The sequence below is a fragment of the Arachis hypogaea genome, chromosome 11 (genome assembly GCF_003086295.3).
Source record: "Arachis hypogaea cultivar Tifrunner chromosome 11, arahy.Tifrunner.gnm2.J5K5, whole genome shotgun sequence".
Taxonomy (NCBI): Eukaryota; Viridiplantae; Streptophyta; class Magnoliopsida; order Fabales; family Fabaceae; genus Arachis; species Arachis hypogaea.
Genome location: NC_092046.1, coordinates 70,113,368 through 70,185,456, shown reverse-complemented (window position 1 = coordinate 70,185,456; position 72,089 = coordinate 70,113,368). Strand labels below are relative to the sequence as shown.

General features: G+C 38.4%; 1 protein-coding gene and 1 non-coding gene across 7 annotated transcripts; both read right to left on the bottom strand.

Moving 5' to 3' along the window:
* Positions 1 to 1,463: 1,463 nt before the first annotated feature.
* Positions 1,464 to 4,893, bottom strand: LOC112722210 (uncharacterized). Of its 6 annotated transcripts, none has more exons than XM_072206978.1 (11): positions 4,628 to 4,893; positions 4,351 to 4,549; positions 4,160 to 4,251; positions 3,507 to 3,620; positions 3,329 to 3,420; positions 2,609 to 2,726; positions 2,389 to 2,508; positions 2,251 to 2,320; positions 2,013 to 2,121; positions 1,845 to 1,907; positions 1,464 to 1,754 (listed from the first exon to the last, which is right to left on the bottom strand). In XM_072206978.1, the coding sequence occupies exons 1-6, from the start codon at positions 4,667 to 4,669 to the stop codon at positions 2,702 to 2,704; spliced, it is 564 nt and encodes a 187-aa protein (XP_072063079.1). In that variant the 5' UTR covers positions 4,670 to 4,893; the 3' UTR covers positions 1,464 to 1,754; positions 1,845 to 1,907; positions 2,013 to 2,121; positions 2,251 to 2,320; positions 2,389 to 2,508; positions 2,609 to 2,701. The 6 variants fall into 6 exon arrangements, with proteins under 6 accessions (XP_072063079.1, XP_072063078.1, XP_025628976.1 ...); XM_072206977.1 differs by having other exon boundaries at positions 2,609 to 2,691; XM_025773191.3 differs by having other exon boundaries at positions 2,389 to 2,726.
* A 25,480-nt stretch (positions 4,894 to 30,373) lies between these two features.
* LOC112724776 (small nucleolar RNA R71) lies at positions 30,374 to 30,481 on the bottom strand. Its single transcript, XR_003163922.1, has one exon. It is a non-coding gene; the product is annotated as a small nucleolar RNA R71 (small nucleolar RNA).
* Positions 30,482 to 72,089: the final 41,608 nt, after the last annotated feature.

Below are 72,089 nucleotides of genomic sequence, written 5' to 3'. Positions count from 1 at the left end.
ACGATTCTTATAATTTTGTGTGGCCATCTATATATAATAGACTAGACAATTATGATTATCTAACAAAATTAATTTGTATTTATTGTACTCAACTTGAATAAGTAAGAAATTATCTTATTTTAATTTAGTCCTTAATTCACATGATTTGAATTTAGCTCAATATATATAATATGATTTGATTTAATTTAATTATTAGTTGAAAATATTTCAATTGCCTATTTTATTCATAGATTTATTATTTTAATGAATAATAAATTAATTAAATTAATTAATTAGTACACACAATAAATTTGGTTTAATAAATTAAAAGAAATAAATTAAAAAATATTAATAGAATATTAAAATAAATAAATTAGGAAATACTACCAAATCAAATTGATATAAATTATAATAAATTAAATGATATTTAAATATCTAATCAAATTAATTAATTGATATAGTTAGTTTATCGTAATAACTTGTATTTAATGAGTTAAAAGAAATAAATCAGGAAACACTCTCAGAAGCATGCCACGTCAGCTCCATCATTAAGTGAAGAAACTCGATTTTTATATAATAGAATAGATGCTAAAAGAATAAGTCAGTATTACTTTTGATTTGGATTTAGATGAGAATAAAACCAAATATTCTATTTACTTAGGCTTTTAGAGTTTAATGAAAACCAATAGCCAAATATAAATAGTTCTCCAAGATTTTGAATTCCTATGTACCAAAATCATCTTGCAATCTTTGCTCCATCAGAGTTGCTATTTAGCCTAAAATAAAGATTCGATAGATTTTGGTTGAAGAAGATTAAAGAACTACAAGAGTCAAACTCTCAATTATGATCACGAATTCAGATACACTTCCGTTCTTATATATCTTTGTTAATGATTATCATAGATGGTCTTTTCAAAGCTTTTCATGATTGAATCATTAAAAAAGATTATTTTTTATTATTTTAATCATTATTTTGGTATTAAAATAAGATCTTTTTTTGTTTTTATTCACATTTGAATTAAAAAAAAAAAAGAATTTTCATGAGATTTCACTACAAGATTTTTGTTGATTTGTGGCAGTTTTTTTTCTATTTGTGGAGGTTTATAATCCCACTAAATGGTTTGTGGGGGTTTCTAAAACCCCCAAAATTTAAGGTGCCATGAGATCTTTTGTGGGGATTTTTAAAAACCTCCACAATCTATTCAGTGGGGGTTTTGTGTATGTTTAGAGGGGGTTTTATATTAGATTTTTGTGACAGTTTTAAATCACTGTTGTGGCAGTTTAAAACCCCCACAAATTAATTTTTTAATTTAACAAAAATTAACTATTTTGTGAGATTTTCAAACCTCCATAAATCATGTAATTATTTATTTATTTTCAATTTCAAATCATTCATTAATCTCATCTCATTTACATATTCTCAAATTAAAAATTTATTTTTTAATAAAAAAATTTAAAAACTAAATCTTTTATAACACAATTCCTCAATATAAGACTTAATTCTATATATAAAAAAATTCTTAATGTCAATAGTTCCAAACATAATTACATATGGTATTGTTCTACATAACTATTATTATTTTTCAAAAGAAACCAAAAGTGTCAAATAAATGATGTATCACAACATCAACAAACTACTAAATTAGCCATAAAACTCTTACAATGCCCTTCATTTCAGCACACTTCTTGATGGTATTACACAGAAAACATGTGTCACAGCGAGCTGAGAAGTTTACAACGGCCCATCACTCAATCCTCATAGGTGTAACTAGTTTCTGAAATATGGCATTCAATGTTAGATTAACAACTTTAACTTTTCAACAATAAGAAGAAAATAACAAGATAAAATAATACATAATACTAACTTTATTGTTGAAATTCTAGCGCCCACCCCTTGGAATGAAGCTCTCCTCATTTCCAACTACAAGCTGCAAATACAAGAGACATATAAGAACACCTTCAGAGGCCTTAAAATGAAAATGTGAATAAAAAACTAAACAGATTTAAGAAGCTGAGGGGATGAAAACACATACTTTTGGGGGCTGCAGAATACGACCTTCAACCTGAGTAAACTAATTGAGCCCTTTGTAAATTTGTCAATGCCTTGGTGTACCGCTGCAATGAGATCAAGCTGCCTTAAGCCTGCAATGAGTAGGGGAATTCAAAATCAAAATGGAACAAAATATTAAAAGGAAGTGGGGACCTGAACATAGGTATACTTAGATTTGCATGGACCATTGAAGGAAAGAGGCTTTAGCATGAAGGTCTTGCCTGCTGGTATTATAAGCTTAGATATTTCTCCCTTGCTTGAGCACACTGCTTTCCACGCCTTCTCAAACGCCTATGTATATATCTTTATTAATATTTGATTGGGATAAGAAATGTAATTCAAATAAAGTTATTAGTTACCGGTGAATCGTTGGTTTGTTCATTTCCAACTGCTCCATATTGTAACACACTGAAACTTGGTGTCATGCTCAATCCTGTTGTAGCCACACTCAGAATTACTATAACATCCAACAATAACTCCTGTATCAAATAATATGTTAGTTGAAATAAGCTAATTAAGGTTGGTTTTATCAAATGGGTTTAGAGATGGTGTTTCTCTATGGGATTGGAGTGGATCTACCTGGCATGAAGGACTAGAAGCAGCAAAGTAGTTCTCAGATTATTTAGGAAAAACCAGTGCTTTGATCCGCTTTGATATAGTAACTTTCAGGGATCATTGGATGTAGTAAACCAACATGCTTCAGAACCCAGGTTAATAATTGAGATATATATATATATATTATTAATATGTTAGTTGAAACAAGCTAATTAAGGTTGGTTACACACAATTGACATTGAAAACGACTTTGATATTTTGGGTTTTCATTAGGTTCAAGTAGTAGTTATTGTAAAGAATGTAAAATTCTCAGGCCTATTACCTACACAAATTAACTTTTGCATATACCAGATTCTCCATGATTATTAGAATAGAAGCAATTCAATTGTCACAAATTCAGTACTAAAATGTCACCAAAAAAAATTTTCAGTACTAAAATGAATGAATTACTTGCCTACTTTCTAATAATTATTATTGATTTTAGATTTTAGAGTTAGTTAAGTTCCATTGCCATCTTATTATGCTAGTTTGTTATCTCTTTGTCAAAACCAGTTATTGCTTCACAATTGCAGCTTCTTTTTGGGTGTATTAATAATTGAGATATATAAATATATTTTATTAATAAACCTTTAACAAGATTGAACAAAAGTTAGCAATTCTATTATAAATATCCTAACTTCTTACCTCTCCAACAAACTATACAAAGAAAATAGATTTAGCAACCATATTGTTTAAACAACTTACTTCTGAGTCTTGCAAGGATTATCACTGAGTCCACTGATTTTGTACTCAATATTATTAGCCTTGATTTTGAAGTTTTTTAGCACTCTTTTTGCCTGAAAGTAAACAAAAACAAAGCATCACATTCAATACACACAAACATCAGAACCTTGATATAATTAAAATAAGATAGCAATATTACCTTAGTCCAATTAATAAGATTTGGATGCTTCACATTCTGATTCTCACAAAGGAAGTCCAGTACAGGGCCAGGCTTTACAACCATAGTAGTTGACACATCAGGATGGAATTGTACCTTATGATGCAACAGAGCTTTAGGAATCACTCTAACCCAGGAAAGATAAACAAATGAAGCTCAAGAAAGTTTAGAAAAAAATTACAATAAAAATAGTATATAAGCCATTAGTCCTAATCTTCTACCATAAACCAAATCAATCTTCTTTTCAACCTTTCAATACAACAACTATGAATAAAACACATGCAAGAGTTCTTCAAAGGAAAAGGAAAAACAAGTAGATTACACAAGTATATTCATAATAATGAATTGGTAAATAACATAGTATGATAAAAATTACCAGCAATTTACCAAGCTCAAGAAAATCATCACCAAAAGCATCCCAGTTATTCAGAAAAAACCTTGTTATTCTCTTATTTTTCTTTTTAAATTAAGAATGTTATCATGCCACACAGTAGAACAAACAGCAAATGGATTCAAAATAACACCACATGCATTAAAAATGGTAAGGGAGATTCGTTTCAAATTCCAATACCTTAACTACATAAGAAACTAAAAATAAAATTTCAAAAACGACAGTTTCATGCTCTTCCTCTTACTATCTGGATATTTGATGAACCGATGATTTCAACAACATGCTCTAAGAATACGCAGCTCTTGCTTATGGACTCCATCAGCGTAACTTCCCATTCTACTCCATTTCAATTGCAAAAGCAGAGAGAAAATCTCAATTCGCAAAAAATGAACTGAATCTAATTACACAAGGAAAAAAAAGTAGCGAAAAATTCACCTGGACAAGCTATGGCCAAAACAACTCCGGGAATATCAGCACCTGTTCCAACGTCCACGAGGCTAAGCCTCTCATGTGATGGCGCGCCGCTACAGCGCGTGCGGTAGCAATCCCTAAGAGGAGGGAGGATCGCGAGCGAGTCCTCGATGTGCCTCTCCATGACTTCATCGGCGTCTTTGACTGCAGTGAGATTCATGCGCTGTAATTAAAAATGCAGAAATTAAGTGTTAATGTAGTTGAAGAGTTGAAAGAATTGGAAATTATGGATTATCTATACCTTATTCCATTGGAGAATAGCGTGAACACAGAAATGGATCATGTGTCTTTGGCGGGAGGATAGGGTTCGGAAGATGTAAAAGATTGACGGCGATTGGGCTTAATCAGAGTATGTTAGGGACTAATTATTTGTGTGAGGAATTGGGCTTAGGAATTTAAATTAACATTAATTAATGGGGGTTTAATATTTTGCCATAAATAAAATATGTTATGGAGGTTTTTTAAAACTTCCACAAAAAAAATCCCATAAATAAATAGAAATCTTGTAGTATTTGAATGACTCCATTAATATTTATATTCTTTTGAATATCAATGATTTAGTAGTATATAGACAAGATGTTTTTTAGTTCAATATACTAATAAGGATCTATGAGCTTCCATCAAAACTATAATGATTTAATCTAAATTCAATGATATGAATGCTAATTTATGAGAAGTTGGTATACGTATTCTTTTGTTTGAAATTTTTAATTTTTTTATGATTTATTGTGAATACAATTTTGTTACACAGTAAAATTAATAATTTTTATATGTGAATATATTTATGAATAATAAAGAATTAAAATATTATATGGTTATTGATGAGCAGATAATTTATACCCTTTTTGGCATTGTTTTTACATAGTTTTTAGTATATTTTTGTTACTTTTTAGTATGTTTTTGTTACTTTTTATTATATTTTTATTAGTTTTTATGAAAAAATCATATTTTTGGACTTTACTATAAGTTTGTGTGTTTTTCTATAATTTCAGATATTTTCTGGCTGAAATTGAGGGACCTGAGCAAAAATCTGATTCAGAGACTGAAAAAGGACTGCTGATGCTGTTGGATTCTGACCCTCCTGCACTTGAAGTGGATTTTCTGGAGCAACAGAAGCCCAATTGGTGCGTTCTCAATTGATTTGGAAAGTAGATATCTTGGGCTTTCCAGCAATATATAATAGTCCATAATTTTCCCGATATTTGATGGCCCAAACTGGCGTTCAAACGCCCACCTAAGACCCTTTTCTGGAGTAAAACGCCAGAACTGGCACCGGAACTAGAGTTAAACGCCCAAACTGCCTCCCAAGCTGGCGTTTAACTCCAAGAGTGGCCTATGCACATGTAAAGCTCAATGCTCAGCCCAAGCACACACCAAGTGGGCCCCGGAAGTGGATTTCTGCACTATCTGCACTTAGTTACTCATTTTCTGTAAACCTAAGTTACTAGTTTAGTATAAATAGCACTTTTTACTATTGTATTCAGAGGCTTTAACATCTTTACATCTTTTGATGATCTTAGACATTTGGAGAGGCTGGCCACACGGCCATGCCTAGACTATTTTTTCTTATGTATTTTCTACAGTGGAGTTTCTACACCCTATAGACTAAGGTATGGAGCTCTGCTCTTCTTCATGAATTAATGCAAGTACTATTATTTTTCTTTCAATTCACGCCTACTTATTCTCCAAGATATACTCTTGTACTTAATTTCGTTAAGTCAGAATGAAGGAGTGACCCGTGACAATCACCCAATCTTCGTTACTCGCTTAGCCAAGATCCGCGTGCCTGACAACCACAAAGCGGTCTACATGATGTTCAACGTAGTCATTGGACGACAGCCGGAGTATATTCTCTTGGGTCTCTAAGCCACGAATCGCATCATCTCTCCTGACAATAGAGCATCCGAACTCGTGATTAGAACCTTCGTGGTATAGGCTAGAACCAATTGGCAGCCATTCCTGAGATCCGAAAAGTCTAAACCTTGTCTGTGGTATTCCGAGTAGGATCTGGGAAGGGATGACTGTGACGAGCTTCAAACTTGCAAATGTTGGACGCAGTGACAGTATGCAAAAGGACAAGGGTCCTATTCCGATGCTAGCAGGAACCGACAGATGATTAGCCGTGCAGTAGCTGTACCTGGTATTTTTCATCTGAGACGAGAAATCTGACAGTTGATTAGCCATGCAGAGATCGTACCTAGTATTTTTCATCCGAGAGGATCATACAGCTTGCCATGGAAGGGAGCACGCATGGTTGGAAGAAGACAACATGAAAGCAGAGGTTCAGAAGCAACAAAGCATCTTCACACGCTTATCTAAAATTCCCACCAATGAATTACATAAGTACCTTTATTTTATTTTATGTTTTATTTATCTTTTAATTATCAAAACCTCATAACCAATTGAATCCGCCTGACTGAGATTTACAAGATGACCATAGCTTGCTTCAAGCCGACAATCTCCATGGGATCGACCCTTACTCACGTAAGGTATTACTTGGACGACCCAGTGCACTTGCTGGTTAGTTGTGCGGAGTTGTGAAAAGTGTGAATCACAATTTCGTGCACCAAGTTTTTGGCGCCGTTGTCGGGGATTGTTCGAGTTTGGACAACTGACGGTTCATCTTGTTGCTTAGATTAGGTAATTTTATTTTATGTTTAAGCTTTTTTCTTTTTATTTTCAAAGAAAAAAAATTGTTCTTCAGAGTTTTTAAGAACGAATTCTAGAGTTTCATGAGATATGTTGAAGCTTGACTAGCTATTAAGCCATGTCTAATCTCTTGGACTGAGGTTTTCACTTATCATGGCAGGAGCCTTTGGATTCCCATCTATTTGGCTGTTGTATGTAATGCTCTGCTAAAGCTTGGCTGGCCATTTGGCCATGTCTAATTCTTTAGACCGAAGCTTTAGACTAACATTGCATGAATCCTGGAATTCTTATTAAAAATTATGAATTTCTTTATTTTCCTTTTCCAATTTAATTTTGAAAAATACAAAAAAATTATAAAATCATAAAACCAAAAATATTTTGTGTTTCTTGTTTGAGTCTTGTGTCAAATTTTAAGTTTGGTGTCAATTGCATGTTTTAATTTTTCTTAAATTTTGAAAATATATGCATTGTGTTCTTCTATGATCTTCAAGTTGTTCCTGATGATTCTCTTTGTTTAATCTTGTGATTTTCTTGTTTTGTGTCTTTTCTTGTTTTTCATATGCATTTTCGAATTCATAGTGTCTAAACATTAAAAATTTTTAAGTTTGGTGTCTTGCATGTGTTTCTTTTCTTAAAAATTTTCAAAAACATGTTCTTGATGTTCATCATAATCTTCAAAGTGTTCTTGGTGTTTATCTTGACATTCAAAGTGTTCTTGCATGCATTATTTGTTTAGATCTTAAATTCTTATGTCTTGTGTCATTTTGTTGTTTTTTTCTTTCTTCATTAATTCAAAAAAAATAAAAAATAATATCTTTCCCTTATTTTACTCATAACTTTCAAAATTTTGGGTTGATTTAATAAAAAAATTTTAAAATTTAGTTGTTTCTTGTTAGTCAAGTCAAAATTTCAATTTAAAAACTTTATCTTTTCAAATCTTTTTCAAAAATCAAATCCTTTTCATTTTTCTTTCATGTTTTCCGAAATTTTTTTTATTAATTTTCAAAATCTTTTTCTTATTTTCGAAATTATTGCTAACAATTAATGATTTGATTCAAAATTTCAAGTTTGTTACTTTCCTTTTAAGAAAGGTTCAATCTTTAAATTCTAGAATCATATCTTTTAGTTTCTTGTTAGTCAAGTCATCAATTTTAATTTTCAAAATCAAATCTTTTTAAATTTCTTTTTCAAATCTCTTTCAAAATAAATTTCAATCATATCTTTTTCAAAACTTAATTTAAAAATCTTTTTCTAACTTCTTATCTTTTCAAAATTTATTTTCAAATTTTTTCAATTAACCACTTGACTTGTTTGTTTTAATTTTTAATTGTTTACTATTTCTTATCCTTTTCAAAACCACCTAACTACTTTTCGCTCTCTCTTATTTTCGAAAACCACTAACCACTTTTTCAAAATTCTTTTTAATTAACTAATTGTTTTAAATTCTAATTTTATTTTATTTTCCTTCTTAAATTTGAATTCTAACTAATAATTAAAATGAAAACAAAAATATTTTTCTTTTCTTTTAAATTAATATTCGAATACTCTCTCTCTCTCTCTCTCATCTCTTTCTATTTATTTATTTAATTACTAACACTTCTCTTCTTCTTAAAATTCGAACCCTCTCCCTCTCTCTGTGTTTGAATTCTCTTTATTTTCTCTTTACCTCATTCTTCTATTCTTCTCTTCTTCTACTCATATAAAGGAATCTCTATACTGTGACATAGATGATTCTTCTTCTTTTCTGTTCTCTTCTTTTTCATATGAGCAGGAATAAGGATAAGAACATTCTTGTTGAAGCTGATCCTGAACCTGAAAGGACTCTGAAGAGGAAGCTAAGAGAAGCTAAAGCGCAACACTCTGGAGAGGACCTTACAGAAATTTTCGAAAAAGAAGAAGATATAGCAGTCGAAAACAATAACAATGGTGGAGATGCAAGGAAGATGCTTGGTGACTTTACTGCACCAACTTCTGACTTCTATGGAAGAAGCATCTCAATTCCTGCAATTGGAGCAAATAACTTTGAGCTTAAGCCTCAATTAGTTTCTCTAATGCAGCAGAATTGCAAGTTTCATGGACTTCCATTGGAAGATCCTCATCAGTTCTTAGCTGAATTCTTGAAAATCTGTGACACTGTTAAGACCAATCGGGTTAATCCTGAAGTCTACAGACTTATGCTTTTCCCTTTTGCTGTAAGAGACAGAGCTAAAATATGGTTGGACTCACAACCTAAAGAAAGCCTGAACTCTTGGGAAAAGTTGGTCAATGCTTTCTTGGCCAAATTCTTTCCACCTCAAAAGTTGAGCAAGCTTAGAGTGGAAGTCCAAACCTTCAGACAGAAGGAAGGTGAATCCCTCTATGAAGCTTGCGAAAGGTGATTTAAGAAGATTTGTCGTGTCGGCATAGAATTTCACACAAAATGAATTCTCGTTGCAAGTATAGTTCTACATCGACAAACAATCCTTCCAATAAAAAAAATATTGGTTGTCACAAATAACAAACCCCAATGAATTTATAACCGAAGTATTTGAACTCCGGGTCGTCTCACAAGGAATTGCAATGAAGTGCTCAATTATTGGCTATGAAAATGCAAGGGGGGTTTGATTTGGTAATTAACAAGAAATTAAATGACAAGAAAGTAAAATAACAAGAACTAATGAATTAAAGGAAAGAACTCTTAGCTAGACATATGTAATTGAGATCACCATCCTTGTCAACAAACCATATATTGATAATTATGAGAGGCCAACCTATTAAGTCTACTTCCAAAAGCCTTAAGTACGTAATGTCTACTCCTAAGCTTGAAGTATGTCAAATAGGTTTGATCACATCAACCCATAAGTCCTAACCTACCTACTAATTAGATTAGTAGTGGGTTGGTGTCAATGAGTATCAAATTGATCACCAAGGGTTCTCAAATCACCAAATCATTGAGACCCAATGACTCAAGGTCACTCAATTCCCTTAGCCTAGGCCAAGAGTAAAGAAAGCTACCCAACACCTAGAGTGCAAGAAAAGTAAACATCACAACATGCAAGAATTAATGAAACCCATAACTAACATAAGAAAGAAATCAATAATAACAATCAAGATCAACATAAAAGAGACATGGAAATATAAAATTGCATTAAAAGAAATCAAGATCCAACAATGTTCATCAACATAAAAGAGAGTAAAATAAGAAATTAACAAGAGAAACTAAGAAGGTTAACACAATAGAATACTAAAACATAAAGAGAATTGAAATCAAAACAAGAATTGAAAGATGGATTTGAGAAAAGTAAACCTAAACTACCCTAAATTCTAAAGAGAAGGGAGAGCTTATCTCTCTAGAATTCTACCCTAAAACATGATGCTATACTACCAAAAAATTGCTCCCCCCTTGCCCAAGCTTGAATTCTGCATGAAATAGCATCAGAAATGAGTTGGGTTGGGCCCAAAGTGCTTCAGAAATCGCTGGGGGCGATTTCACTTTAGTGGGCCACGAGTAGCATCGGCGTGCACGCATACATGGTGCGTGCGCGTCCCTATAAGCGAAGCAAAATATGACAAATTTTATATCATTTCGAAGCCCCGGATGTTAGCTTTCCAACGTAACTAGAACCGCCTCATTTGGACCTCTATAGCTCAAGTTATGATCGTTTGAATGCGAAGAGGTCAGGTTTGACAGCTTTACGGTTCCTTCATTTCTTCATGAGTTCTCCCACTTTGCATGCTTTTCTCCTCACTTTTTCCATCCAATACTTGTCTTATGGACCTGAAATCACTCAACAAACATATAAAGGCATCAAATGGAATTAAAGTGAATTAAAATCACTAATTTTAGGGCCTAAAAACATGTTTTCACATTTAAGCACAAAACTAGGGAGAATTACAAAACCATGCTATTTCATTGAATAAATGTGAGAAAAGTTGATAAAATCCCCTAAATTAAGCACAAGATAAATCACAAAATTGGAGTTTATCTTAAACCAAGCATGTCCTCATGCTAAGAATAAAGAAGGACAAGAAAAGGGGTATGAACATTTATTCAATGTAAAGAAACTATATAGACCTATCTACATGCCTGCAACTAAATGCAAAATGATTCTACCTACTTGGTTAAAAGTAAATCAATCCCCAAGAACACATATGCACATGTAGGGCTAAGTAGTATGATGATTCATGAATCCTACCAATTAAAATATCAAAATAAAGCACAATTAGACTTGCAAGAAGAAAAGCTCATGAAAGCCGAGAACAAGGAATTGAGCATCGAACCCTCACCGGAAGTGTATCCGCTCAAGTTGCTCTAGTGTATAGGGTCGATTCACTCAATTCTCTTCTACTCATGCTTTCTAAGATTTGTTTTTCATCTAACAATCAACAATTATTCAATGCATGCATACATTCATCATGAGGACTTATTCATAGGTTGTAATGGGGCTAGGGTAAAGGTAGGGATGCATATGGTCAAGTGAGCTTGAAATTTGAAGCTTTGATTAACCTAAGCTCTCACTAAGCACATATAACAACCTATACAATTCTAATACAATGCCTAGCCACCCATGATTCTCATTTTTTCACATACTCATGCATTCTCTTTAATTCACATTCCATATGCATTGATTTTTATTGAACTTTACTTTGGGGTATTTTTGTCCTCTTTTTATTTCTTTTTCTCTTTTCTCTTTTTCTATTATTTTTTTCTTATATATATATATATATATATATGTTCTTTTTCTTTTTCTTTATCATTTTTTTCTTTCTAAAGTATATACAAACATATCAATGCATATTATTTTACATATAGTGCATGAATATGTACCCAATTCTCACTATTTTTAACAAAAAAAAAAATTACACTTTTACCTCAACCAGTGTCCCAAGTTTCCCATATCCAAATGATACACACCCTCACTAGCCTAAGCTAATCAAAGATCCAAATTAAGGGATATTTATTGTTTTTCACTTAGGAGTAGTGATGTGCTACAATTAAGAACAAAAGGGATTAAATAGGCTCAAAATTTGGCTAACAATGGTTGATGAAAGGTAGGCTATTTGGGTAAGTGAGCTAAATAAAATGATGGCCTGAATCATATAAATGCATGTATACATGGAATAATGGACATAAAGAATCAAACAAATCAAAGATCACAATCATAGAAATAGAACAATGCACACAAGAATGAAAAATAAGTGGTTATAAGATGTAACCACAAAATTGGGCTCAAAATTCACATGCTTGTGTTCTTAGCTCAAAAATCATGTTCCAAAATAAATTCTTCAAGCAAGTTTATCACAAAAATTTTTTTAAATTGGTAGGGTGCCCTAAAAACAGTTTCTTGGAAAAGAAATCATCACCCTAACCAAGTAGTCCTAACATAAAAAAGTGGTAAAATATGTACAAATTCTAACTAACATGCAACCTATCATGCAATGCAACAACTAACTAACAAAGACAAAAATTAAGAATTGGTGTTGAAAAAGGAAATTGTTACCCATGGAGATCGGTCGGACGACCTCCCCACACTTAGAAATTTGCACCGTCCTCGGTGCATGCAAGGAAGAACAAGGTAGATGGGTTGCTACAATTGATGAGCTCCTTCAAAAGGTTGTGCGGGTAAACTTGTTTGTTGCCCCATTTGAAGCTTCTCCATTCCTTTCCTTCTTGGTGGCCAACCTCAAAGGAGAGAAAAAGAAAGAAAATTAAGCCTACAATAAAGATAGCAAAGCAAATAGAGCATAGGCGGGGGCTAATGCCAAATAAGAGTAAGGTTCTCACTACATGTTAGCTATGCATGTAAGTGAAAGAGCAATATAGGCAAAGGGCATATCAACTAATACTTGATGCAAGAGTGAAGTCAAATGACATGAAGAGCATGTCGAGCATCAAGTTCAAACAAGATAGAGTGGGTCATGAAAGGCATGTAAACTCATATCAATGCACAAAGAATATAAGAGTCATACAAGATTAAGCATTGAATTAGAAATTTCACTACCCATCAATATCGAACAAGTCTAGAAGCACCAAGATTAACTAAGAAATTCTCAACAATTGAGTAAGAGAATTCAACACCATTATTAAAATAAGAAACTCGAAAAAGATAAAGTAAAAACAGGCTATAAAAATAAAATAAAAATGCAAGAATAAAAGTATGCGAATGCAATGGACAAAAGAAAATGGAAGATGAGAAAAAAAACTCTTTTTTTTTTACCGACGCGGACGCGTCATGCACGCTTACGCGCCGATGCACAGTTTGGCCGAAGGGACAAGCGACGCGGATGCGCACAGTACGCGTACGCGTGCTTGATGAAGTTGGCGACCGACGTGGACGCGCCAAGTACGCTTGCGCGTGGGTCGTAGGCACAAAATAGGCACAAACTGGGCATAACTCTCTGGTTTTAGTACCAGGAGGGTAGGTGGCGCTATCGACGCACGCGCGCACAGCGTGCTTGCGCGTGCTTTGCCCAATTAGAGTCAACGGCACGTACGCGCCAGGTGCGTGCATGCGCGGGTGGTTTGTGTCTCAGGCATGGTGCTAGCGCAATGTAGGCGCAACTCTCGGGTCAATGTATGGAGGGATGAAATTTTTCAATCCACGCGTACGCGTACGTGGTGCGTCCACGTGGATGGTCGAAAATGCTTGAGGCGCGCGTACGTGCCAGATGCGCGCACGCGCAGGTTGGTGCTCTATTTTTCAAAATTTTTTTCAAGTTCTTGCACCAAACCAAGCCTTCTAAACCTCCAAACAGCTACCAAAACACCATAAAACCTTATTTAACCTACTATACTACCAAATAAACTCAGCAAACAAAACAAAACATGGAATTAAACTAATTACCAATATGTACAAAAGGGAAAAATGAAAAGAATTTACCATGGTGGGGTGTCTCCCACCTAGCACTTTTGTTTATTGTCCTTAAGTTGGACTTATGGGGAGCTCCTTTTAAGTTGGCTTGTGCTTGAAGCTATCCTTGAACATCCACCAATGCTTGAATCTCCAATAAGCTTTAGTCTTCAAAGATGATAACTCCAAGCCTTGATGGAGTTCCACACAAGCCATGGGCTCCCAAATTTGATTCTCCTTGTGCGATCCGTTATCCCACACTTTGTTTTGATACCCATTTTCAAATTGATCATCATGATTCCAATTGGGTGGCATGACCTTAGAATTCTAAATTAAGCATCCAAACATTCTCCTATACCCATGCAATTTGGTTCTACACCAACCATTGCCATTCAACTTTGAGCATGCAACCATCATGAACTTAGAGTGATGTGTCCAACCACTACACAACTCTCTCTTACTCTTAACTCCACAAAGAGCTCTAAGTTGACCATCATTTTCAATCAAACCATATTCAAGTGAGAAAGCAAAGCTTAGGGATAAGAATTTTACCCACTTGAATGTTGTGTAGGATGGTGACTTAGGAAGGGGTGGTCCCAATGATCTTGCAAGCTCCATTCCCTTGTACTCTTCCTTAATTACCTCCACCTCTTTACAACTTTCCTCAACTTCAACCTCTTCCTCTTGGTGGCTCTCTTCCAATTTAATTTCTTCTTCATTGCTCACCAAGGGCATGAGAGGTTGTTCATCTTCTTCTTTGACCTCAATTTCAAGCCCAATGGGAGAGGATTCAATTGTAGATAGGAACTCCTCAATGATTGAATCCATCTCTTGATCAACCTCTTCAAAGTTTTCCACCATGATATGCCTTGGAGGTTGTACACCCTCCTCAACATCAATATCAAGCTTCTTGGAAGAGGTCTCTCTAATGCTACATCCCCATGGACTTCCAACATCTCTTATGTTTTCAACCACTCCTTCGGGCTCAATTATTTCAACTTTCCCCCCTTGTGGCAATTCTTGCTTCAACTCCTCTTCTTCACCTTGAAGCTCTAAACTAACTCCCTCACTATGCTCCTTAATTGCCTCTCTACATTCGTCAATGGGAGTGCCTTGGTTGTTTAGGCTTAGTTGGGAGGAGACCATGTTGCTAACGGCTTCCGCTATGATAGCCATCTTGGCTTCTAGCTCCTTAAACTCCTTTTCTGTCCCCTCTTATTGCCTTTACATATGAGAGTCAAGATTTCTTAGTTCTAGCGTGAGGGCTTCATCGGGGGCGGTGGTGGAAGAGAGGGTTCATTATTTGAGGGGAAGGCATTATAGTTAGAAGGTGGTTCATTTTGGTAAGGGTATGGAGGTGGTTCTTGAGAGTAATTGTGTTGGAATGGTGGTGGTTCCATGTATGGTTCATATGGTTCATAAGGTGGTTGGTATGGTGGATAAGGATTACGGTCATAATGAGGTGTTTGGTGGTAGGGGGCTTGTGAGTAAGGTAGTTCGAAGTCATGTTGAGGGGGTGGTTCATAGGCATGTGGTGGTGGTTGTTGACAATCACAATAAGGGTCACCACATCTAATAGATTGATATGCATTAGGATGAGAATTATACCCATAAGAAACCGGAGGTTGTTGTTGCCAAGAAGGGTGATCAATCCTTTGAGGCTTCTCCCACCTTTGATTGTTCCATCCTTGATGCATATTGTCATTATAGTTCCCATTCCCTACAACATAATTTGAGCCAAACTCATAGCCAAAGTGAGGATGAGAATTCATAATAGCAAAGAGAAACAAAAACTAAAAAAAATAAGCAATAAGTCCTAAGCCTAACAAAAACTAACAAATAAGCAAAAGGCAAACATATTCACAATATTCACAATAGCCAACAATATAACACCATTGCAACTCCCCGGCAACGGCGCCATTTTTTATTTGAGCATATTTGTCGTGTCGGCATAGAATTTCACACAAAATAAATTCTCGTTGCAAGTATAGTTCTACACCGACAAACAATCCTTCTAATAAAAAAAATATTGGTTGTCACAAATAACAAACCCCAATGAATTTATAACCGAAGTATTTGAACTCCGGGTCGTCTCACAAGGAATTGCAATGAAGTGCTCAATTATTGGCTATGAAAATGCAAGGAGGGGGTTTGATTTGGTAATTAACAAGAAATTAAATGACAAGAAAGTAAAATAACAAGAATTAATGAATTAAGGGAAAGAACTCTTGGCTAGAGATATGTAATTGAGATCACCATCCTTGTCAATAAACCATATATTGATAATTATGAGAGGCCAACCTATTAAGTCTACTTCCGAAAGCCTTAAGTACGTAATGTCTACTCCTAAGCTTGGAGTATGTCAAATAGGTTTGATCACATCAACCCATAAGTCCCAACCTACCTACTAATTAGATTAGTAGTGGATTGGTGTTAATGAGTATCAAATTGATCACCAAGGGTTCTCAAATCACCAAATCATTGAGACCCAATGACTCAAGATCACTCAATTCCCTTAGCCTAGGCCAAGAGTAAAGAAAGCTACCCAAAAACTAGTGTAAACATTCTATCAAATACCTAGAGTGTAAGAAAAGTAAACATCACAACATGCAAGAATTAATGAAACCCATAACTAACATAAGCAAGAAATTAATAATAACAATCAAGATCAACATAAAAGAGACATGGAAATATAAAATTGCATTAAAAGAAATCAAGATCCAACAATGTTCATCAACATAAAAGAGAGTAAAATAAGAAATTAACAAGAGAAACTAAGAAGGTTAACACAATAGAACACTAAAACATAAAGAGAATTGAAATCAAAACAAGAATTGAAAGATGGATTTGAGAAAAGTAAACCTAAACTACCCTAAATTCTAGAGAGAAGGGAGAGCTTCTCTCTCTAGAATTCTACTCTAAAACATGATGTTATACTACCAAACAATTGCTCCCCCCTTGCCCAAGCTTGAATTTTGCATGAAATAGCATCAGAAATGAGTTGGGTTGGGCCCAAAGTGCTTCAGAAATTGCTGGGGGCGATTTCACTTTAGTGGGCCACGAGCAGCATCGGCGCGCACGCGTACATGGCATGTGAGCGCCCCTATACGCGGAACAAAATATGGCAAAATTTATATCATTTCGAAGCCCCGGATGTTAGCTTTCTAACGCAACTAGAACCACCTCATTTGGTCCTCTGTAGCTCAAGTTATGGTTGTTTGAATGCGAAGAGGTCAGGTTTGACAACTTTACGGTTCCTTTATTTCTTCATGAGTTCTCCCACTTTTTATGCTTTTCTCCTCACTTCTTCCATCCAATACTTGCCTTATAGACCTGAAATCACTCAATAAACATATCAAGGTATCAAATGGAATTAAAGTGAATTAAAATCACCAATTTTAGGGCCTAAAAAGCATGTTTTCATATTTAAGCACAAAACTAGGGAGAATTACAAAACCATGCTATTTCATTGAATAAATGTGAGAAAAGTTAATAAAATCCCCCAAATTAAGCACAAGATAAACCACAAAATCGGAGTTTATGAAATGGTACAAGCAATTGATCAGAAGGTGTCCTTCTGACATGCTTTCAGAATGTAGCATCTTATGTATATTCTATGATGGTCTGTCTGAATTGTCCAAGATGTCATTGGACCACTCTACTGGTGGATCACTTCATCTGAAGAAAATGCCTGCAGAAGCCCAGGAACACATTGAGATGGTTGCAAATAACCAGTTCATGTATACTTCTAAAAGAAATCCTGGGGAATAATGGGATGACTTAGAAGAAAGGAGTTCTTGAGATTGATACTCTGAATTCAATATTGGCTCAGAATAAAATATTAACTCAGCAAGTCAACATGATTTCTCAAAATCTGACTGGAATGCAAGCTACATCCGGCAGTGCTAAAGAAGCCTCCTCTGAAGGAGAAGCTTATGACCCTGAGAATCATGCAATGGAAGAGGTGAATTACATGGGAGAATCCTATGGAATCACCTAATCCTTCATGGAGAAATCATCCAAATTTCTCATGGAAGGATCAACAGAAGCCTCAACAAGGCTTCAATAATAATAATGGTGGGAGAAATAGGTTTGGCAATAGCAAGCCTTTTCCATCATCTTTTGAGCAACGGACAGAGAATTCTAAGCAGAGCCTCTCTGACTTAGCAACCATAGTCTCTGATCTATCTAAGACCACTCTCAGTTTCATGACTGAAACAAGGTTCTCCATCAGAAATTTGGAGGCACAAGTGGGTCACCTGAGTAAAAGAGTTATTGAAATCCTTCCTAGTACTCTCCCAAGCAATACAGAAGAGAATCCAAAGAGAGAGTGCAAGGCCATCAATATAACCAAAGAGGCCGAACCTATAGAGGAAGAAGAGGCAGTGATTTCCAGTGAGGAAGACCTCAATGGATGTCCACTGACCACTAAGGAGTTCCCTAATGAGGAACCAAAGGAATCTGAGGCTCATATAGAGACCATAGAGATTCCACTGAACTTACTGTTGCCATTCATAAGCTCTGATGAGTATTCTTCCTCTGAAGAAGATGAAGATATTATTGAAGAGCAAGTTGTTCAGTATTTAGGAGCAATCATGAAGCTGAATTCGAAGTTATTTGGTAATGAGACTTGGGAGGATGAACCTCCATTGCTCATCAATGAACTGAATACTTTGGTTCAACTGAAATTACCTCAGAAGAAACCAGATCCCGGAAAGTTCATAATACCCTATACCATAGGCACCATGACCTTTGAGAAGGCTCTGTGTGACCTTGGTTCAAGTATAAACCTCATGCCACTCTCTGTAATGGAGAAACTGGGGATCTCTGAGGTACAAGCTGCAAGAATCTCACTAGAGATGGCAGACAAATCAATGAAACAGGCTTATGGACTTGTAGAGGATGTCTTAGTGAAGGTTAAAGGCTTGTACATCCTTGCTAACTTCATAATCCTAGACACTGGGAAGGATGAGGATGAATCCATTATCCTTGGAAGACCCTTCCTAGCCACAGCAAGGGCTGTGATTGATGTGGACAGAGGAGAGTTAGTCTTTCAATTGAATGAGGATTACCTTGTGTTTAAGGCTCAAGGATCTTCTTCTGTAACCATGGAGAGGAAGCATGAAAAGCTTCTCTCAATACAGAGTCAAGCAAAACCCCCACACTCAACTTCTAAGTTTGGTGTTGGGAGGCCACCATTAAGCTCTGAGTCTCTGTAAAGCTCTCTAAGAGCTCACTGTCAAGCTATTGACAATAAAGAAGCGCTTATTGGGAGGCAACCCAATGTTCTTTAATTATATTTAATTTTATAGACATTTTTTTCCAATGTTATTTTATGTTTTCTTTAGGTTGATGATCATGTGAAGTCATAAAAATAGTTGCAAAATTAAAGCAAAATAAAAAACAGCATCAAAAATAGCACACCCTGGAGGACAGGCTTACTGGCGTTTAAACGACAGTAAGGATAGCAGAATGGGCGTTTAATGCCCAGTCTGGTAGCATTCTGGGCGTTAAATGCCAGAATGGGTAGCACTCTGGGCGTTTAATGCCAGAATGGGCAGCACTCTGGGCTTTTAATGCCAGAAAGGGTGTCTGGTGTCTGGCTGGCATTAAACGCCAGAATTGGCAGACAGACTGGCGTTTAACGCCAGAAAAGGGTGTCTGGTGGGCGTTAAACGCCAGAAATGGGCATCAGCCTGGCGTTTAATGCCAGAAAAGGTAGCAAAGTTGGCGTTAAACGTTAGAAATGGCACACAGAGGGCATTTGAACGCCAGAAAGGTGTAGGGACCAGAATTCCTTGACACCTCAGGATCTGTGGACCGCGCAGGATCCCCACCTACCCTAACTCACTCTCTCTCCTCTTCACACCTCTCTATAACACTCTTTCCCAAATACCATTCCCCTATCAAATCCTACCCTCTTCCCCCTCTCTCTTACCCTATAAATACCCCTCCTCACCTTCTTCAATTTCACACATCTTACACACTACTACCCCCTTGGCCGAATCCAACACACACCTCCATCTCCTTCATTTCTTTTTCTTCTCCTCCTTTCTTTCTTCTTTTGCTCGAGGACGAACAAACATTTTAAGTTTGGTGTGGGAAAAAGCTCTGCTTTTTGTTTTTCCATAACCATTAATGGCACCTAAGGCTGGAGAAACCTCTAGAAAGAGGAAATGGAATGCAATTGATTCCACCTCCGAGTCATGGGAGATGGAGAGATTCATCTCAAAGGTCCATCAAGACCACTTCTATGAAGTTGTGGCCAAGAAAAAGGTGATCTTCGAGGTCTCCTTCATGCTCAAAAAGAGTGAATATCTGGAGATCAGACATGAGATTCAAAGAAGAGGTTGGAAAGCTCTCACCAACCCCATCCAACAAGTCAGAATCTTAATGGTTCAAGAGTTCTATGCTAATGCATGGATCACTAAGAACCATGATCAAAGTATGAACCCGAACACAAAGAATTGTCTCACAATGGTTCGGGGGAATTACTTGGATTTCAGTCCGGAAAATGTGAGGTTGGCATTTAACTTGCCAATGATGCAAGGAGATCCTCACCCTTTCACTAGAAGGGTCAACTTTGATCAAAGGTTGGACCAAGTCCTTATGGACATTTGTGTGGAAGGAGCTCAATGGAAGAGAGACTCAAGAGGCAAGCCGGTTCAACTAAGAAGGCTTGACCTCAAACCCGGGGCTAGGGGATGGTTGGAGTTCATCCAACGCTCTATCATTCCTACTAGCAACCGGTCTGAAGTTACAATAGACTGGGCTATCATGATCCATAGCATCATGATTAGAGAGGAATTAGAAGTTCATGAGATCATACCTCTAGAACTCTACAAGGTGGCGGACAAGCCCTCTACTTTGGCAAGGTTAGCCTTCCCTCATCTCATCTGTAACCTATGCAATTCAGTTGGAATTGTCATAGAGGAAGACATCCTCATTGAAGGAGACAAGCCCATCACTAAGAAAAGGATGGAGCAAACAAGAGATCCCACTTATGGACCTCAACAAGAGCATGAGGAAATTCCTCATCAAGAAATCCCTGAGATATCTCAAGGGATGCATTTTCATCTACACAACTACTGGGAGCAAATCAACACTTCTTTAGGAGAATTGAGTTCCAACATGGGACAACTAAGGATGGAGCACCAAGAGCACTCCATTATTCCTTGTTCTTATTTTTCTGTTTTTCAAATTCTATACTTTATGTTTTGTCTATGTTTGTGTCTTTATTACATGATCATTAGTGTCTAGTGTCTGTCTTAAAGCTATGAATGTCCTATGAATCATTCACCTTTCTTAAATGAAAAATATTTTTAATTGCAAAAAAACAAGAAGTACATGAATTTCGAATTTTATCTTAAAATTAGCTTAATTATTTTGATGTGGTGGCAATAATTTTTGTTTTCTGAATGAATGCTTGAACAGTGCATATTTTTAATATTGTTGTTTATGAATGTTAAAATTGTTGGCTCTTGAAAGAATAATGAAAAAGGAGAAATGTTATTTGATAATGTAAAAAATCATAATATTGATTCTTGAAGCAAGAAAAAAATCAGTGTAAAGCAAAAGCTTGCGAAAAAACAAGGAGAAAATGGCGAAAAAATAAAGAAAAAGAAAGAAAAAAAAGCAAGCAGAAAAAAGCCGATAACCCTTTAAACTAAAAAGCAAGGGTAAAAAGGATCCAAGGCTTTGAGCATTAATGGATAGGAGGGCCCAAAGGAATAAAATCCTGGCCTAAGCGGCAAAATCAAACTGTCCCTAACCATGTGCTTGTGGCGTAAAGGTGTCAAGTGAAAAGCTTGAGACTAAACAGTTAAAGTCGTGGTCCAAAGCAAAAAGAGTGTGCTTAAGAGCTCTAGACACCTCTAACTGGGGACTCTAGCAAAGCTGAGTCACAATCTGAAAAGGTTCACCCATTTATGTGTCTGTGGCATTTATGTATCCGGGGGTAATACTAGAAAACAAAATGTTTAGGGTCACGGCCAAGACTCATAAAGTAGCTGTGTTCCAGAATCAACATACTGAACTAGGAGAATCAATAACACTATCTAAATTCTGAGTTCCTATGGATGCCAATCATTCTGAACTTCAAAGAAAAATGTGAGATGCCAAAACTGTTCAGAAGCAAAAAGCTACTAGTCCCGCTCATCTAATTAAAACTAATCTTCATTGATATTCTTGAGATTTATTTTATTTTCTCTTCTTTTTATCCTATTTTATTTTTAGTTGCTTGGGGACAAGCAACAATTTAAATTTGGTGTTGTGATGAGCGGATAATTTATACCCTTTTTGGCATTATTTTTACAAAGTTTTTAGTATGTTTTAGTTATTTTTTATTATATTTTTATTAGTTTTTATGCAAAAATCACATTTTTGGACTTTACTATGAGTTTGTGTGTTTTTCTGTAATTTCAAGTATTTTCTGGCTGAAATTGAGGGACCTGAGCAAAAATTTGATTCAGAGGCTGAAAAAGGACTGCTGATGCTGTTGGATTCTGACCCTCGTGCACTCGAAGTGGAGTTTCTGAAGCTACAGAAGCCCAATTGGCACGCTCTCAATTCCGTTGGAAAGTAGATATCTTTGGCTTTCCAGCAATAGATAATAGTCCATACTTTTCTCGAGATTTGATGGGCCAAACTGGTGTTCAAACGCCCACCTAAAACCCTTTTCTAGAGTAAAACTCCAAAACTGGCACCAGAACTGGAGTTAAACGCCCAAAATGGCTCCCAAGCTGGTGTTTAACTCCAAGAGTGGCCTATGCACGTGTAAAGCTCAATGCTCAGCCCAAGCACACACCAAGTGGGCCCCGGAAGTGGATTTCTACACTATCTGCACTTAGTTACTCATTTTCTGTAAACCTAAGTTACTAGTTTAGAATAAATAGCACTTTTTGCTATTGTATTCAGAGGCTTTAACATCTTTACATCTTTTGATGATCTTAGACATTTGGAGAGGCTGGCCACACGGTCATGCCTAGACTATTTTCTCTTATGTATTTTCTACGGTGGAGTTTCTACACCCCATAGATTAAGGTGTGGAGCTCTGCTCTTCTTCATGAATTAATACAAGTACTATTGTTTTTCTTTCAATTCACACCTACTTCTTCTCCAAGATATACTCTTGTACTTAATTCAGTTAAGTCAGAATGAAGGGGTGACCCGTGACAATCACCCAATCTTCGTTACGCGCTTAGCCAAGATCCGCGTGTTACTACGTAGGCTTTTTTTTATAGAGAGAGAGTAAGGGGTTTGCTTGCTGGCTCTCAGGGCTTATAGTCAGTTCTGTTCAAAGGTATTCCCTTTCATTAGCTACGCTCAGGTTTCACCAACTTCGCGTCGGGTTCACTTCAGTGAAATCTTGTTTAAGCAAACCAATGGTTGGTTGAACCTTAGGACAGTAGCGAAAGGTCTAGCTAACCGGGTCAATTCAAACTCACTACATACTCCATTGAATTGAGAACCCGGCGTAATTGGTTTTCTCCAGCGGCTGCGGCTCTTTTTCCTATATTCTTTCAGATGGCCTAGCTGCGTCTGCCCACTACAGAACAGGCCTTACTCCCGTGAGCAGGGTCCGCTGGCTCTTAGTATGGCTTTTTACTTTTCTGATCCAGCATGATAACAACTCAAACTCAACGTCTATTCTTTCAAGAGCAAGAAAGAGGCCAGGTCATTCATTGGGGATCCGGCGTAAGCGTCGTTTGCCCGTTGCCAATAGGATTGACTGGGGTAGTAAGATTCAATTGTTTGTGAGATTCAAAAATACAAAAGGGCCGGAAATATTGGGATCAAAAGGTTGTTCTAAAGGACTAATAATCATTTTTCCTAGGATCCAAGAAAAGAAGGGGTTTTTGGTTTTCAAATTCCTAATTACTACCCGTGTAGTGTCTACTGACTGAGTTGTGAATTAGATTGGATGGGCCGATGGAGAATCAAATTAGGAGTTGTGGAAAGGACTTTTGAGACTATGTATCAAGACTCGCGATAGGATTTGAAACTCATTCAATATTTGATGGGTTTTTTTCTTATAGAAGAAAAGGTAGCTTGCTTACTTAGTGCTTGTGCTAAGGGATGACTTGGTTGCTTTTTTTTCATACTATTGTTTCGATAGATCCCGGGATCAATACAATAAAAAACCTATGAATTAGAGTGGAGCAGTTGACGTTGGATTATTTTGAATTAATTGGAAGAAGAATAGGTGTAGCGAAGAAAAAAATCGGAGCTAGAAAGAAAGGGTAGGTTGAATCTGAAAAGTACTCTGTGGGGGTAACTATGTTAATTGCGTAAAAAAAAAAAAGAAAATGTTATGTGCTCCCGGGAAATAAATTGCTACTCTATTCGATGGGCCAGGAACAATCGAAAAAAGCCAGACCTGTACGGTATCTCTTTGAATCCTGACTTAATAAGCTTAATATGGTGATACCCCCGATTGTACCAACCTACATATGTCTCTCCTCCATCAATCGTAGTTATTGTCATTTTGATTCCTTGATTTGTCCGATAAGAAAGTAGATCTGGAAAACTGTGAATACAGTTAGTGAAGCTAGACCGGGAATACCTCTTACGAGAGTTACTTGCCTCCTACCGATTGACTGCTTCTATTATCGTTATTTTACTTTTCCCTATTTGCGTACGGATTTACTTAATGAATACTTCCCTCAGGCTGGTTATTCCTTGCTTGACAAAAGAGAAGGTGATGAAATCAGAGAAGAAGCTTACTCCAATGTAAGGAGGGAAAGCAGCCTCGCTCAGCGCGAAATAGCGTATATATAGAATAGAAGTTCCACCTCTTTTTGACTCCTAGACCAAGAGTTCTCATCTCCTTACAGAGTTGATGTATTTTGGGGGAGGCATGAAAGGAGTAGGGCCACGGTTAGCCAACTTATCTGGCAGCGGAGAAAGGTAAAGACAAAACTCGGCTAAAAAAGGATTCCAACCAGGAAAAGACAGCAAGAGATTTTGTAGAAAGGGGCTCGAAAGCTGATGAGGAAAAAGAAAAGATTCGGGATAAAGAGGTGCTGTTGTGGCCTATGACTCAGATTCTGTACCTTTCCTTTAAAGTGTTCCACCAGTAAGTAGCCCTCCTATATCTTAAGGATAAACGCGGTCTCATAGGTCTTTACGAAGAGCTTTTATGAAAAAAGGCTATCCTTTCCCTTCCTTCCCCTTCTCGCCCTACTAGCAACTTAATTAGCTACTAGGGATCGAAAAAACAGAAACAGTAAGTAAGCAATGCGTACTTCTTTCCTAGTCTAGTGGATCAGCATAGCAGAGCAAAATCCTCTACCCTGACCTTACTTGTTGTACTTGATTCACCTACGAAAATAGACAACATGGGTCAGGGCTTTCTTATCTTGTTATAGGGCTTTAGCCTTCTCCTTTATATGCTTTATAAGGGCCTCTTGCCTCTAGCATAATGAAGGATAAGTCGTACTGAATCAAGAACTATAAGGCTTTCCAAGAGAGAAAGAGATTTCGAAATGTTAAAGTAAAGACGCACCTTAGCTTTTAGCTTTCACGTAGCTCCATAGGATTTATCCGCTTTAACTAAAGAATAGACGAAAGAAGAGGGGTTTCCTCTACTCTATTAGAAGAAGCAAATTGGGCTTAAAAAGCGGCATTGATTCTTGAAGAGACTGCATATCCCTCCACTTTTACTCAATTGCATCGAGCCTAGCTTTTTTGGGTCGGTCTTTCACTTCTTTGACTCAATTAGCCTTTATAAGATAAGAATCAATTCCCTTTATGACGAAGGCCTAGCGCTAAAGAGAGAAAAGAGTTTCGGCCTTGACTTCTACCCTAAAGCAATTGTAGCTGCGCTCAGGGAGATATCCTACAAGCCCAATTTCTATAAGCAAAAAGTAGTGTGGTTTTATACCCGACTCAACAGGGCCTAAAAAAGGCTATTGAGCTCGCGAGAAGGCCCATTCCTAAAGGTCCGAAGCCTCGACATGAGGAGAGGATTGTTGGATGAGATCGCTACCTGCCACCTTCCTCGGCCGGAACTTATCTACACGTCTACACATGCGAAAGCCTTCTTTGGTCTTGGGTCGAATTCTCTTTCCTCACTATGTTACCTGGGGACTCAGAGATCCTAAGTGCCAACTCTTGCTTCTTTTCTTCTTTTTTAACAATGATATTTTTTCTTTCTTCTTTGCTTATGGGAGGCTTTCCCGTTACTGGTTCTTATCGCTTTCTGTCTCCACTTACAAGGCATTTTAGCACATGTCTGGATTCTTTGTTTTCACAGCAAGCAGGGGCCGAATCCAAGTAGGCGAGGTGAATCTATGCTTTCTATGGTTTAATCAAATACCAATTGCTTGGATGCGTGTGAAAACTTCGAGATTACTTGAAAAAAAAGAATTTTAACCTCAATAAAAGGGGATGATACGATGAGAACTTAGTGTGTAATCTGTCATACCGGGCTGAAAGTCAAGTGCTGGCATCAACTTAGCGTGAGCTAGGTTGGTGTCTCTAGGTTCACACGAGGGCACTGTATCCTTCGCAAGAGGGAGCATCCTCGGCAGTTGAGTCTTACGCGTTAGGCTCTAACTCTACACGAGGACAGCTGGCACCTAGAGAGAAAGACATCAGCTAGACATTCAAAATGCATTCTGACATGGCGAGGGAGTCTGGACTAGTTTTTCGTCTGAAGAAAGATTGATATGGTTTGAAGCAATCTCCTCGGGCATGATTTGGTAGATTCAGTGAGGTGATTATTGATTTTAGTCTTCGTAGATGTGGAGTTGACCACTCTGTTTTCTATCGCCATTCTACAGCTGGTCAAAGATTTTTTTGTATGTGGATAACATTGTTTTTTAGTATGTTTTTAGTATATTTTAATTAGTTTTATTATTTTTTTATTAGTTTTTAAATAAAAATCACTCTTTTGGCTGAAATTGAGGGACCTGAGCAAAAATCTGATTCAGAGGCTGAAAAAGGACTACAGATGCTGTTGGATTCTGACCTCCCTGCACTCAAAGCGGATTTTCTAGAGCTACAGATACCCAATTGGTACGTTATCAATTGCCTTGGAAAGTAGACATTCTGGGCTTTCCAGCAATATATAATAGTCCATACTTTGTTTGAGATTTGATGGCCCAAATAGGCGTTCCAAGTCAGCTCAAGAATTCTGGTGTTTAACTCCAAAACTGGCACAAAAGCTGGAGTTAAACGCCCAAACTGGCACAAAAGCTGGCGTTTAACTCCAAGAAAAGTCTCTACACGAAAATGCTTCAATGCTCAGCCCAAGCACACACCAAGTGGGCCCGGAAGAAGATTTCTGCATTAATTACCTATTTCTGTAACCCTAGGCTACTAGTTTTCTATAAATAGGACCTTTTGCTATTGTATTTACATATCTTTTACACACTTGATATACTTTCATAGATCTTTTCACGTTGGGAGGCTGGCCTCACGGCCATGCCTAGACCTTGTTCTTATGTATTTTCAACGGTGGAGTTTCCACACACCATAGATTAAGGTGTGGAGCTCTGCTGTTCTTCATGAATTAATGCAATTACTACTGTTTTTCTATTCAATTCACGCCTACTTCTTCTCTAAGATATCACTTGTTCTTCAACTTGATGAATGTGATGATCCATGACACTCATCATCATTCTCATGTATGAACGTGTGCCTGACAACCACCTCCGTTCTACCTTCGATTGAGTGTGTATCTCTTGGGTTTCTAATATAAGATTAGAACCTTCGTGGTATAGGCTAGAATTATTGGCGGCCATTCCTGAGATCCGGAAAGTCTAAACCTTGTCTGTGGTATTCCGAGTAGGATCTGGGAAGGGATGACTGTGACGAGCTTCAAACTCGCGAGTGTGGGGCGTGTGACAGACGCAAACGGATAAATGGATCCTATTCCGACATGATCGAGAACCGACAGCTGATTAGCCGATGTTGTGACAGAGCATCAGGACCATTTTCACTGAGAGGACGGGATGTAGCCATTGACAATGGTGATGCCCAACATAAAGCTTGCCATGGAAAGGAGTATGAATGATTGGAAGAAGGCAATAGGAAAGCAGAGGTTCAAGGGGAACAAAGCATCTTCATACGCTTATCTGAAATCCACCAATGAATTACATAAGTATCTCTATCTTTATTTTATGTTTTATTCATCTTTTAATTATCAATCCTCCATCACCATTTGAATCTGCCTGACTGAGATTTACAAGATGACCATAGCTTGCTTCAAGCCGACAATCTCCGTGGGATCGACCCTTACTCACGTAAGTTTATTACTTGGACGACCCAGTGCACTTGCTGGTTAGTTGTGCGGAATTGTGACAAAGTGTGATTCACGTTCGAGAGCACCAAGTCTTTGGCGCCATTGTTGATGATCACAATTTCGTGCACCAAGTTTTTGGCGCCGTTGCCGGGGATTGTTCGAGTTTGGACAACTGACGGTTCATCTTGTTGCTTAGATTAGGTACTTTTCAGAATTTTTAAGAATGAATTCTAGAGTTTCAAGGTGATGTTCTTACCATCACAAAAGCTGATTGATTCCCATCAATTTAGCTATTGAATGTAATGTCCTGCTGAAGCTTGGCCAAACATGTCTAATCTTTTTAGACTGAAGCTTTAGACTAACATTGCATGATTCCTGGAATTCTCATTAAAAGTTTTGATTTTCTTTATTTTCTTTTCCATATAAGTTTCGAAAATCACAAAAAAATTTTAAATCATAAAACCAAAAATATTTTATGTTTCTTGTTTGAGTCTAGTATTAATTTTTAAGTTTGGTGTCAATTGCATGTTTCTGTTCTTCTTGCATTTTTCGAATTCATGCATGTTCTTCATTGATCTTTAAGTTGTTCTTGATGATTTCAGTGCTCTGATCTTCAAATTCTCTTGTTTTGTGTGTTTTGTTGTTTCTCATATGCATTTTCAATTTATTAGTGTCTTTTATATGAAAATTTTTAAGTTTGGTGTCCTGCATGCATTGTTTATTTTATCTTAGTTGAAATTTTTATTGTTTCTCATCATTAAAAATTCAAAAATATTTTCAAAATTGTGTGTTTTCAAGTCAATAATACACAGAATTGAAGATTCAGAACATTTAGCAGAAGAATCAAACAGAAAAAGCTGGGCGTTCAAAACGCCCAGTGGAGAAGGAAAATTGGCGTTTAAACGCCAGCCAGGGCAGCCAGGGCACCTAGCTGGGCGTTTAACGCCCAAAAAGGTAGAGAGTTGGGCGTTAAACGCCAGAATGGGCACCATTCTGGGCGTTTAAGGCCAGGATGACACTAGAGGGAAGATTTTGTTTTTAATTCACATTTTTTTCAAGTGTTCATATTTTTTTCAAAATCAAATCTTTTTCAAATCATATCTTTTCAATCATATCTCTTTCATAATCAATTTCTTTCCATTTTATATTTATTTTTACTATTTTCAAAAATCCTTGCTTCAATTAAAGATTTACTTCAAAAATTTTCAAGTTGTTACTTGCCTATTAAGAAAGGATCAAACTTTAAATTTTAAAATCATATCTTTTAATTTCTTGATAGTCAAGTAATCAACTTTAATTTAAAAAAATTTTTCTTTTTCTAAATTGATTTTCAATCATATCTTTTCAAACATATCTTTTCAATCACATCTTTTTCAAAATTAATTTTTTCAATCAAATCTTTTTCTAATTTCAAAATCTTTTTCAAAAATCACTTTATTTCTTTCCCAATCTTAGTTTTCGAAAATCTCAATCAAATTTTCAAATTTCTTTTTAAAATCTTTTAATTAATTTTCGAAAATTCTTCCCCTCTTCTCACATCCTTCTATTTAAGGGACTAAGACTCCTCCTCAAGGTACAATTCGAACTCCCTCCTTCTTTATATGTTCGAATTCTCCTCCATCAACCTCCTCCTTCTATTCTTCTTTTCCTCTGACACCTCAAGGAATCTCTATACTGTGACATAGAGGATTCCCTACTTTCTTGTTCTCTTCTCTTTCATATGAGCAGGAACAAAGATAAAGGCATACTTGTTCAAGCTGATCCTGAACCTGAAAGGACCTTGAAGAGAAAGCTAAGAGAAACTAAAGAAGAATTCTCTTTAGAGGGCCTAACAGAGCTCTTCAAAGAAGAAGAAACCATGGCAGCCGAAAACAACAATGCCAACAATGCAAGGAAGGTGCTTGGTGACTTTACTGCACCTACACCTGATTTCTATGGGAGAAGCATCTCTATCCTTGCCATTGGAGCAAACAACTTTGAGCTTAAGCCTCAATTAGTTTCTCTAATGCAACAGAATTGTAAGTTTCATGGACTTTCATTGGAAGATCCTCACCAGTTCTTAGCTGAGTTCTTGCAAATCTATGACACTGTCAAGACCAATGGGGTTGACCCTGAAGTCTACAGACTTATGCTCTTTCCTTTTGCTGTAAGAGACAGAGCTAGAACATGGTTGGATTTACAACCTAAGGAAAGCCTGAACTCTTGGGAAAAGCTAGTCAATGCCTTCTTGGCAAAGTTCTTCCCACCTCAAAAATTAAGTGAGCTTAGAGTGAAAGTCCAAACCTTTAGACAGAAGGATGGTGAGTCCCTCTATGAAGCTTGGGAGAGATACAAGCAATTGATCAGAAGGTGCCCTTCTGACATGCTTTCAGAATGGAGCATCATAGGAATCTTCTATGATGGTCTGTCTGAACTATCCAAGATGTCATTGGATAGCTCTGCTGGAGGATCTCTTCATCTGAAGAAGACGCCTGCAGGAGCTCAAGAACTCATTGAAATGGTTGCAAATACCAATTCATGTACACCTCTGAAAGGAATCCTGTGAATAATGGGACAACTCAGAAGAAGGGAGTTCTTGAGATTGATACTCTGAATGCCATATTGGCTCAGAATAAAATATTGATCCAATAAGTCAATATGATTTCTCAGAGTCTGTCTGAAATGCAAGCAGCAACAGGCAGTACTAAGGAAGCTTCCTATGAAGAAAAAGCTTATGATCCTGAGAACCCAGCAATGGAAGAGGTGAATTACATGGGAGAATCCTATGGAAACACCTATAATCCTTCATGGAGAAATATTCCAAATCTCTCATGGAAGGATCAACAGAGACCTCAACAAGGTTTCAACAACAACAATGGTGGAAGAAACAGGTTTAGCAATAGCAAGCCTTTTCCATCATCTTCTCAGCAACAGACAGAGAATGCTAAGCAAAGCCACTCTGACTTAACAACCATTGTCTCTGATCTAATCAAAACCACTCAAAGTTTCATGACTGAAACAAGGTCCTCCATTAGAAATTTGGAGGCACAATTGGGTCAGCTGAGTAAGAAAATTACTGAACTCCCTCCTAGCACTCTCCCAAGCAATACAGAAGAGAATCCAAAAAGAGAGTGCAAGGCCATAACCACATCTGACATGGCCGAACATGGAGAGGAGGAAGAGGCAGTGATTCCCACTGAGGAAGACCTCAATGGACGCCCACTAACCTCCATGGAGTTCCCTAATGAGGAACCATGGGAACCTTGTTGGGAGGCAAACCAATTTTTACTTTAAATTTCTATTTTCTATTGTTATTTTATGTTTTCTGTAGGTTAATGATCATGTGAAGTCACAAAAACAATTGAAAAAGCAAAAAACAAAGTGAAAACAGAATGAAAAACAGAACACCCTGGAGGAGACAGTTACTGGCGTTTAAACGCCAGTAAAGGTAGCAGAATGGGCGTTAAATGCCCAGTCTGGCACCATTTTGGGCGTTTAATGCCAGAAAAGGGCACCAGACTGGCGTTTAACACCAGGAATGGGCAAGAAGCTGGCGTTAAATGCCAGAAATGGGCAGCAGCCTGGCGTTTAACGCCGGGATTGGCATGAAAGGGCGTTTTGCACGCTACTTGGTGTAGGGATGAGATATCTTTGACACCTCAGGATCTGTGGACCCCATAGGATCCCCACCTACCCCACCACTCTCTCTCTTCTTCACCCATTCACCAATCACCTCAATACCTCTTCCCCAAAAAAACCCTCACCTATCAAATCCCACCATTCTCTTCACCACTCACATCCATCCTTCATAAAACCCCACCTACCTCACCATCCAAATTCAAACCACTTTCCCTCCCAAACCCACCCTCTATAGCCGAACCATACACCCCCCTCTCACCTCTATATAAACCCATCTTCACTCCTTCATTTTCATACAACCTAAACACCAATTCTCCCCCTTGGCTGAAACACAAAGCCCACTCCATCTCCTCTATTTCTTCTTCTTCTACTCTCTTCTTTCTTCTTTTGCTCGAGGACGAGCAACCTTCTAAGTTTGGTGTGGTAAAAGCTAAAGCTTTTTGTAACCATTTATGGCACCAAAGGACGGAAAAACCTCTAGAAAGAGGAAAGGGAAGGCAAAAGCTTCCACCTCTGAGTCATGGGAGATGGAGAGATTCCTCTCAAAGGTGCATCAAGACCACTTCTATGAAGTTGTGGCCAAGAAAAAAGTGATTCCCGAGGTCCCTTTCAAACTCAAAAAGAATGAGTATCCGGAGATCAGACATGAGATCCGAAGAAGAGGTTGGGAAGTTCTCACCAACCCCATTCAACAAGTTGGAATCTTAATGGTTCAAAAGTTCTATGCCAATGCATGGATCACCAAGAACCATGATCAAAGTGTGAACCCGGACCCCAAGAATTGGCTTACAATGGTTCGGGGGAATTACTTAGATTTTAGTCCGAAAAATGTAAGGTTGGCATTCAACTTGCCTATGATGCAAGGAGATGCACACCCATACACAAGAAGGGTCAACTTTGATCAAAGGTTGGACCAAGTCCTCATGGACATATGTGAAGAGGGCGCTCAATGGAAGAGAGATTCAAGAGGGAAGCTGGTTCAACTAAGAAGGCATGACCTCAAGCCTGTGGCTAGGGGATGGTTGGAGTTCATCCAACGCTCAATCATTCCCACTAGCAACCGGTCCGAAGCTACTATAGACCGGGCTATCATGATACATAGCATCATGATTGGAGAAGAAGTAGAAGTTCATGGGGTTATATCCCAAGAACTCTACAAGGTGGCAGACAAGTCCTTCACTATGGCAAGGTTAGCCTTCCCTCATCTCATTTGTCACCTCTGCAATTTGGCTGGAATTGACATAGAGGAAGACATCCTCATTGATGAGGACAAGCCCATCACTAAGAAAAGGATGGAGCAAACAAGAGATCCCACTCATGGACAAGAGCATGAGGAATTTCCTCATCATGAAATCCCTGAGATGCCTCAAGGGATGCATTTTCCTCCACAAAACTATTGGGAACAAATCAACACCTCCCTAGGAGAATTAAGTTCCAACATGGGACAACTAAGGGTGGAGCACCAAGAGCATTCCATCCTCCTCCATGAAATTAGAGAAGATCAAAGAACCATGAGAGAGGAGCAACAAAGGCAAGGAAGAGACATTGAGGAGCTCAAGCACTCCATAAGATCTTCAAGAGGAAGAACAAGCCGCCATCACTAAGGTGGACCCGTTCTTTAATTTCCTTGTTCTTTATTTTCTGTTTTTCAAAAATTATGCTCTATGTTTATTTATGTTTGTGTCTTTATTACATGATCATTAGTGTCTAAGTGTCTATGCCTTAAAGCTATGAAAATAAATCCATCACCTTTCTTAAATGAAAAATGTTTTTAATTGAAAAAGAAAAAGAAGTACATGAATTTTGAATTTTAAAACAGTTTAATTATTTTGATGTGGTGGCAATGCTATTGTTTTTCTGAATCAATGCTTGAACAGTGCATATTTTTTTGAATTTGATTGTTTATGAATGTTAAAATTGTTGGCTCTTGAAAGAATGAAAGGAAAAGGAGAAATGTTATCTGATGATCTGAAAAATCATAAAATTGATTCTTGAAGCAAGAAAAAGCAGTGAAAAGCTTGCAAAAAAAAAAAAAGAAAAGGAAAAGCAAGCAGAAAAAGCCAATACCCCTTTAAACCAAAAGGCAAGGGTGATAAAAAGGATCTAAGGCTTTGAGCATCAGTGGATAGGAGGGCCCACAGGAATAAAATCCTGGCCTAAGCGGCTAAACCAAGCTGTCCCTAACCATGTGCTTGTGGCGTGAAGGTGTCAAGTGAAAACTTGAGACTGAGCAGTTAAAGTCGAGGTCCAAAGCAAAAAAGAAGAGTGTGCTTAAGAACCCTGGACACCTCTAATTGGGGACTCTAGCAAAGCTGAGTCACAATCTGAAAAGGTTCACCCAATTATGTGTCTGTGGCATTTATGTATCCTATGGTAATACTGGAAAACAAAGTGCTTAGGGCCACGACCAAGACTCATAAAGTAGCTGTGTTCAAGAATCAACATACTTAACTAGGAGAGTCAGTAACACTATCTGGATTTTGAGTTCCTATAGATGCTAATCGTTCTGAACTTCAAGGGATAAAGTGAGATGCCAAAACTGTTCAGAAGCAAAAAGCTAAAAGCCCCGCTCATCTAATTAATACTGATCTTCATAGATGCTTTTGGAATTCATTGTATATTCTCTTCTTTTTTATCCTATTTGATTTTCAGTTGCTTGGGGACAAGCAAAAATTTAAGTTTGGTGTTGTGATGAGCGGATAATTTATACGCTTTTTGGCATTGTTTTTAGTATGTTTTTAGTATATTTTAATTAGTTTTTATTATGTTTTTATTAGTTTTTAAATAAAAATTACTCTTCTGGACTTTACTATGAGTTTGTATGTTTTTATGTGATTTCAGGTATTTTCTGGCTGAAATTGAGGGACCTGAGCAAAAATCTGATTCAGAGGCTGAAAAAGGACTGCAGATGCTGTTGGATTCTGACCTCCCTGCACTCAAAGTGGATTTTCTGGAGCTATAGAAGCCCAATTGGCGCGCTCTCAATTGCGTTGGAAAGTAGACATTCTGGGCTTTCTAGCAACATATAATAGTCCATACTTTACCCGAGATTTGATGGTCCAAACAGGCGTTCCAAGTCAGCTCAAGAATTCTGGCGTTTAACTCCAAAACTGGCACAAAAGCTGGAGTTAAACGCCCAAACTGGCACAAAAGCTGGTGTTTAACTCCAAGAAAAGTCTCTACACGAAAATGCTTCAATGCTCAGCCCAAGCACACACCAAGTGGGCCCGGAAGAAGATTTTTGCATTAATTACCTATTTCTGTAACCCTAGGCTACTAGTTTTCTATAAATAGGACCTTTTGCTATTGTATTTACATATCTTTTACACACTTGATATACTTTCATAGATCTTTTCACGTTGGGAGGCTTGCCTCACGGCCATGCCTAGACCTTGTTCTTATGTATTTTCAACGGTGGAGTTTCTACACACCATAGATTAAGGTGTGGAGCTCTGCTGTTCTTCATGAATTAATGCAATTACTACTGTTTTTCTATTCAATTCACGCCTACTTCTTCTCTAAGATATCACTTGTTCTTCAACTTGATGAATGTGATGATCCGTGACACTCATCATCATTCTCACCTATGAACGTGTGCCTGACAACCACCTCCGTTCTACCTTCGATTGAGTGTGTATCTCTTGGGTTTCTAATCTAAGATTGGAACCTTCGTGGTATAGGCTAGAATTATTGGCGGCCATTCCTGAGATCCGGAAAGTCTAAACCTTGTCTGTGGTATTCTGAGTAGGATCTGGGAAGGGATGACTGTGACGAGCTTCAAACTCGCGATTGTGGGGCGTGTGACAGACGCAAAAGGATCAATGGATCCTATTCCGACATGATCGAGAACCGACAGCTGATTAGCCGATGTTGTGACAGAGCATCAGGACCATTTTCACTGAGAGGACGGGATGTAACCATTGACAACGGTAATGCCCAACATAAAGCTTGCCATGGAAAGGAGTATGAATGATTGGAAGAAGGCAATAGGAAAGCAGAGGTTCAAGGGGAACAAAGCATCTTCATACGCTTATCTGAAATCCACCAATGAATTACATAAGTATATCTATCTTTATTTTATGTTTTATTCATCTTTTAATTATCAATCCTCCATCACCATTTGAATCTGCCTGACTGAGATTTACAAGATGACCATAGCTTGCTTCAAGCCGACAATCTCCGTGGGATCGACCCTTACTCACGTAAGTTTATTACTTGGACGACCCAGTGCACTTGCTGGTTAGTTGTGCGGAATTGTGACAAAGTGTGATTCACGTTCGAGAGCACCAAGTCTTTGGCGCCATTGTTGATGATCACAATTTCGTGCACCACCCTTCCTCCCAAAAGTCCCCTTTCAAAGGTTTCCTGGATCTCTCTTTATAATCTATACTATATTACAAATTTAAATGAAAATCAAATTACAATCAAATGCACTTTCTAACTAACTATCACTAGTGATCTTTCTTGTTCCCTTTGGATCCCGAGTCTTGTGAGTCATTGTCTTGATGGTTGTGGTCTTGATTAGTTGGGCTTGATAAGCATTAGATGTGGTTAAGGACTTGGCATTTTAGGTGCTCATTCAAATTCAAATTGAAGCTCAAAATCTTGCTCCAAATGAAGTCTTGGAAGTTTTCTTTATTGGTGGAGTTGGAGACGCCAATGTGTGGCGTTGGACACGCCATTTCAAGCCTTGGATTTCCTTGAAGCTCGAAGCCTAGGATGCCACATTGTTGCACCAATTTGGCCTTCATGAAATAGTGTTTAAGATGCCAATTGGGTGGTGTTGGAGACGCCAAAATAGAGCAAAAGTTTGAGTCTCTGGAAGTGCAATGGATTGGCATTGGAGACGCCCGAGAGGATGGTGTCTAAGGTGCCAAAATGAAGACAAACATGAAGCTCCTAGAGTGTTCTTGTATTGGCATATAAAACGCCAACAATTTGGCATCCAAAATGCCAATTTCAAGTCCCTGGGAGGAACTCATTTTCGAAGGCATATGGGGCACCACTTTTGGCTATGGCGCGCTTCCATATTTGGGCGTCAAAAAATGCTCGTTGTTTGTGGCCCAAACAGAACGTCCATGATGAGCAAATAATTTATACCCTTTTTGGCATTGTTTTTACATAGTTTTTAGTATGTTTTAATTACTTTTTATTATATTTTTATTAGTTTTATTAAAAAAATTACATTTCTGGACTTTACTATGAGTTTCTGGCCTTTTCCTTGCCCGTCTCTTAGTACTGAGGCTTGTCAAAAGTTAGTGGAACCAGTGACGTCTGAAGAGATTAAAAGAGCTGTGATGACCATGAGTTCATTTAAAGCCCCAGGGCCAGATGGATTTCAAGCAATTTTCTACAAAGAGTTCTGGGACTCTCTTAGCAATGATGTGTGTAGACTGGTCAAGCGAGCCTTTGAGGGTGAGCCACTGAATGCGGCTATTTTCGATACTCTCATTGTTCTAATTCCTAAAGTGGAAGTTCCCTCTTCCTTACGGGAGTTTCGGCCTATTAGCTTATGTAATGTAGTTTATAAAATTGTCACAAAGGTTCTAGTTAACAGGTTCAGACCTTTCCTGTCGGAGATCATTGGTCCTTTGCAAGGAGGGTTCATTCCAGGAAGAGGAACCACAGAGAATATTATCATTGCTCAAGAGATTATGCACTTCATGAGGAACACCAAGTCTCGAAAAGGGACCATGGCATTCAAGATTGATTTGGAAAAAGCTTATGACAGGGTAGACTGGCGTTTTCTGGAAGCTACTTTGGTCCGGTTTGGGTTTCCAAAGGCTACCATTAATCTTATATTGAATTGTGTGACTTCCTCTTCGTTGGCAGTTTTGTGGAATGGGAACAGGCTCCAAAATTTCAATCCGAAGAGAGGGTTGAGGCAAGGAGATCCTATGCCTCCTTATCTATTTGTACTCTGTATGGAAATGCTTGCCTGCTTTATCTCTCATAGAGTTTCCCAAGGTTTGTGGAACCCAGTTGCGGTTTCTAGGAATGGACCACGACTCTCTCATTTGATGTTTGCAGATGATCTTTTGCTTTTCTGTAAGGCATCAAAAGCTCAAGTAATAGAGGTCATGCATTGTTTGGACTTGTTTTCTAGAGCGTCAGGTTTAAAGGTAAATCTTCATAAGTCAAAGGCCCAGTGTTCCAAGAGGGTGTCGGAGAGGAGAAAAGAGGTTCTCTCAGGGGTCTCTAACATCCGGTTCTGCAATGATTTGGGTAAATACCTGGGAATTAACATCGGTCATGCCAGAGCTTCCAGGAAGACGGCTCAGGAGATTATTGAAAAAATTTCGAGAAAGCTCTCCAGTTGGAAAGGACGCCTACTGAATAAGGCAGGGATGCTCTGTCTTGTTAAATCGGTTATGGCCTCTATCCCAGTTTATGAAATGCAAATTTCTCTTCTCCCGAAGTATGCATGTAATAAAATTGATTCCTTGATGAGACAATTTTTGTGGAAAGGCTAAGCGACTGGAAAAGGGCTGCCTCTGGTCAGGTGGGAGGTCGCCATAACTCCTAAAAAGGCAGGAGGATTGGGTATTAGGGATACTTCCTGTGCTAACATAGCGCTTCTGGGAAAGTTGGTATGGGATTGTCTAAATAATAGTGAGAAGTTATGGGTGCAGGTTCTGAAGCATAAATATCTCAGGAATCAATCTGGTATGAACAGAAACAGTAGAAATTCTTCATCGGCTATCTGGAAGAACATTGTTAATGCCTATGAGCATCTCAAGGAAGGGCTTCATTGGAATATTGGAGATGTCCACAAATCAGTTTGGTATGATGAGTGGACTCCTTTTGGTAAGCTTTGCAACCTTGTTCCTTATGTACATATTTCTGAATCAGATTTCATGGTGGCTGACTTGTGGAAAGGGGTGTCTTGGGAGGTTGATAGTCTTACCACGCCTATTCCGCATGAGATTAAGCAGTTTATTTGTGGTCTGAGATATCCTAGTTTGACTGAGTCGGAGCCACAGTGGGAGTGGTGGCCTGCAGCAACAAAAAAGTATAGTGCAAGGGAGGGTTACAGATGGTTATTAAAGAAAACATTAAATTGGAATGCCAACAGTAATTGGAACTGGTTGTGGAACACAAACATTCCAGAGAAGTTCAAATTTACTATGTGGCTTAGCTTACATGATGCTCTACCAACTGAGACCTTTCGATTCAAGCGGCATTTAGCTTCTTCAGATATGTGTAAGAGATGTAACAAGGCGCAGGAGACTATGGAGCATTGCCTTAGAGACTGTGAACGATCAAAGGCAATCTGGTATATGTTGGATCCTAGTATCCTGGACTCGACGGCTGGTACTGCTCTTGAAGAGTGGTTTCGGAAGGCCTTGGCTAACAATGAGGCGTCCTTTGGTGCAGGGCTTTGGTGGGTATGGAGACATAGGTGCAATGACATATTCAACACTGACAACCCTTGGACAGACCATAAGGTTGTTTCCTTGGCCAGAATTACCGCCAAGGACTTACAGGTTTACAGGAGTCGAAGCAATGCCTTTAGGTCTCTTCGAAATTGCCTGTGTTGGGAACCACCAGTAGGCAATAGTTTTAAAGTTAATTGTGATGCAAGCTTGTATATGGATTCAAATTTAGCGGGATTTGGGTGTATTATTAGAGATTCTAAGGGAGATTGGATCTCGGGCTGCTCTGGAAGCATTCCCCCTTGGTCTATAATCAGATGTGAATTATTTGTTGCTTGGAGGGGGCTGGTTTTAGCTTGGGATTGCGGTTTGAGGGATATTATATGTGAAACAGATTGCCTTGACATTCTGCCCATCATGCATGAGCTTACAAGTGGGTATCCATCTGAAGTAACAGATTTGGTTCACAAGATTCAGGAGCTTTTATCTCGTCCTTGGCTTGTTCACGTTGAATGGGTGTCCCGAGAAGCAAATAGAGCTGCGGATTGGATGGCTAAATATGGTGCCAAGAGTAACTCTAATCATGTTATTTGGTGTGAGCCTGGTGTTGATCTCCAACGAATCATCCGCTCGGATTTAGAATAGTTTTTGCTTTGTTTCTTTCCTTGTTTAGTCACCAAAAAAAACTATGAGTTTGTGTGTTTTTCTGCAATTTCAAATAATTTCTGGCTGAAATTGAGGGACCTGAGCAAAAATCTGATTCAGAGGCTGAGAAAGGACTGCAGATGCTGTTGCATTCTGACCCTCCTGCACTCGAAGTGGATTTTCTGAAGCTACAGAAACCCAATTTGCGCGCTCTTAATTGCGTTGGAAAGTAGACATCTTGGGCTTTCCAGCAATATATAATAGTCCATACTTTTCTCGAGATTTGATGGCCCAAACTGGTGTTAAAATCCAGCCAAAAACTTTCTGGCGTAAAACGCCAAAACTGGCACATTTCTTGGCGTTTTACGCCCATTCTGGCACCCAGGGTGGCATTTAACTCCAACTTAAGGCATATGCACGTGAAAGCTTGAAAGCTCAGCCCAAACACTCACCAAGTGGGACCCAAAAGTGGATTTCTGCACTATCTGCACTTAGTCTCTTATTTTCTATAAACCTAAGTTACTAGTCTAGTATAAAAACTACTTTTAGAGATTCATTTTGTAACTTGGTGCACGAAATCACAATCACACTTTTGCGATTCCGCATAACTAACCAGCAAGTGCACTGGGTCGTCCAAGTAATACCTTACTTGAGTAAGGGTCGATCCCACAGAGATTGTTGGCTTGAAGCAAGCTATGGTTATCTTGTAACTCTTAGTCAGGATATCAATAATTCTGAGATTTAATTGTAAAAAGTAAAAGAACATGAAATAAATACTTGTTATGCAGTAATGGAGAACAAGTTGAGGTTTTGGAGATGCTTTGTCTTTTGAATTTCTGCTTTTCTACTGTCTTCTTCTTCATGCACGGAAGGCTCCTTCCATGGCAAGCTGTATGTTAGTGGATCACCATTGTCAATGGCTACCATCCGTCCTCTCAGTGAAAATGGTCCAAATGCACTGTCACCGCACGGCTAATCATCTGTCGGTTCTCACTCATGCTGGAATAGGATCCATTGATCCTTTTGCGTCTGTCACTACGCCCAGCACTTGCGAGTTTGAAGCTTGTCATAGTCATCCTATCCTAAATCCTACTCAGAATACCACAGACAAGGTTTAGATGTTTTGGATCTCAAGAATGCTGCCAATTGATTCTAGCTTATACCACGAAGACTCTAATTTGAACTAGGAGGCTAAGAGATAATCACTCAGTGTAAGGTAGAACGGAGGTGGTTGTCAGGCACACGTTCATAGGTTGAGAATGATGATGAATGTCACAGATCATCACATTCATCAAGTTGAAGTATGAGTGAATATCTTAGAATAGAAGCAAGCGTGATTGAATGGAAAACAGTAGTAATTGCATTAATTCATCAAAACACAGCAGAGCTCCTCACCCCCATAATAAACTAGTGACCTAGGGTTACAGAAAATGAGTAAGCTAGAATAGTTAGTGTAAAAATCCACTTCCGGGGTCCACTTGGTGTGTGCTTGAGCTGAGCATTGAAGCTTTCACGTGTAGAGACCTTTCTTGGAGTTAAACGCCAGCTTTTGTGCTAGTTTGGGCGTTTAACTCCAGATTTCATGCCAGTTCTGGCGTTTTGACGCCAGAATTTCTATGCTGACTTCGAACGCCGGTTTGGGCCATCAAATCTCGAGCAAAGTATGAACTATTAATATTGCTGGAAAGCCCAGGATATCTACTTTTCAACGCAATTGAGAGCGCGCCGATTGGGCTTTTGTAGCTCCAGAAAATCCACTTCGAGTGTAGGGAGGTCAGAATCCAACAGCATCTGCAGTCCTTTTTCAGCCTCTGAACCAGATTTTTGCTCAGGTCCCTCAATTTCAGCCAGAAAATACCTGAAATCGCAGAAAAACACACAAACTCATAGTAAAGTCCAGAAATGTGATTTTTATTTAAAAGCTAATAAAAATATAATAAAAACTAATTAAAACATACTAAAAACTACCTAAAAACAATGCCAGAAAGCGTATAAATTATCCGCTCATCACAACACCAAACTTAAATTGTTACTTGTCCCCAAGCAACTAAAAACAAAGTAGGATAAAAATAAGAGAATATCCAATAAATTTCGAAAACATCTATGAAGATCAGTCTTAATTAGATGAGCGGGACGCTTAGCTTTTTGCTTCTGAACAGTTTTGGCATCTCACTTTATCCTTTGAAGTTCAGAATGATTGGCATCTATAGGAACTCAGAATTCAGATAGTGTTATTGATTCTCCTAGTTCAGTATTGTTGATTCTTGAAGACAGTTACTTTATGAGTCTTGGCCGTGACCCTAAGAATTTTGTTTTCCAGTATTACCACCAGATACATAAATGCCACAGACACATAACTAGGTGAACCTTTTCAGATTGTGACTCAGCTTTGCTAGAGTCCCCAATTAAAGGTGTCCAGAGCTCTTAAGCACACTCTTTTTGCTTTGGATCACGACTTTAACCGCTCAGTCTCAAGCTTTTCACTTGACACCTTCACGCCACAAGCACATGGTTAGGGACAGCTTGGTTTAGCTGCTTAGGCCAGGATTTTATTCCTGTGGACCCTCCTATCCACTGATGCTCAAAGCCTTGGATCCTTTTTATTTTACCCTTGCCTTTTGGTTTAAAGGGCTATTGGCTTTTTCTGTTTGCTTTTTTTTCGCTCTCTTGTTTCTTTCTTTTTTTTTCCCGCAAGCTTTTCACTGCTTTTTCTTGCTTCAAGAATCATTTTTATGATTTTTCAGATTATCAATAACATTTCTCCTTTTCCATCATTCTTTCAAGAGCCAAAAATTTTAACATTCATAAACAACAAATTAAAAAATATGCACTGTTCAAGCATTCATTCAGAAAACAAAAAGTATTGCCGCCACATTAAAATAATTAAACTGTTTTAAAATTCAAAATTCATGTACTTCTTTTTCTTTTGCAATTAAAAACATTTTTCATTTAAGAAAGATGATGGATTCATAGGACATTCATAGCTTTAAGGCATAGACGCTAAGATACTAATGATCATGTAGTGAAGACAGAAACATAGATAGAACATCAAGCATAGAAATCAAAAAATAGGAAAATAAGAACAAGGAAATTAAAGAACGGGTCCACCTTAGTGATGACGGCTAGTTCTCCTTCTTGAAGATCCTATGGAGTGCTTGAGCTCCTCAATGTCTCTTCCTTGCCTTTGTTGCTCCTCTCTAATTTCATGGAGGATAATGGGTTGCTTTTGTTGAGGTCCATGAGTGGGCTCTCTTGTTTGCTCCATCCTTTTCTTAGTGATGGGCTTTTGAGATGAATCTCTCCATCTCCCATGACTCGGAGGTGGAAGCTTTTGCCTTCCCTTTCCTCTTTCTAGAGGTTTCTCCGGCCTTAGGTGCCATAAATGGTTATGGAAACACAAAAAAAGCAATGCTTTTTTTCCACACCAAACTTAGAAGGTTTGCTCTTCTTCGAGCAAAAGAAGAAAGAAGGGAGGAGAAGAAGAAGAAAATGGAGAGAGATGGAGATGTGTGAGTAGTTAAGAGGTGATGGGGAAGAGTATTTGGGGAAGGTGTGAAGAAGAGAGAGAGAGGTGAGGTAGGTGGGGATCCTGTGGGGTCCACAGATCCTGAGGTGTCAAGGATTTCTCATCCCTGCACCATATTGGCGTGTAAACGCCCCTTGCTTGCCAATCCTGGAGTTAAACGCCAGGTTGCTGCCCATTTCTGGCATTTAACGCTAGCTTTTCTCCTCTTTCTGGCGTTAAACGCCAGCTCTATGCCCCTTTCGGGCGTTAAACACCCAGAATGGTGCCAGACTGGGCGTTTAATGCCCATTTTGCTACCCTTACTGGCGTTTAAATGCCAGTAAGCTTCTCCTCCAAGGTGTGCTGTTTTTAATACTATTTTTCATTCTGTTTTTGCTTTTTCAGTTATTTTTGTGACTTCACATGATTATCAACCTACAGAAAACATAAAATAAAAAATAAATAGATATAATAAAATTGGGTTGCCTCCCAACAAGTGCTTCTTTATTGTCTTTAGCTGGACCTTGACTGAGTTTTATTCTAGTCTCAGTTTTGAGCATTCTTGATCAAAATTGCTTTCAAGATAGTGTTTGATTCTCTGTCCATTAACAATGAACTTTTTGTCAGAATCAATATCCTGAAGCTCAACATATCCATATGGTGACACACTTGTAATCACATATGGTCCTCTCCACCGGGATTTTAATTTCCCGGGGAATAATCTAAGTCTAGAATTAAACAGCAGAACCTTCTGTCCTGGCTCAAAAAATCTAGATGACAGTTTCTTGTCATGCCACTTTTTTGCTTTTTCATTATAAATTTTTGCATTTTCAAAAGCATTGAGTCTGAATTCCTCTAGCTCATTCAGCTGGAGCAATCTTTTCTCTCCAGCTAACTTAGCATCCAGGTTTAGGAATCTGGTTGCCCAGTAGGCCTTATGTTCCAGTTCCACCGGCAGATGACAGGCCTTGCCACACATAAGCTGGTATGGAGAGGTTCCTATAGGAGTCTTGAATGCTGTTCTGTATGCCCACAGAGCATCATCTAAGCTTTTTGCCCAATCCTTTCTACGGGCAATTACAGTCCATTCCAGGATTCTTTTTAGTTCTCTATTAGAGACTTCATCCTGCCCATTTGTCTGTGGGTGATATGGAGTTGCTACTTTGTGGCTAATTCCATATCGGACCATAGCAGAGTATAGCTGTTTATTGTAGAAATGAGTGCCCCCGTCACTAATTAGTACTCTGAGGACGCCAAATCTGCTGAAGATATGTTTTTGGAGGAATTTCAGTACGGTTTTAGTATCATTAGTGGGTGTGGCAATTGCTTCTACCCATTTAGATATATAGTCTACTACCACCAGAATGTAAGTGTTTGAGTATGATGGTGGGAAGGGACCCATGAAGTCAATACCCCATACATCAAACAAATCAATCTCTAAGATCCCTTGTTGAGGCATAGCATAACCATGAGGCAAGTTGCCGGCTCTTTGGCAACTGTCACAGTTACGCACAAACTCTCGGGCATCTCTGTAGAGAGTAGGCCAGTAGAAGTCACATTGGAGGACCTTAATGGCTACTCGCTCACCTCCGAAATGTCCTCTATACTGTGATCCATGGCAATGCCATAGGATCTTTTGTGCCTCCTCTCTAGGTATGCATCTGCGGATCATTCCGTCTGCACATCTCTTAAAGAGATATGGTTCATCCCATAAGTAGTACTTTGCATCAGAAATTAGTTTTTTCGTCTGCACCCTGCTGTACTCTTTGGGTATGAACCTCACAACTTTATAATTCGCAATGTCTGCAAACCATGGTGCTTCCTGAATGGCAAAGAGTTGCTCATCCGGAAAGGTTTTAGAGATCTCAGTAGGAGGGAGGGATGCCCCTGCTACTGGTTCTATCTGGGACAGGTGATCAGCTACCTGGTTCTCTGTCCCTTTTCTGTCTCTTATTTCTATATCAAACTCTTGTAGGAGCAACACCCATCTTATGAGCCTGGGTTTTGAATCCTGCTTTGTGAGTGGGTATTTAAGAGCAGCATGGTCAGTATACACAATCACTTTTGAACCTACTAAATAGGATCTAAACTTGTCAATGGCATAAACCACTGCAAGGAACTCTTTTTCTGTGGTTGTGTAATTCTTCTGTGCATCATTTAAAACACGGCTAGCATAGTAAATGACGTGCAGAAGCTTGTTATACCTCTGTCCCAACACTGCACCAATGGCATGATCACTGGCATCACACATTAGTTCGAATGGTAATGTCCAGTCTGGTGCAGAGATGACTGGTGCTATGACCAGCTTAGCTTTCAGGGTTTCAAACTCCTGCAGACACTCTGTGTCAAAGACACATGGTGTATCAGTAGCTAGCAGAATGCTTAGAGGTTTTGCAATTTTTGAAAAATCCTTTATAAACCTCCTATAGAATCCTGCATGCCCTAGAAAGCTTCTAATTGCTTTAACATTAGCAGGTGGTGGTAATTTTTCAATTACCTCCACTTTAGCTTGATCCACCTCTATTCCCTTATTTGAAATTTTATACCCAAGGACAATTCCTTCAGTCACCATAAAGTGACATTTTTCCCAGTTTAAAACTAGGTTGGACTCTTGGCATCTTTTCAGAACAAGTGCTAAATGGTCAAGGCAGGAGCTGAATGAGTCTCCAAATACTGAAAAGTCATCCATGAAGACTTCCAAAAATTTCTCTACCATATCAGAGAAGATAGAGAGCATGCACCTCTGAAAGATTGAAGGTGCATTGCACAGACCAAAAAGGCATCCTTCTGTAGGCAAATACTCCCCGAAGGACATGTGAATGCTATTTTCTCTTGGTCTTGAGGATCTACTGCAATTTGGTTGTAACCTGAATAGCCATCCAAAAAGCAGTAATAATCATGACCTGCTAGTCTCTCTAGCATCTGGTCTATGAATGATAAAGGAAAATGATCCTTTCTGGTGGCTGTATTGAGCCTTCTGTAGTCAATACACATACGCCACCCTGTAACTATTCTTATAGGAACTAGTTCATTCTTTTCATTGTGAACCACTGTCATGCCTCCCTTTTTGGGTACAACTTGGACAGGGCTTACCTAGGGGCTATCAAAAATAGGATAAATAATCCCAGCCTCTAGTAACTTAGTGACCTCTTTCTGCACCACCTCCTTCATGGCTGGATTTAGCCGCCTCTGTGGTTGAACCACTGGCTTAGCATCATCCTCCAATAGGATCTTGTGCATGCAACTTGCTGGGCTAATGCCCTTAAGATAACTTATGGACCACCCAAGAGCTGTCTTGTGTGTCCTTAGCACTTGAATTAGTGCTTTCTCTTCCTGTGGATTTAAAGCAGAGCTTATGATCACTGGAAAAGTGTCACCTTCTCCCAGAAATGCATATTTCAGGGATGGTGGTAGTGGTTTGAGCTCAGGTTTAGGAGGCTTATCCTCTTCCTGAGGAATTTTCAGAGGTTCTTTTATTTCCTCTGATTTCTCCAGATCAGGCTGAACATCTTTAAAGATGTCCTCTAGCTCTGATTCAAGACTTTCAGTCATATTGATCTCTTCCACCAAGGAGTCAATAATATCAGCGCTCATGCAGTCATTTGATGTGTCTCGATGCTGCATAGCTTTGACAGCATTTAACTTGAACTCATCCTCATTGACTCTCAGGGTCACTTCCCCTTTTTGGACATCAATGAGGGTTCGTCCAGTTGCTAGGAAGGGTCTTCCTAGAATGAGAGTTGCACTCTTATGCTCCTCTATTTCCAACACTAAAACGTCAGTGGGAAAGGAAAATGGCCCAACCTTGACAATCATGTCCTCAATTATGCCTGATGGGTATTTAATGGAGCCATCAGCAAGTTGAAGACATATCCAGGTTGGTTTGACTTCTTCAGTCAAGCCATGCTTTCTGACAGTGGATGTAGGTATTAGGATGATACTTGCTCCAAGGTCACATAGAGATGTCTTGGTACAAGCACCCTCTAATGTGCATGGTATCATAAAGCTTCCTGGATCTTTAAGCTTCTCTGGTAAGCTTTTTAGAATGACTGCACTGCATTCTTCAGTGAGAAAAAATTTTTCAGTTTCTCTCCAATCCTTCTTATGACTTAAGATCTCTTTCATGAACTTAGCATAAGAGGGTATTTGCTCAAGTGCCTCTGCAAACGGGATCTTTATCTCAAGAGTCCTGAGATAGTCTGCAAAGCAGGCAAATTGTTTATCCTGTTCCGCTTGGCAGAGTTTCTGAGGATAAGGCATCTTGGCTTTATATTCTTCAACCTTAGTTGCTGCAGGTTTATTCCCTACAGAGGTGGTTGGAGAAGCCTTCTTAGAGGGCTTATGATCAACACTTGCAGGTGTCTGATCCCTCATTGGCATTTGAACGCCAGGATAGGGTGCTGGATGGGCGTTTAACGCCAGCTTCCCACCCTTTTCTGGCATTTGAATGCCAGAAATGGGCAGGGAATGGGCATTTAACGCCAATTTTTCTCCCTTTTCTGGCGTTTGAATGCAGAAGTGGGCATCCACTGGGCGTTTAACGCCAATCTTTCACCCTTTTCTGGCGTTTGAACGCCAGAATTATTCCTCTCTGGGCTCTTGCTGTCCTCAGAGGGATTTTGGGCAGTGGTTTGGTCATCCTCTGTCAGTTGTTTCTTTCTTGGCTTTCTGCTACTTTGAGCTGATTTATTCAATGTCTTCTCGCTCCTTAATTGGACAGCTTGGCATTCTTCTGTTATCTATTTAGATAGCTGCTGTCTTGTCTGATTCAATTGTGCTTCCATATTCTTGTTAGCATTTTTAGTGTCTTGGAGCATCTCTTTAAATTCTACTAATTGTTTTGTCATAAGGAGTAATTGCTGATTTAGTTCAACAATCTGTTCTTGAGGATTAGGATTAGTAGTTACTATCCTAGCCTCTTCTTTTATAAAGGACTCACTGCTTGAGTACATATGTTGATTTCTAGCAACTGTATCTATGAGTTCTTGAGCTTCTTCAATCGTCTTTCTCATGTATATAGATCCACCAGCTGAGTAGTCTAGAGACATTTGAGCTCTTTCTATAAGCCTGTAGTAGAAGATGTCTAACTGTACCCACTCTAAAAACATTTTAGAGGGGCATTTCCTTAGCATCCCTCTGTACCTCTCCCAGGCATTATAAAGGGATTCATGATCCTCTTGTTTAAAGTCTTGGATGTCCAGCCTTAGCTGTGTCATCCTTTTTGGAGGGTAAAATTGATTCAGGAATTTGTCGGATAACTGTCTCCATGTTTTTATGCTTGCTGTGGGTTGGTTATTTAACCACCTCTTAGCTTGATCTTTTATAGTAAATGGAAATAGTAATAATCTGTAGACATCCTGATCCACTTCTTTATCACGTACTGTGTCAGCAATTTGTAAAAACCGTGCTAGAAACTCAGTAGGTTCTTCCTGTGGAAGACTGGAATACTAGCAATTTTGCTGCACCATGATAATGAGCTGAGGAGTTAGCTCAAAACTGCTTGCTTTGATGGGAGGTATACAGATGCTACTCCCATATGCAGCTGTAATGGGGTTAGCATATGACCCCAGAGTCCTTCTGGACTGTGCATTTCCACTTATGTCCATGATGGAGAAAAGGGAATTGATATGAATTGCAATTAAATTATATTTTTAAGTTTTTTTTATTTAATTAAAAGTAACCTAATAAAATAAAACAAAATAAATGGAAGATAAAATAAAAATTTCAAAAATTAGAAGAAAATGAAATAAAAGCAAATTGAAAACTAAATTAATTAATTTAATTAAAAAGATTTTGGAAAAAGAATGCTTAGTTAATTTCGAAATTTGAAAGAGAAAAGTAGTTAGGTGATTTTTTTGAAAAAGATTTTGAAATTAGCAATCAAAAAAATATGATTGAAAATTATTCTGAAAAAGATATGATTGAGAAGATATGATTGCAATTTATAAAAAAAGATATGATTGAAAAGATATGATTGAAGAAATTAAAAAGATTTGATTTTTGAAAAAGATTTGAAAAGATCAATTTTTGAAATTAGAATTTTGACTTGACTGAAAAAAAAGATATGATTTTGAAAATCTTTGACTAATTTAATGCAAAATTTCAAAATTTATGAGTAAAATAAGGAAAAGATATTTTTTTTTATTTTTGAATTTTAATGAGGAAAGAGGAAAACAACAAAATGACACTAAACTTAGAAATTTTAGATCAAAACAAAGAGAACAAAGAAGAAAACTTTGAATGTCAAGATGAACACCAAGAACACTTTGAAGATCAAGATGAACACCAAGAACAAATTTTTGAAAAATTTTTAAGTAAATAAAAGCACAAAAACACACCAAACTTAAAATTTTTTGAAAATCAAACACAAATTTTCGAAAATTTAAAGGAAAACACAAAGAAGACACGAAACTTAGAATTTTTTTTAAAGATCAAGAAAGAACTAGGAACATGCAAATTCGAAAAATTAAAAGAAAATAAAAGCATGCAATTGACACCAAACTTAAAATATGAAAATAAACTCAAATAAAAGACTGTAAACCAACAAAAATAAATTATTCCTAATCTAAGCAACAAGATAAACCGTCAGTTGTCCAAACTCGAACAATCCTCGGCAACGGCGCCAAAAACTTGGTGCACGAAATCACAATCACACTTTTGCAATTCCGCACAACTAACCAGCAAGTGCACTGGGTCGTCCAAGTAATACCTTACGTGAGTAAGGGTCGATCCCACGGAGATTGTCTGCTTGAAGCAAGCTATGGTTATCTTGTAACTCTTAGTTAGGATATCAATAATTCTGAGATTTAATTGTAAAAAGTAAAAGAACATGAAATAAATACTTGTTATGCAGTAATGGAGAACAGGTTGAGGTTTTAGAGATGCTTTGTCTTCTGAATTTCTGCTTTCCTACTGTCTTCTTCTTCATGCACGCAAGGCTCCTTCCATGGCAAGATGTATGTTGGTGGATCACCGTTTTCAATGGCTACCATCCGTCCTCTCAGTGAAAATGGTCCAAATGTGCTGTCACCGCAAGGCTATTCATCTGTCGGTTCTCACTCATGCTGGAATAGGATCCATTGATCCTTTTGCGTCTGTCACTACGCCCAGCACTTGCGAGTTTGAAGCTCGTCACAGTCATCCTATCCTAGATCCTACTCAGAATACCACAGACAAGGTTTAGACGTTCCGGATCTCAAGAATGCTGCCAATTGATTCTAGCTTATACCACGAAGACTCTGATCTGAACTAGGAGGCTAAGAGATAATCACTCAGTCTAAGGTAGAACGGAGGTGGTTGTCAGGCACGCGTTCATAGGTTGAGAATGATGATGAGTGTCACAGATCATCACATTCATCAAGTTGAAGTACGATTGAATATCTCAGAATAGAAGCAAGCGTGATTGAATGGAAAACAGTAGTAATTGCATTAATTCATCAAAACACAGCAGAGCTCCTCACCCCCAACCATGGGGTTTAGAGACTCATGCCGTAGAAGATACAATATAAAACGTGTAGAGTGTCATGAGGTACAAGATGAATCACTAAAAGTAGTTTTTATAATAAACTAGTGACCTAGGGTTACAAAAAATGATAAGCTAGAATAGTTAGTGTAAAAATCTACTTCCGGGGCCCACTTGGTGTGTGCTTGGGCTGAGCATTGAAGATTTCACGTGTAGAGACCTTTCTTGGAGTTAAACGCCAGCTTTTGTGCCAGTTTGGGCGTTTAACTCCAGCTTTCATCCCAGTTCTGGCGTTTTGACGCCAGAATTTCTATGCTAACTTGGAACGCCAGTTTGTACCATCAAATCTCAGGCAAAGTATAGACTATTATATATTGCTGAAAAGTCCAGGATGTCTACTTTCCAACGCAATTGAGAGCACCCCAATTGGGCTTCTGTAGCTCCAGAAAATCTACTTCGAGTGCAGGGAGGTCAGAATCTAACAGTATCTGCAGTCCTTTTTCATCCTCTGAATAAGATTTTTGCTCAGGTCCCTCAATTTCAGCCAGAAAATACATGAAATCACAGAAAAACACACAAACTCATAGTAAAGTCTAGAAATGTGATTTTTATTTAATAACTAATAAAAATATAATAAAAAATAATTAAAACATACTAAAAACTACCTAAAAACAATGCCAAAAAACGTATAAATTATCCGCTCATCATAACTCATGACATTTTTTACATTCCATATTGTATCTTTGATGGAATGAGTCTCTAAACCCCATAGGTGGGGGTGAGGAGCTCTGCTGTGTTTCAATGGATTAATGCAATTACTACTGTTTTCTATTCAATCACACTTGATTCTATTCTAAGATACTCACTTGTACTTCAATCTGGAGAAGATGATGATCCGTGACACTCATCATTATTCTCAATTCTATGAACGCGTGCCTAACAACCACTCCCATTCTATCTGAGCTCAACGTAGTCATTGGGCGACAGCTTGAGTGCGTATCTCTTGGGTCTCTGAATCACAGACCGAGTCCGTGAGATCAGAACCTTCGTGGTAAAGGCTAGAACCAATTGGCAGCATTCCTGGGATCCGGAAAGTCTAAACCTTGTCTGTGGTATTCCGAGTAGGATCTGGGAAGGGATGACTGTGACGAGCTTCAAACCTGCGAATGTTGGGCGCAGTGACAGTGTGCAGAAGGACAAGGGTCCTATTCCGACGCTAGTGAGAACTGACAGATGATTAGCCGTGCGGTAGCTGTACCTGGTATTTTTCATCTGAGACGAGAAATCCGACAGTTGATTAGCCGTGCAGAGACCGTGCCTGGTATTTTTCATCCGAGAGGATCATACAGCTTGCCATTGAAGGAAGCCATGCGTGTTTGGAGAAGAAGGCGGTAGCAAAGCAGAGATTCAGACGACAGAGCATCTTCGGAACCTCAACCTGTTCCTCATTACTGAATCACAAGTACCTTTTAATTCATGTTATTTACTTTTCATAACAAAATCATTTTTATCATTAATCTCCTGACTAAGATTTACAAGATAACCATAGCTTGCTTCAAGCCGGCAATCTCTGTGGGATCGACCCTTACTCACGTAAGGTATTACTTGGACAACCCAGTACACTTGCTGGTTAGTTGTGTAGAGTTGCAAAGGTGTGATTGCAATTTTGTGCCCCAAGTTTTTGGCGCCGTTGCCGGGAATTGTTCGAGTTTGGACAACTGACGGTTCATCTTGTTGCTTAGATTAGGAAGAATTTACCTTTTTGGTTGGTTTAGAGTCACTAAATTTGAGTCTTTTATTTTCTTTTCAAAAATCTTTCAAAAATTTTTATTTTTCTTTATTAATCTGTGATTTGTCTTTGAGTCTTTTATTATTGTTCTTGTTAAAATTTTTAAAATCCTTGTTTTATTTTTCTAAATTTCTTTACAAAATTTTTAATAAATAAATAAAAACTAATAACCTCATAATTTAGTCTTCTGTCTGAGTTTAATTTCATGTTTTAAGTTTAGTGTCAATTGCATGCATTTTTTTTCTTTCAAATTTTCGAATTACATGTTCTTAGTTCTTTCTTGATCTTCAAGTTGTTCTTATTTATTTTCCTTGTTTGATCTTTAGTTTTTCTTGTTTTGTGTCTTTCCTTGTTTTTCTTGTGCATTTCCGAATTATTAGTGTCCAAAATATAAAAATTTTTTAAGTTTGGTATTCTTTGTGTTTTTATTTTCTTAAAGATTTCCAAAATTTATTTTTAGTGTTCATCTTGATCTTCAAAGTGTTCTTGGTGTTCATCTTGACATTCAAAGTTTTCTTGTTTGTTTTCTTTGTTTTGATCTAAAAATTTTAAGTTTGGTGTCATTTTATTATTTTTCTCTTTTCTCATTAAATTAAAAAAAATATCTTTTCTCTTTATTTTAGTTGAATTTTCGAAATTTACATAAAAAAAATTTCAGATTTTTATTTTAAAATTTCTATCTTATCTTATCTTAGTTTTAAAATTTCAAAATTCAAATCTTTTTCAAAAAATCATATCTTTTTCAAAATTCTATCTTATCTTATTTGAAATTCAAATTTCAAATTTCAATTAAATTCCAAAATTCAAATTCAAATTTCAAAATTTAAATTTAAAATTTTGAAAATCAAACCTTTTCAAAATTTAAAACTTTTTTCAAATCCTTATCTAATATTGTTGACTTTTTCAAAATTCAAAATTCAAATTTGAAATTTGAAATTTGAAATTTCAAATTTCAAATTTCAAAATTTAAAATTTAATTTTCAAATTTAAAATTTAAATTTCAAATTTAAAATTCAAATTTCAAAACTTTTTAATTTAAAAACCTATCTTCTCTTAAATTCTTTATCTTCTTACCTAACTTATCTTATCTTTTCTAATCTCAAATCCTAAAATCAAATCTTTTTCAAATCTTTTCTCTTATTTATTTCCTTACAAGTATCTTTAATTTTAAGACATATCTTTTTCAAAACTTCCTAACCACTTTCTCTCTCTTCATTTTTTGAAAATTCTCAACCAAAAATTTTCAAATCTTTTTAATTAATTAATTAATTTAGTTTTCTAATTTCATTTATTTCTTTTTCTTTTTATTTATTTTCAAAATTTGCATCATTTTATTTATTTACTTTATTTTTAATCTCGTTAAATTAAAAAAAAAGGGGGAATAAAATTTCTATTTACAATCCACATCATCTCCCTTTCTCCATCATGGATCTAAGTGGAAATAAACAGTCCAGAAGGACTCTGGGGTCATATGCTAACCCCATCAGAGCTAGAGGACATTTTTAAGGATGTTCAGCCTGATATGGAGGAACCAGAGAAAACAGAAGAACCTCTGAAGACTCCTCAGGAAGAGGAGAAACCTCCTAAACCCGAGCTCAAACCACTACCACCATCCCTGAAATATGTATTTCTGGGAGAAGATGACACTTTTTCCCTGATCATAAGCTCTGCTTTAGAGCCACAGGAAGAGAAAGCACTAATTCAGGTGCTAAGGACACACAAGACAACTCTTGGGTGGTCCATAAGTGATCTTAAGGGTATTAGCCCAGCCAGATGCATGCATAAGATCATATTGGAGGATGATGCTAAACCAGTGGTTCAACCACAGAGGCGGTTGAATCCAACCATGATGGAGGTGGTGCAGAAAGAGGTCACTAAGTTACTAGAGGCTGGGATTATTTATCCTATTTCTGATAGCCCTTGGGTGAGCCCTGTCCACGTTGTCCCCAAGAAGGGAGGCATCACAGTGGTTCATAATGAAAAAAATAAACTGGTTCCAACAAGAATAGTTACAGGGTGGCGTATGTGTATTGACTACAGAAGGCTTAATACAGCCACCAGAAAGGATCATTTTCCTTTACCATTCATAGACCAGATGCTAGAGAGACTAGCAGGTCATGAATACTACTACTTTTTGGATGGCTATTCAGGTTACAACCAAATTGCAGTAGATTCTCAGGACCAAGAGAAAACAACATTCACATGTCCTTCTGGAGTATTTGCCTACAGAAGGATGCCATTTGGTCTGTGTAATGCACCTGTAACCTTTCAGAGGTGCATGCTCTCTATCTTCTCTGATATGGTAGAGAAATTTCTAGAAGTTTTCATGGATAACTTCTCAGTATTTGGAGACTCATTCAGCTCCTGTCTTGACCATCTAGCACTTGTTCTGAAAAGGTGCCAAGAGACTAACCTGATTTTAAACAGGGAGAAATGTCACTTTATGGTGACTGAAGGAATTGTCCTTGGGCACAAAATTTTGAACAAGGGAATAGAGGTGGATCAAGTTAAGGTAGAGGTAATTGAAAAATTACCGCCACCTGCCAATGTTAAGGCAATCAGAAGCTTTCTGGGGCATGCAGGATTTTATAGGAGGTTTATAAAGGATTTTTCAAAAATTGCAAAACCTCTTAGCAATCTGCTAGTTGCTGACACGCTATTTATCTTTGACATAGAGTGTCTGCAGGCGTTTGAGACTCTGAAAGCTAAGCTGGTCACAGCACCAGTCATTTCTGCACCAGACTGGTCATTACCATTCGAACTAATGTGTGATGCCAGTGATCATGCCATTGGTGCAATATTGGGACAGAGGCATAACAAGCTTCTGCACGTCATTTACTATGCTAGCCGTGTTTTGAATGATGCACAGAAGAATTACATAACCATAAAGAAGGAGTTACTTGCAGTGGTTTATGCCATTGACAAGTTCAAATCTTATTTAGTGTGATCAAAAGTGATTGTGTACACTGACCATGCTGTTCTAAAATATCTCCTCACAAAGCAGGATTCAAAACCCAGACTCATAAGATGGGTGTTGCTTCTGTAAGAGTTTGATATAGAAATAAGAGACAGAAAAGGGACAGAAAACCAAGTAGCTGATCACCTGTCCTGGATAGAACCAGTAGCAGGAGCGTCCCTCCCTCCTACTGAGATCTTTGAAACCTTTCCAGATGAGCAACTCTTTTCTATTCAGGGAGTACCGTGGTTTGCAGATATTGCAAACTATAAAGCTGTGAGATTCATACCCAAAGAGTACAGTAAGCAGCAAACAAAAAAATTGGTTTCTGATGCAAAGTACTACTTGTGGGATGAACCATATCTCTTTAAGAGGTGTGCAGACGGAGTAATCCACAGATGTGTGCCTAGAGAAGAGGCACAAAAGAACCTATGGCATTTCCATGGATCACAATATGGAGGACATTTCGGAGGTGAGCGAACAGCCACAAAAGTTCTCCAATGCGGCTTTTACTGGCCTACTCTCTATAGAGACTCCCGAGAGTTTGTACGTAACTGTGACAGTTGCCAGAGAGCTGGTAATCTGCCTCACGGTTACGCCATGCCTCAGCAAGGGATCTTAGAGATTGAGTTGTTTGATGTATGGGGTATTGAATTCATGGGGCCTTTCCCACCATCATACTCAAACACTTATATTCTGGTGGCAGTAGACTAAGTATCCAAATGGATAGAGGCAATTGCAACACCCACTAATGATACTAAGACAGTGATAAAGTTCCTCCAGAAGCATATCTTCAGCAGGTTCGGTGTCCCTAGGATACTGATCAGTGATGGAGGCACTCATTTTTGCAATAAACAACTTGACTCTGCTCTGGTCCGATATGGAATTAACCATAAAGTGGCAACTCCATATCATCCACAAACAAATGGGTAGGCTGAAGTCTCAAATAGAAAACTAAAATGAATCCTGGAATGGACTGTAAGTACCCGTAGAAAGGATTGGGCAAGAAGTCTGGATGATGCTCTGTGGGCATACAGAACCGCATTCAAGACTCCTATAGGGACCTCTCCATACCATCTTATGTATGGAAAAGCCTGTCATCTTTCAGTGGAACTGGAACACAAAGCCTACTGGGCAACCAGGTTTCTAAACCTTGATGCTAAGGTAGCTGGAGAGAAAAGATTACTCTAGTTGAATGAGCTGGAGGAGTTTAGACGCAATGCTTTCGAAAATGCTAAAATTTTCAAGGAGAAAGCAAAAAGGTGGCATGACAAAAAGCTATCATCTAGAGCCTTTGAGCCAGGATAGAAGGTTCTGCTATTTAACTCTAGGCTCAGATTGTTCCCTGGGAAACTGAAATCCCGGTGGAAGGGACCATATGTGATTACAAGTGTGTCACCAATTGGTTATGTAGAGCTTCAGGATATTGACTCTGACAAAAAATTCATTGTTAATGGACAAAGAGTCAAACATTATCTTGAAGGTAATGTTGAGCAAGAGTGCTCAAAACTGAGGCTAAATTAAAAGCTCAATAAAAGTCCAGCTAAAGACAGTAAAGAATAACTTATTGGGAGGCAACCCAATCTTATTTATCTATGTTAATTACTTTTTCATTTCATTTTCCATTGTTATTTTATGTTTTGTTTAGGTTGATGATCATGTGGAGTCATAAAAACAGCTGCAGAATTAAAGCAAAATCAAAAACAGCATAAAAAACAGCACACCCTGAAGGATAGGCTTACTGGCGTTTATACGCCAGTAAGGATAGCAGAATGGGCGTTTAACACCCGTGCTGGCAGCATTCTAGGCGTTAAATGCCAGAATGGGCAGCATTCTGGGCATTTAACGCCAGAAAATTGCAGCATTTTGGGCGTTGATGAGCGGATATTTTATACGCTTTTTGGGGTTAATTTCATATAGTTTTGAGTATGTTTTAGTTAGTTTTTAGTCTATTTTCATTAGTTTTTAGGAAAAATTCATATTTCTGGACTTTACTATGAGTTGTGTGTTTTTCTGTAATTTCAGGTATTTTTCTGGCTGAAATTGAAGGAGCTGAGCAAAAATCTGATTCAGGCTGAAAAAGGACTGCTGATGCTGTTGGATTCTGATCTCCCTGCACTCAAAGTGGATTTTCTGGAGCTACAGAACTCGAAATGGCTTGCTTCCAATTGAGTTGGAAAGTAGACATCCAGGGCTTTCCAAAAATATATAATAGTTTATACTTTGCACAAGGCTAGACGACGTAAACTGGCGTTCAACGCCAGTTCTCTGCCCAATTCTGGCGTCCAGCGCCAGAAAAGGATCAAAAGCTGGAGTTGAACGCCCAAACTGGCACAAAAACTGGCGTTCAACTCCACAAATGGCCTCTACACGTGGATTGCTTAATTCTCAGCCCCAGCACACACCAAGTGGGCCCCAGAAGTGGATCTCTGCATCATCCATCATAGTTTACTCATTCGTTGTAAACCTAGGCTACTAGTTTAGTATTTAAACAACTTTTAGAAACTTATTTTGCATCTCATGACATTTTAGATCTGAACTTTGTATTCTTTGACGGCATGAGTCTCTAAACTCCATTGTTGGCGGTGAGGATCTCTGCTGTGTCTCGATGAATTAATGCAAGTATTTCTGTTTTCTATTCAAACACGCTTGTTCCTATCTAAGATGTTCATTCGCGCTTAACTGTGATGAAGGTGATGATCTGTGACACTCATCACCATTCTCAACCCATGAACGTGTGCCTGACAACCACCTCCGTTCTATATCAGATTGAATGAGTATCTCTTAGATCTCTTAATCAGAATCTTCGTGGTATAAGCTAGAATTGATGGCGGCATTCATGAGAATCCAGAAAGTCTAAACCTTGTCTGTGGTATTCCGAGTAGGATTCAAGGATTGAATGACTGTGACGAGCTTCAAACTCCTGAAGGCTGGGCGTTAGTGACAAACGCAAAGGAATCAAGGGATTCTATTCCAACCGGATCGAGAACCAACCGGTGATTAGCCGTGCTGTGACAGAGCGCGTGAGCGTAGTTTTCACTGGAAGGATGGAAGGTAGCCATTGACAATGGTGATCCACCAACACACAGCTTGCCATAGGAGGACGTGCGTGCGTGAACAAGAAGACAGAGGAAAGCAGAGATTCAGAAGACAAAGCATCTCCAAAACTCCAACATATTCTCCATTACTGCATAACAAGTAACCTTTAATCCATGCTCTCTTGTTTATTTGCAATTCAACTGATAAACATAATTGACTTCCTGACTAAGATTTACAAGATAACTATAGATTGCTTCAAACCAACAATCTCCGTGGGATTCGACCCTTACTCACGTGAGGTATTACTTGGACGACCCAGTGCACTTGCTGGTCAGTGGTACGAGTTGTGAAAAGTGTGATTCACAATTCGTGCACCAAGTTTTTGGCGCCGTTGCCGGGGATTGTTCGTGTTTGGACAACTAACGGTTTATTTTGTTGCTTAGATTAGGAAAAATTTCTCTTTTTGTTTAGAGTCTCGTATTATTGTCGTGTTAAAAATTTTAGAATCCTTATTTTCTTATTAAACCTTTTTCAAAAATAATTTTTCTATTAAATCCTGTGCTAAACTTTAAGTTTGGTGTTTTCTTGTTGATTTTTCTTAAAATTGTCGAAAATTTATTTTGGTTTTCTAAAAATTTTAAGTTTGGTGTTCTTCCTTCATGTTCTTGTGTTCTTGTGAGTCTTCAAAGTGTTCTTGAGTTTTTCTTGTGTCTTGATCTTAAAATTTTTAAGTTTGGTGTTCCTTGGTGTTTTCCCTCTAAAATTTTCGAAAATAAGGAGCATTAGATCTAAAAATTTTAAATCTTGTGCTATCTTATTGTTTTTCTCTTTCCTCTTAAAAATCAAAAATATCTTTTCTCTCTATTTTAAAAACAAATTTTCAAAATATATTTCTAAGATTCAGATTTTTATTTCAAAATTTAAAACTTTTTTTTCAAAATCATCATATCCTTTTCAAAACTTCCTAACCACTTTCTCTCTCCTCAGTTTTTCGAAAATCTTCACTCAATTTTTATTTATTTTATTTTAATTTATTTTCATTTTCGAAATAAATATATAATAAATAAATAAAAATATTTTTTCTATTTTACATCATCTCCCTTTCTCCATCATGGACCTAAGCGGAAATGAACAGTCCAGGAGGACTCTGGGGTCATATTCTAACCCCTCTACTGCTTCATATGGGAGTAGTATCTGCATACCCTCCATTGGAGTCAGTAGCTTTGAGTTGAATCCTCAGCTCATTATCATGGTGCAGCAAAGTTGCCAGTATTCCGGTCTTCCACAGGAAGAACCTACAGAGTTTCTGGCACAACTTTTACAAATTGCTGACACAGTACATGATAAAGAAATAGACCAGGATGTCTACAGACTATTACTGTTTCCATTTGCTATAAAAGATCAAGCTAAGAGGTGGTTGAATAACCAACCTAAGGCCAGCATAAGGACATGGAAACAGCTGACAGAAAAATTCCTGAATCAATATTTCCCTCCAAGAAGGATGACACAGCTAAGGCTGGACATCCAAGGCTTTAAACAAGGAGATAATGAATCTCTTTATGATGCATGGGAGAGATACAGAGAGATGCTACGAAAATGCCCCTCTAAAATGTTTTCAGAGTGGGTTCAGTTAGACATCTTCTACTATGGGCTTGCAGAAGGAGCCCAGATGTCTCTAGATTACTCAGCTGGTGGATCTATCCACATGAGAAAGACAATTGAAGAGGCTCAAGAGCTCATTGATACAGTTGCCAGGAATCAGCATTTGTACCTAAGCAGCAACCCTTCCATGAATGAAGAGGTTAAAACAGTAACTGCTGAACTCAGTCCTGTAAAATAAGCTGCTGAATTCAATCAGCAATTGGATTTTTCTAACAAAGCAGCTAGACGAATTTAAAGACAGGTTACAAGAGACAAGGATGGCTAATATACATATGGACGAACAGTTTAAGCAAACAAAGCAGTAGCTGTCAAGGCAAATAGCAGAAGAATGCCAAGCAGTTCAACTAAGAAGTGGGAAAACATTAAATACCCCACCTCAAGGCAGCAAAAAGCTAAGAAATGAGCAAACCACCCAAAATTCACCTGAGGACAGTAAGAGCCCAGGGAAAAATAATTCTGGCGATAAAATGCCAGAAAATTAGTGGAAGGCTGGCGCTGAACGCCCAGATCATGGCTAAAACTGGCGTTCAACGCCAGAAACAAAGCAGGACTGGCGTTCAACGCCAGAAATGGGCAAGGTTCTGGCGTTGAACGCCCAAAATGGGCAGGATCTGGCGCTGAACGCCCAAAATGGGCACAATTCTGGCGTTTAAACGCCAGGAACAGACAAGGAGTTGGCTTCTCACGTCACTCCAGCTTCGAACTCTGGCACTTAATTGCCAGTGAGGGATCAGACACACACAAGTGCTGATGACAGCCCCTCTAAAAAGGCTTCTTCAACCACTTCTGTAGGCAATAAACCTGCAGCAACTAAGGTTGACGAATATAAAGCCAAGATACCTTATCCTCAAAAACTCCGGAAAGAGGAGCAGGATAAGCAATTTGCTCGCTTTGCAGATTATCTCAGGACTCTTGAAATAAAGATTCCATTTACAGAAGCACTTGAGCAAATACCTTCTTATGCCAAGTTCATGAAAGAGATCTTGAGTCATAAAAAGGATTGGAGAGAAACAGAAAGAGTTCTCCTCACTGAAGAATGCAGTGCAGTCATTCTGAAGAGCTTTCCTGAAAAGCTTAAAGACCCTGGGAGTTTTCTGATACCATGCATATTAGAAGGTAATTGCACCAAGACAGCTTTATGCGATCTTGGGGCAAGCATCAACTTAATACCTGCATCCACTATCAGGAAGCTTGGCTTAACTGAAGAAGTTAAACCAACCCGGATATGTCTCGAACTTGCTGATGGTTCCACTAAATACCCATCAGGCGTGATTGAGGACATGATTGTCAGAGTTGGGCCATTCGCCTTTCCCACTGACTTTGTTGTGCTGGAAATGGAGGAGCACAAGAGTGCTACTCTCATTCTAGGAAGACCCTTCCTAGCAACTGGACGATCCCTCATTGACGTCCAACAGGGGGAAATAACCCTGAGAGTCAATGATGATGAGTTCAAGTTGAACGCTGTCAAAGCCATGCAGCATCCAGACACATCAACAGACTGCATGAAAGTTGATCTTATTGACTCTTTGGTAGAAGAGATCAACATGGCTGAGAGTCTCGAATCAGAGTTGGAAGACATCTTTAAAGATGTTCAGCCTGATTTGGAGGATTCAGAGGACATGAAAGAGCCTCTGAACTTTCTTCTGAAAGAGGAAAAACCTCCTAAACCCGAGCTCAAGCCATTACCGCCATCCTTGAAATATGCGTTTCTGGGAGAAGGTGACACTTTTCCAGTGATCATAAGCTCTGCTTTAAATTCACAGGAAGAGGAGGCACTTATTCAAGTGCTAAGGACACACAAGACAGCTCTTGGGTGGTCCATAAGTGACCTTAAGGGCATAAGCCCAGCTAGATGCATGCACAAAATCTTATTGGAGGATAATGCCAAACCAGTGGTGCAACCACAGAGGCGGCTAAATCCAGCCATGAAAGAAGTGGTGCAGAAAGAGGTCACCAAATTACTCGAGGCTGGGATTATTTATCCTATTTCTGAAAGCCCCTGGGTGAGCCCTGTTCAAGTCGTCCCAAAAAAGGGAGGCATGACAGTGATCCATAATGAAAAAATGAACTGGTTCCTACAAGAACAGTTACATGGTGGCGCATGTGTATTGACTACAGAAGGCTCAATACAGCCACCAGAAAGGATCATTTTCCATTACCATTCATAGACCAGATGCTAGAAAGACTAGCAGGTCATGATTATTACTGCTTTTTGGATGGCTACTCAGGCTATAACCAGATTGCAGTAGATCCCCAGGATCAACAGAAAATACCATTCCCATGTCCATCTGGAGTGTTTGCTTATAGAAGGATGCCATTTGGGCTATGTAATGCGCCTGCAACCTTCCAGAGATGCATGCTCTCTATTTTCTCTGATATGGTGAAAAAATTTTTGGAAGTATTCATGGATGACTTCTCAGTATATGGAGACTCATTCAGCTCCTGTCTTGATCACCTGAAACTTGTTCTGAAAAGATGCCAAGAAACCAACCTAGTTTTAAACTGGGAAAAGTGTCACTTCATGGTGACTGAAGGAATTGTCCTTGGGCATAAAATCTCAAACAAGGGAATAGAGGTGGATCAAGCAAAAATAGAGGTAATTGAAAAATTAGCACCACCTGCCAATGTTAAGGCAATCAGAAGCTTTCTGGGGCATGCAGGATTCTATAGGAGGTTTATAAAGGATTTTTCAAAAATCGCAAAACCCCTAAGCAATCTGCTAGCTGCTGACACGCCATTTGTGTTTGACACAGAGTGCCTGCAAGCGTTTGAAACGCTGAAAGCTAAGCTGGTCACAGCACCAGTCATTTCTGCACCAGACTGGACGTTACCATTTGAGCTAATGTGTGATGCCAGTGATCATGCCATTGGTGCAGTATTGGGACAGAGGCATGACAAGCTTCTGCATGTCATTTATTATGCCAGTCGCGTTCTAAATGATGCCCAGAAAAATTACACAACCACAGAAAAAGAATTACTTGCAGTGGTTTACGCCATTGACAAGTTCAGATCATACTTAGTTGGATCAAAAGTGATTGTGTATACTGACCATGCTGCTCTTAAATATCTACTCACGAAGCAGGATTCAAAACCCAGGCTCATCAGATGGGTATTGCTTCTGCAAGAGTTTGATATAGAAATAAGAGACAGAAAAGGGATAGAGAACCAAGTGGCTGATCATCTGTCCCGGATAGAGCCAGTGGAAGGGACGTCCCTCCCCTTTCTTGAGATCTCTGAGACGTTTCCTGATGAGCATTTATTTGCCATTCAGGAAGCACCATGGTTTGCCAATATTGCAAACTATAAAGCTGCAAGGTTCATACCCAAGGAGTACAACAGGATACAAAAGAAGAAATTAATTACTGATGCAAAGTATTACTTGTGGGATGAACCTTATCTCTTTAAGAGATGTGCAGACGGAATAATCCGTTGGTGCGTGCCTAGAGAAGAAGCATAGAGGATCCTGTGGCATTGCCATGGATCTCAATATGGAGGCCATTTCGGAGGTGAGCGAACAGCCACCAAGGTCCTCCAATGTGGCTTCTATTGGCCCACACTCTATAAAGATTCCCGAGAGTTTGTACGTAATTGTGACAGTTGCCAAAGAGCTAGTAATCTGCCCCATGGTTACGCCATGCCTCAACAAGGAATCTTAGAAATTGAGTTGTTTGACGTATGGGGAATTGACTTCATGGGACCTTTCCCACCATCATACTCAAACACTTATATTCTGGTGGCAGTTGACTATGTATCAAAATGGGTTGAGGCTATTGCCAGACCCACCAATGATACTAAAACGGTGCTGAAGTTCCTCCAGAAACACATCTTTAGCAGGTTTGGTGTCCCTAGAGTACTAATCAGTGATGGGGGCACTCACTTCTGCAATAAACAGCTTTACTCTGCCATGGTTCGGTATGGAATTCGCCATAAGGTGGCCACTCCATATCATCCATAAACCAATGGGCAAGCTGAAGTCTCTAATAGAGAATTAAAGAGAATCCTGGAACGGACAGTAAATACCCGTAGAAAGGATTGGGCACGGAGCTTGGATGATGCTCTGTGGGCTTACAGGACAGCATTCAAGACCCCTATAGGTACCTCTCCATACCAACTCATGTATGGTAAGGCATGTCACCTGCCCGTGGAACTGGAATATAAGGCCTACTGGGCAACCAGATTCCTAAACTTTGATGCCAAACTAGCAGGAGAAAAACGATTGCTCCAGCTAAATGAGCTAGAGGAATTCAAATTCACAACTTTCGAAAATGCCAAGCTCTATAAAGAAAAATAAAAAAAGTGGCATGACAGAAAGCTGTCATCTAGAATCTTTGAACAAGGACAGAAGGTTCTGTTGTTTAACTCTAGACTCAGGCTATTCCCCGGGAAACTGAAATCCCGGTGGAGGGGACCATACGTGATTACAAGTGTATCACCATATGGTTATGTGGAGCTTCAAGATATTGATTCTGATAAGAAGTTCATTGTCAATGGACAGAGAATCAAGCACTATCTTGAAGGCAACATTGAGCAAGAATGCTCAAGGCTGAAGCTAGATTAAAAAGCTTAGCAAGGTCCAGCTAAAGACAATAAAGAAGCGCTTGCTGGGAGGCAACCCAGCCATGGGGCAACAATCCTCTAAGCATTTTGCCCTATTTTTATTTTTATTTGTTTATATAAAGTTCACTGACACTAAGGTGAGGAATCATTTACAGAAGACCTCGGCACACAAAACAGAGAAAAAGAGCTCACTGGCAAGAAAACGCCAGTAAAAGTGCATTTTGGGCGTTCAACGCCCAAAATGGGCATCCACTGGGCGCTGAACGCCAGTAATGGTAGCAATCTGGGCGTTCAATGCCAGAAATGGGCACCCACTGGGCGTTGAACGCCAGTAATGGCAGCAGCTGGGCGTTGAACGCCCAGGAGAGCAGCATTTGGGCGCTGAACGCCCAAAACATGCAGTGTTTGGGCGTTTAAACGCCAGGAAGGCAGGGAGGAGCCAAATTCATTTTTTTCCACACGTATTTCCATTCTAATTTCAAATTTTATGTTTCAATGCATGATTTTTACATGAACATGTTAAGAACCCTGATTTCTAAAATCCTTAATTTCTAAAAATCCCTTTTTCCAAATTCAATCCAACTCTTTTCAAATCTTTTCTGAAAATAAATCTATCTTTTTCACTCTAAAATCTTTTCAACTAATCCATATCTTTTTCAAATCTCCATATTATCTTTTTCAAAATTCAGATTTATCTTTTTCAAAAATCTATCATATCTCTTCAAAATTAAACTATATCTTCTATCTTATCTTTTTCAACTCAATCTTTTTATCTTATCTTTTCCAATTTTTTGAAAACCCACCCCCCATCCCTTTAAATTTGGGTCCGGCCTCCCTCCTCCTCCATCAACAATTGCACCTAGCTCTCCCTCTATCCCTCTCCTTTCTTTTCTTTTGCTTGAGGACAAGCAAACCTCTAAGTTTGGTGTGTTTATCTGAGATCACTAAGATCATGGCTCCTAAAGGAAAACAACCCACTCCAAGAGGAAAGAAAGAGAGCGTTCCAAAACCACTTTGGAATCAAGGGAAGTTCTTATCTAAAGAACATTCAGACCATTATCTTAAAATAATGGGTCTGAGATCAGTGATCCCGGAAGTTAGATTCGATCTGAAAGAAGATGAATATCCGGAGATCCAGGAACAAATTCGAATTAGGAACTGGGAAGTCCAAGCTAATCCTGAAACGAAAGTGGGAAGGAACATGGTCCAGGAGTTCTATGCTAATATGTGGCAAACTGACAAGCAGAAACTATCTGGAACTGCTTTCTATGACTATCGGACCATGGTCAGAGGAAAGATTGTTCATACCCACCCTGACAGAATCAGGGAGATCTTAAAGCTACCTCAGCTAAAGGATGATCCAGACTCCTTCAATAGGAGGATGATGAGAGCAGACATTGGCCTGGATAAGATTCTAGAGGACATATGTATCCCTGGAGCCAGGTGGACCACCAACACAAAGGGTGTCCTAAATCAACTCAAGAGAGAGGATCTCAAACCAGTCGCCAGAGGATGGCTAGACTTCATTGGGCATTCTTTGTTGCCTACTAGCAACCGTTCTGAAGTCACAGTTAAAAGAGCAGTGATGATCCATTGCATCATGATGGGAAAGGAAGTGGAGGTTCATCAGCTGATTTCAGCTGAACTCTACAAAATTGCTAACAAAAATTCTAAAGAGGCCAGGTTGGCTTATCCAAGCGTGATTTCTCTGCTCTGCAAGGACGCTGGAGTAAAGATGGGAATAACTGAGTATATCTCAATTGAGAAGCCAATCACCAAAGCATCAATGGAAAAACAACAAGCACAGGATGATCCCATCAAGAAGAGAGCACAGGAATTCCTCCCAGAGATCCCTCAATCTGAATACTGGGAGTATCTTGAGACGTCTGTTACCAAGATACGGGAAGCTATGGAGCAAATAATAAAAGAACAGAAGGAACACAGTCAAATGCTGACCTATATGTTTAAAGAACAAGAGGAGCAAGGGCGTGACTTAAGGGAATTGAAGCGCCAAAAGTCTTCTCTTGTAGGACCAAGCACCCCAAGGATCAGAGGAACCCCCGTGCCCCCAGAATAAAGGTTGTTAATTTCCAATTTCTGCCTTAACTCTGTGACAGTGTCCTTATAGAAGTTTACCTTAGGAGTCATATAATACTAATTAGTATCTATTTTGATTTTATCTCCAATTAAGCTATAGTTTATTTTTTCTCATCATCAGCAAACATGAATAAAGTAGTAGATCTTTTGAATAAGAGGCAATAAAATTTCGAGTTTTAAGAAGAGAAATTCTAATTAGTTAAATGTGGTGGCAATGCTTTCTGTCTTCTGAATGAATGCTTGAACAGTGCATATGTCTTTTGAATTTGTTGTTTAAGACTGTTAAATATGTTGGCTCTTGAAAGAATGATGAACATGAGATATGTTATTGATAATCTGAAAAATCATAAAAATGATTCTTGAAGCAAGAAAAAGCAGCAAAGAACAAAGCTTGCAGAAAAAAAAAAAAAAAGAGAGAAAAAGCAAGCAGAAAAAGCCAAAAGCTCTTAAAACCAAAAGGCAAGGGCAAATAAAAAGGATCCCAAGGCTTTGAGCATCAGTGGATAGGAGGGCCTAAAGGACTAAAATCCTGGTCTAAGCGGCTAAACCAAGCTATCCCTAACCATGTGCTTGTGGCGTGAAGGTGTCAAGTGAAAACTTGAGACTGAGCGGTTAAAGTCAAGGTCCAAGGCAAAAAGAAGAGTGTGCTTAAGAACTCTGGACACCTCTAATTGGGGGCTTTAGCAAAGCTGAGCCACAATCTGAAAAGGTTCACCCAATTATGTGTCTGTGGCATTTATGTATCCGGTGGTAATACTGGAAAACAAAGTGCTTAGGGCCACGGCCAAGACTCATAAAATAGCTGTGTTCAAGAATCATCACACTGAAATAGGAGAATCAATAACACTATCTGAATTCTAAGTTCCTATAGATGCCAATCACTCTGAGCTTCAATGGATAAAGTGAGATGCCAAAACTATTCAGAAGCAAAAAGCTACTAGTCCCGCTCATCTAATTAGAATCTGAGCTTCAATCAAAAACTCTGAGATATTATTGCTTCTCAACCTATTAGTCTTCTATTTTATTTGTCTAGTTGCTTGAGGACAAGCAACAGTTTAAGTTTGGTGTTGTGATGAGCGGATATTTTATACGCTTTTTGGGGTTAATTTCATATAGTTTTTGAGTATGTTTTAGTTAGTTTTTAGTCTATTTTCATTAGTTTTTAGGAAAAATTCATATTTCTGGACTTTACTATGAGTTGTGTGTTTTTCTGTAATTTCAGGTATTTTTCTGGCTGAAATTGAAGGAGCTGAGCAAAAATCTGATTCAGGCTGAAAAAGGACTGCTGATGCTGTTGGATTCTGACCTCCCTGCACTCAAAGTGAATTTTCTGAAGCTACAGAACTCGAAATGGCTTGCTTTTAATTGCTTTGGAAAGTAGACATCCAGGGCTTTCCAGCAATATATAATAATCCATACTTTGCACAAGGATAGATGACGTAAACTGGCGTTCAACGCCAGTTCTCTGCCCAATTCTGGCGTCCAGCGCCAGAAAAGGATCAAAAGCTGGAGTTGAACGCCCAAACTGGCACAAAAACTGGCGTTCAACTCCACAAATGGCCTCTGCACGTGGATTGCTTAATTCTCAGCCCCAGCACACACCAAGTGGGCCCCAGAAGTGGATCTCTGCATCATCCATCATAGTTTACTCATTCGTTGTAAACCTAGGCTACTAGTTTAGTATTTAAACAACTTTTAGAGACTTATTTTGTATCTCATGACATTTTAGATCTGAACTTTGTATTCTTTGATGGCATGAGTCTCTAAACTCCATTGTTGGGGGTGAGGAGCTCTGCTGTGTCTCGATGAATTAATGCAAGTATTTCTGTTTTCTATTCAAACACGCTTGTTCCTATCTAAGATGTTCATTCGCGCCTAACTGTGATGAAGGTGATGATCTGTGACACTCATCACCATTCTCAACCCATGAACGTGTGCCTGACAACCACCTCCGTTCTATATCAGATTGAATGAGTATCTCTTAGATCTCTTAATCAGAATCTTCGTGGTATAAGCTAGAATTGATGGCGGCATTCATGAGAATCCGGAGAATCCGGAAAGTCTAAACCTTGTCTATGGTATTCCGAGTAGGATTCAAGGATTGAATGACTGTGACGAGCTTCAAACTCCTGAAGGCTGGGCGTTAGTGACAAACGCAAAGGAATCAAGGGATTCTATTCCAACCGAATCGAGAACCAACCGGTGATTAGCCGTGCTGTGACAGAGCGCGTGAGCGTAGTTTTCACTGGAAGGATGGAAGGTAGCCATTGACAACGGTGATCCACCAACACACAGCTTGCCATAGGAGGACGTGCGTGCGTGAACAAGAAGACAGAGGAAAGCAGAGATTCAGAAGACAAAGCATCTCCAAAACTCCAACATATTCTCCATTACTGCATAACAAGTAACCTTTAATCCATGCTCTCTTGTTTATTTGCAATTCAACTGATAAACATAATTGACTTCCTGACTAAGATTTACAAGATAACCATAGATTGCTTCAAACCAACAATCTCCATGGGATTCGACCCTTACTCACGTGAGGTATTACTTGGACGACCCAGTGCACTTGCTGGTCAGTGGTACGAGTTGTGAAAAGTGTGATTCACAATTCGTGCACCAGGCGTTCAGAAAAATGCCCAATAAAGAAGGATTCCTGGTGTTTAACGCCAGCCAGGGTATCTGGCTGGGCGTTAAACGCCCAAAAAGGTAGCCAAGTGGGCGTTAAACGCCAGAATGGATAGCATTCTGGGCGTTTAACGCCAGGATGACACAAGGGAGGTAATTTTGTTTCCAATTCAATTTTTTTTCAAATTTTCATGTTTTAATTCATAATTTTTTGCATCAAAACATAATTTAAACGTTCATCTTTCAATTTCTATTTTCAAAAATTTATAATCTTTCCAATTCTTTTTAATTCTTTTTCAATACTTTTCAAATCCTTCCAAAATGTTTTCGAAACTTACATGTCTTTTCAAATTCTTTTCAACTCTTTTTTTTTTAATTTTACTTATATACAGTAATATGTTTTCATAATTAATTGCATCATTCTTCTTCTACTCCCTTCTATCTTATTTTGCTCGAGGACGAGTAAAGCTTCTAAGTTTGGGGTGGAAAAGCTCAGCTTTTTGCTTTCCATAACCACTAATGGAACCCAAGGCCAGAGAAACCTCTAGGAAGAGGAGCAAAAAAGGCAAGGAAGATACATAGAGGAGCTCAAGAACTCCATTGGTTCTTTTAAAAGGAAGACAGAGCCACTATCACTAAGGTGGACCCATTCTTTAATCTCCTTGTTTATTTTCTTTTCTGTTTTCGGTTTATGCTTTATGTTTTGACTATGTTTGTGTCTTCATTACATGATCATTAGTGTTTAGTGTCTATGTCTTAAAGCTATGAATGTTCCATGAATCCTTCACCTTTCTTAAATGAAAAATATTTTCTGAAAAAGAAAAAGAAGTACATGAATTTCGAATTCTATCTTGAAAATAGTTTAATTATTTTGATGTGGTGGCAATACTTTTTTTTTTCTGAATGAATGCTTGAACAGTGCATATTTTTTGATAGTGAAGTTTAGGGTTTAGGGTTCAGTGAAAAACAAAAGCTTGCGAGAAAAAAAATGGCAAAAAAAAAGAAAATAAAAAAAAGGAAAAGAAAAAGCAAGCAGAAAAAGCCAATAACCCTTTAAACCAAAAGGCAAGGGTAAAAAGGATCCAAGGCTTTGAGCATTAATCGATAGGAGGGCCCAAAGGAATAAAATCCTGGCCTAAGCGGCTAAACCAAGCTGTCCCTAACCATGTGCTTGTGGCGTGAAGGTGTCAAGTGAAAAGCTTGAGGCTGAGCGGTTAAAGTTGTGGTCCAAAGCAAAAAGAGTGTGCTTAAGAGCTCTGGGCACCTCTAACTGGGGACTCTAGCAAAGCTCAATCTGAAAAGGTTCACCCAGTTATGTGTCTATGGCATTTATGTATCCGGTGGTAATACTGGAAAACAAAATGCTTAGGGTCATGACCAAGACTCATAAAGTAGCTGTGTTCAAGAATCAACATACTGAACTACGAGAATCAATAACACTATCTGAATTTTGAGTTCCTATGGATGTCAATCATTTTGAACTTCAAAGGATAAAGTGAGATGTCAAAACTGTTCAGAAGCAAAAAGCTACTAGTCCCGCTCATCTAATTGAACCTAATCTTCATTGATATTTTTGAAATTTATTGTATATTCTCTTTTTTTTTATCCTATTTTGTTTTTGGTTTCTTGGGGACAAGCAACAGTTTAAGTTTGGTGTTGTGATGAGCAGATAATTTATATCCTTTTTGGCACTGTTTTTACATAGTTTTTAGTATGTTTTAATTACTTTTTATTATATTTTTATTAGTTTTTATTCAAAAATCACATTTCTGGACTTTACTATGAGTTTGTGTGTTTTTCTGTAATTTCAGGTAATTTTTGGCTGAAATTGAGAGACTTGAGCAAAAATCTGATTCAGAGGCTGAGAAAGGACTGTAGATGCTGTTGGATTCTGACCCTCCTACACTCGAAGTGGATTTTCTGGAGCTACAGAAGCCCAATTGGTGCGCTCTTATGTGAGCTGGAAAGTAGACATCTTGGGCTTTCCAGCAATATATAATAGTCCATACTTTGCTCGAGATTTGATGGCCCAAACTGGCGTTAAAAACCAGCCAAAAACTTTCTGGCGTAAAACGCAAGAACTAGCACATTTCTTGGCGTTTTACGCCTATTCTGGCACCCAGGGTGTCGTTTAACTCCCACTTGAGGCATATGCACGTGAAAGCTTGAAAGTTCAGCCAAAACACTCACCAAGTGGGTCCCGGAAGTGGATTTCTTCACTATCTGCACTTAGTTACTCATTTCCTGTAAACCTAAGTTACTAGTCTAGTATAAAAACTACTTTTAGAGATTCATTTTGTAACTCATGACATTTTTTACATTCCATATTGTATCTTTGACGGCATGAGTCTCTAAATCCCATAGATGGGGGTGAGGAGCTATGCTGTGTTTCAATGGATTAATGCAATTACTACTATTTTCTATTCAATCACGCTTGATTCTATTCTAAGATACTCACTCGTACTTCAATCTAGAGAAGATGATGATCCGTGACACTCATCATTATTCTCAATTCCATGAATGCGTGCCTGACAACCACTCCCATTCTATCTGAGCTCAACGTAGTCATTGGGCGACAGCTTGAGTGCGTATCTCTTGGGTCTCTAATTCATGGACCGAGTCCGTGAGATCAGAACCTTCGT

Coding starts and splice junctions, on each gene's coding strand:
- LOC112722210 (XM_025773190.3), bottom strand. CDS start 4,669: ATGATCCATTTCTGTGTTCACGCTATTCTCCAATGGAATAAG. Junction 4,252..4,350: donor TTTGGCCATAGCTTGTCCAG/GTGAATTTTTCG, acceptor GAAATGGAGTAG/AATGGGAAGTTACGCTGATG. Junction 3,421..3,506: donor ATCTTATTAATTGGACTAAG/GTAATATTGCTA, acceptor GTTTACTTTCAG/GCAAAAAGAGTGCTAAAAAA.